The sequence below is a fragment of the Ammospiza nelsoni genome, chromosome 9 (genome assembly GCF_027579445.1).
Source record: "Ammospiza nelsoni isolate bAmmNel1 chromosome 9, bAmmNel1.pri, whole genome shotgun sequence".
Lineage (NCBI taxonomy): Eukaryota > Metazoa > Chordata > Aves > Passeriformes > Passerellidae > Ammospiza > Ammospiza nelsoni.
Window position 1 is genome coordinate 5,678,185 of NC_080641.1, and position 60,948 is coordinate 5,739,132.

The 60,948-nt window shown below is 53.5% G+C and overlaps 5 protein-coding genes across 14 annotated transcripts; 3 read left to right on the top strand and 2 right to left on the bottom strand.

Annotated features, from left to right (window-relative positions):
* The first annotated feature begins 16,817 nt into the window (after positions 1–16,817).
* RGS4 (regulator of G protein signaling 4) lies at positions 16,818–24,716 on the top strand. Of its 5 annotated transcripts, none has more exons than XM_059478294.1 (6): positions 16,818–17,026; positions 17,421–17,645; positions 20,313–20,417; positions 21,404–21,465; positions 22,192–22,358; positions 22,878–24,716. In XM_059478294.1, the coding sequence occupies exons 3-6, from the start codon at positions 20,323–20,325 to the stop codon at positions 23,127–23,129; spliced, it is 576 nt and encodes a 191-aa protein (XP_059334277.1). In that variant the 5' UTR covers positions 16,818–17,026; positions 17,421–17,645; positions 20,313–20,322; the 3' UTR covers positions 23,130–24,716. The 5 variants fall into 5 exon arrangements, with proteins under 5 accessions (XP_059334277.1, XP_059334276.1, XP_059334275.1 ...); XM_059478293.1 differs by lacking the exon at positions 16,818–17,026 and adding an exon at positions 17,190–17,319; XM_059478292.1 differs by lacking the exon at positions 16,818–17,026 and having other exon boundaries at positions 17,332–17,645.
* Positions 24,717–25,410: 694 nt separating this feature from the next.
* LOC132077168 (regulator of G-protein signaling 5) lies at positions 25,411–37,451 on the bottom strand. The gene is made up of 5 exons (XM_059478675.1): positions 37,324–37,451; positions 32,310–32,420; positions 30,074–30,135; positions 29,779–29,945; positions 25,411–29,265 (listed from the first exon to the last, which is right to left on the bottom strand). Exons 1-5 carry the CDS (start codon positions 37,365–37,367, stop codon positions 29,104–29,106), a joined length of 546 nt encoding a protein of 181 aa, XP_059334658.1. The 5' UTR covers positions 37,368–37,451; the 3' UTR covers positions 25,411–29,103.
* Positions 37,452–41,445: 3,994 nt separating this feature from the next.
* HTATIP2 (HIV-1 Tat interactive protein 2) lies at positions 41,446–43,952 on the bottom strand. 2 transcript variants are annotated; one of them, XM_059478672.1, is made up of 5 exons: positions 43,762–43,952; positions 43,577–43,684; positions 43,342–43,479; positions 42,520–42,581; positions 41,446–41,950 (listed from the first exon to the last, which is right to left on the bottom strand). In XM_059478672.1, exons 1-5 carry the CDS (start codon positions 43,918–43,920, stop codon positions 41,725–41,727), a joined length of 693 nt encoding a protein of 230 aa, XP_059334655.1. In that variant the 5' UTR covers positions 43,921–43,952; the 3' UTR covers positions 41,446–41,724. The 2 variants fall into 2 exon arrangements, with proteins under 2 accessions (XP_059334655.1, XP_059334656.1); XM_059478673.1 differs by lacking the exon at positions 42,520–42,581.
* Positions 43,953–44,021: 69 nt separating this feature from the next.
* LOC132077226 (1-phosphatidylinositol phosphodiesterase-like) lies at positions 44,022–46,264 on the top strand. The gene is made up of 2 exons (XM_059478751.1): positions 44,022–44,909; positions 45,149–46,264. Exons 1-2 carry the CDS (start codon positions 44,751–44,753, stop codon positions 46,262–46,264), a joined length of 1,275 nt encoding a protein of 424 aa, XP_059334734.1. The 5' UTR covers positions 44,022–44,750.
* On the top strand, positions 46,241–60,710 carry SELP (selectin P). 5 transcript variants are annotated; one of them, XM_059478746.1, is made up of 17 exons: positions 46,241–46,336; positions 50,057–50,202; positions 51,370–51,457; positions 53,683–54,072; positions 54,170–54,277; positions 54,385–54,567; positions 56,548–56,733; positions 56,868–57,053; positions 57,174–57,359; positions 57,486–57,671; positions 57,806–57,991; positions 58,451–58,636; positions 58,766–58,951; positions 59,109–59,294; positions 59,427–59,546; positions 59,936–59,966; positions 60,166–60,710. In XM_059478746.1, the coding sequence occupies exons 4-17, from the start codon at positions 53,685–53,687 to the stop codon at positions 60,218–60,220; spliced, it is 2,373 nt and encodes a 790-aa protein (XP_059334729.1). In that variant the 5' UTR covers positions 46,241–46,336; positions 50,057–50,202; positions 51,370–51,457; positions 53,683–53,684; the 3' UTR covers positions 60,221–60,710. The 5 variants fall into 5 exon arrangements, with proteins under 5 accessions (XP_059334729.1, XP_059334730.1, XP_059334731.1 ...); XM_059478747.1 differs by lacking the exon at positions 56,868–57,053 and adding an exon at positions 58,124–58,309; XM_059478749.1 differs by lacking the exon at positions 46,241–46,336 and adding an exon at positions 58,124–58,309 and having other exon boundaries at positions 49,993–50,202.
* Positions 60,711–60,948: the final 238 nt, after the last annotated feature.

Here is a 60,948-nt window from a genome sequence, read left to right on the forward strand (position 1 = left end):
AAAGTTTTGTCTTGTGTTAGATTTCCCCTTGGTCTTAGCACTGCCCTGGAAATTAGCACCACATTCTGCTGGCCAGGCAGAAGCTAGGAAGATTTCAATGTAAGAGGACGGTAAAGCAGCTTTGCTTTGTTTTCTGAAATGAGTGATTTCTTCCCTCCATGTCCCAGTCCCAGGCTCTTGTATTTTTCATGCTTCATTAAAAGTGTTTGTAATTATATGAGTGGCTTCAGAGGCCAATTAAGCCTTCATTTGGAGACTGCTCTGGGTGCTGGAAGCCCTCTATTAGGCTGGGCTTCTGCCAGGGAAAAACACAACATAGTCTTTAACAACTGTACCAGCTCCGATCTGCTTAATGTTGATTTTCCTATTAAGTTCAGCTAATACTTTTCTAATTGTGTGAGCTGGGCCTGAAGCCAGGCCCAGTGACTTTTGCCAGCTGCTTTCAAGGCTGAATCAGAGCTGAGCAGAGCCCTCGCAAACACTCCCTGCACACGTGCTCAGCCCCGTCTGAAGAGCGGCTGCTCTCCCCAAAAGTGACTCAGGCTTTGTGCCCCAGGTGCTGTTGCCCAGGGTAAGCCCCATCCAGCCATGAGAGACGTGGATGCCAGGAAGCACACTCAGCAGAGTACCAGGAGCCTGGCACTGCATGGAACTTGCCCCAGGAGGTGCCAGAAGGGATGCCATGGACTCAAAGACCAGCCCCTGCCTGTCCATTAGCCATAGGGCAGGAATTATTGTGTGGGCTTTCTGAGGCAGGTGATACACTACAACCTGCCCAAGAGGGGATATTTGCAAATAGAAGGACATGCACAGCTCTTCCACAGTGTGTAAGGGAGGATGCTGGCATGCTGGTGGGGTAGGAGACTTCAGTCAAGGAGCTCAGGGATGCCACTCACCTGCTGTGAATCTGCTGCTCACGAGGGGGTGGAATGACAAACCTTCCAACCCAAACCTTTGCTTGATTCTGTGAAATTCAGGCAGATGTACAAACTCATTACTGACCAGCAATGAACCTAAAAACATCTGAGTTTATTTAATAACTGAATTGCTTTCTTTAATTAAAAATGGCAAGGCAATTAAATAATTTAATTTCTAAAATCTTATTTAATTTCAATTAGCTCTGATTAATGGCTATTCCTTCAAATAAAAATATCAATATGATAGAAAACACTAGTTTTGAATTTTTCATTTCAGGAACATTACTGTCTCTTAACTTTAAAACCCTCGCAGCTCTAATACAATTATCATGTGCCAATCAAGTTTTAATGCCTTATTACATCCTAACACTGACAAATACAAGAGACTCTGAGCCTGTGTTTGGGGCTGATTTGTTTCTGCAAAGCCCCTTGTTTGAAGCCCCTGTGGGCTGCAGCCAGCCACTCACAGGGAGCCTGGGCTGTGTGACCTGGGGCTGGCCAGGGCCCTGGGGTGAATGACAGCAGCCACCAGAGTTCACTGACAGCCACAGCACTCCTACCTGCTTTGACTCTGCAGATCTTCTGGAGCATTTGCTTTTCAAGAGTTTATTCCTCTATTAAGGCAGGATTAAGAACTACATGTTTGAGTTAGGAAATAAGATTCTGGAAGCCAAAATTGTATTTCTTTTCTTGACTATAAAAATTAAAATTTAAAAAGCAGCCACATGACAGGTTCAAAACCCAATTCATCATGGAATTTCTGGCAGCAAAACATAGCTTCTGTGTAAGGTGTTTGGTACACAGGGAGGGAAATTTAGAGAGCTTGTAATTCACAGCAACACGGCACTAGACATCCAAGGAAGTCATTATTGTAGATGGTTTCCTGGTAGCATAAAGAAGCAGGAGGGAGCCAGGCTGTTTCAGAGCAAAGTTGAAAACACTAATTGACTTTTACTCACTGGGAAAGAAGATGTAGCATGAAAAATGGCTTTGTGGTTTGAATCATTAAAGACTGAGGAGAGAGCTGCTGGCTAATGGGTCTGTACTGGGCAGAAATGGCTGTGTTGGGGTTGCTGTGAGCAATCTGCAAGGTGTGCTCATAAAGCATAGGAGGAGTCAGCAGGACTCTGGCTAGCACAGGGGGAAGAGGGGCTGGAAAGGATCAGAAAGGAACTGGCCAGCACCTGATGCTTGCCATGGCCTCTGGACAGAGCACAGCTCCTCATGGGAGGGCAGAGATGGCTCTGCCCTTCTGGGAGCAGGCTCAGGGTGCAGGGCAGTGTATCAGAGCCCCTAAGGGCACTGAGGGGCCTTAGCTGCCCCAACCAGCCCCAGCCACACCCTATGCTCATGGACCAGGAGCTCCGTTTAAACTCAGGTCTCAAGCTCTGCTGTAGGCTGGTCTGTCTGCAGCCCCATCTCCTGCTAGACCTCTAAATGGCCCCTACTCTGATCCCTCCCAGGGCTGTGGATGGACACTGGTGGGTTCCTGTGTAACCTGCTTTGCTCAGGTGCTGTGGGATGGTGCCCTCAGTGAGCACACAGCCAATGCTGGGATCATCCTCAGCTCCTGCCTTGTCTCCGCTTGGGCAGCATCTCCCCTGCTGCTGCTTCCTTACAGAGCACATTTGCAGCACATCCTCCTAAGAAGGTCACTGGAAGTCTGCTGAGCTGCACAGGGGTCACCAGACAAGCCCTGGGAGGAAAGGACTGCCATGTTTTTGGCTGTCACCTGGAGGAGAGGTGCCTTCTCCCTACAGCAAACACATTTCTTTGCTGAAATAATAAGGTATAAGTCCAGTGCTCCCTATTTCACGTATCATATACACATCAGGGTTTATTCTGGCTCTTGGAAGAAGTGAGCTCAGAAATAATCCAAGGGTCAGTTTTCTAACATTAGGCTGGAATTGTCTTTATTTACTTCTACAGACTTGGCCAAAGCTCAAGGCACTGTAATGCTATGCATTCTTCAGTAAACACAATTAACTGGAAACTCAGAAACATTGATATCATCTTTTCCCTTGCGACTGGTCACTGTGAACTGCTGTCTCTAGCCAGAAATTCAACTTCCTTTTCTCCCAGGGTTGCAGAGTAGGCGGAAATCCATTTAGCTTAAAAAAAAAAAAAAATTTGATGATGCAGCTTAGCTTGGTTTATGGCAGTGGGAAGAATAGGAAGGTCAGGATTTTACAGAGCTAGTGGGTCCCTGCTATTCAACAGGAGCTGGATGTTTGTCCCTGAGGCAGCCAGGTGGGATCATTAGGGTCAGGACATGCCATGGCCCCAACATTCAGCCACAAATCTCCACCAACATGGAGACCAAAGCTGGACTTTAAACTCCTGTTTTACCATCTCCCCATAAACCCTCTCTGAAAGAATGCAGAAAGGCCCTCTAGAGCTTCACCAAGCCAGAGGCAGATAAATTATATTTTTAGTGGGAGTTCTTCGATGTGGTGTTAAAAGCCCTTCTCCAGATGATCCAGTCTAGTACTTCATGATCTTATGGCTGGAAAAGTCTTGTCTGCTGCCTAATCTAATCCTTATTTGGTGTAATTGAGGGCAAACATTTCTTGTCCTTACCCAGCATGGACACACTAACAGTTTATCATCTTTCTCTCCGTAACTGCAGCCTTTTATGGCTGTGATGTTTAGGTACTTCATGTATTGTTACCCTGTGTCGCTTTGGTCTGCCCACTTCTAGATTGAACAAACTCTCATTCTTCCATCTTACCTTTTAGGTCTGCACTCTGGACTCTTTCCAGTCAGTCTGCAACCTCCTTGAAGAGCAATATCCATCTTCCAGCCTCTTACTGAATGTCTGAAGGAGGCAGAGCTCTGTGATTATCCCACATGTAGGTGTGTAAGAGATTTGTAACAGAAATACTGAGGTTGAAGTGAAGCCTGAATCGTAGTGTGTGTAAAGAATGAGAGAAATGCAAGAGGGTGAGGATTAAAAGAATGACCTGTAGTGATAAGGTAGAGCACTGCTCCCAAAACTGGGTTTCTAGGATGCCACTCCTGGTTGTAAAACTGAAGAATGTGTTCATGTCATGACCAAAAGACCTTGCAGTCTGGTCAGATCACGGCACAGACAAGGAAGGCATCACAAGACCCCACGTCCCACCGAGAGAATGGCAATTCACACACCATTGCATTTCCTGATGGGCCACCAGGAAAGCAAACGTGTCCAGACTAGGAGAAGCAGATAAGCCTCAAATCTGAAGAGTTTAGCCTGTGCTGCTGGTGGCGGGAAGGGCAGTGTGTACAGTTTAAGGCTCTGTTTCTGCACACTGCCCTGTGCTCTTGGCAGCATGGTCCCAGCCTGGTAGCCTTTTACCTCCTGGGAAAATATTTGTAATTCACAGCAACTTAGCTGCTGTGAACTACAGCTGCTTAGCTGTGTAGTTGATTGAAAGCTTCTGTGTCTCATCCATTCATCCTGCAGGGACCTCCAGCAGCCTGTCTGTGTGCATGGCACACTCTGCTCTCCCTCCCCTTGTTCCCTGTGCAGGATCACTCATGTTCTAAATCTCCATGCTTTTCCTCATTTCCAGTCTGTAGTTAAACTGCTGCTAAGCTCTGTACATGCTAGGTTCACCACTGCTCTTCCATGGCTGCATATTTGGGGATTCTGGGCAGATTGGAAAGGGTGTCTCCAGACAAGCCCTGGAGGGTCAGATGTACTTGCTGCTAAACAAAGGATTTGCTTCACTGAATTGCAAACCCTGGATAGTTAGGCCAGTTAGTTCATGAGTGGAGGCTGGTTGAGATAGTCATGTTTCTACACCAGTACTGAAACAGATTAACTGAAAAAGTATTAGCAGCTGCAGAACACAGAATATCTGGATAAAAATCTGATGGAGTTTTGGCTTGGAATAATTTCCCTGTCCTTATATAATAATACGTGGTTTTGTGTTCCAGGTCTGTTACTGTTTTGTTGTGATACCGTGAAAAACAGAGTTCAAGATAAAGAATTTTTGTAAAGTTTATTAAGGAATGAAATAAGAGACAAAAGTCCAGTGCTGGGGTGCTCCTGGCGGGCAGCCAAAGAACATGCCCTGTCCTGACATATAAAGTGTTATCTTTATATGGTTACAACCATTACATGATTACATCCTGAGGTACATGCATATTCATGTGTTTCATACATTATTCAAACATTCTTGTAAACTTTCTGATGTTTTGGGAACTTCTTTGTTTGGGTTCTTCACACTCCAGCTTATCTGCATAACATCCTGTGTGTCAGGTCAATATATTTATTTCTTCTTGTGTCTCCATCCTGCTCTTTCACATCCTCTGATAAGATTTTTGTATGTCCTTCTTAAATTTAACATGATATTCTTTAATTGTCCTCTGCTGCTCTGGTTTGTGTCACAGTTATCTTATTACTTGAAGGATTCAGTCAGTGGAAAGGGGAACAACATTTTACACTATTTGTTTGGCTCCATAGAGGTATTTTAACACCTAGTGTTCACCTAAGGCCTATAATATGGGATATTCACCCTACTACTATTTCTATAAACTATGAAGGACATACTTATAGATTTTGTTATACTGACAAACAGCTAAATAAAGGTGTACATGACATAATATCTGAATACTTATGATCAATGCAAAAAATAATATCTATAAATGTGAAAGCCAATATCTTATTGCAGTCCTCTTTTTTATTAACAATACTAAGCAGACATTTGACTGAATTATATGCCACAAGATTGTTGGTCAAGGACTGAGGGCAGAATATTCTGCCCTCTTATGAACAACTCTAGGCAATATATGAGAGGGAAATTGCAGTGGGGGAAGAAAAACCCTGCTTTTAGAGCTGTCCCCATTCCCCTTCCCGTATGTACTGTATATTACCTTGTGTGACTCAGACAGAACAAAGACAAGCAGGATTTTAGAGATAATTTCTTCAAAATTTGAGCCTACTTTGGTCTCTGCTGCTGACACAGTCCAGCCTGCCTTCTGTACTGCCCTGATGGGGTTTGGACCAAGCATGCATATACTGAAGAATTTAAAAAGCACAGTGGGATTCGGCCTCTATTATCCATGAGCTATAAGTAAAGGCAATCCACAGCTGGATGTTGGAAAATGAAAAAATACAGCAGCAAACCCACTCTTGTCAGCACTAGATTTCATGGAGCAAAGTAATTCTAAGAAGCTCAGCAAGATCACAGTGATGCACCCTGGACATGAGAGTACACAACATGGGTGTCCTCTGTTGAGAGATCCTGTTCCCTCCTAGTATGAGCATCATGGTGGGAAGTGCTTTTTGAGGACTATCCCTGGGGAGGTGGCACCTGGCTGAAGATGCTACAGTGGGATATGCTGGCTCCAGGGCAGTGGATTCTTGAATGGGAGCAGTCTGAGCCTCCATGAGAAATGCCTTGAGCTCTCAGGGATTAGGGCACTTCTCGAGCAGGTCATGCCCTTGGCCACAGCCCTGTGACTTTAACGTTGTGTGATGGGGATGCAGCTGGCAAGACAATATGTGCCTCCTGCTGCCTTCCTGCACATATCATGGAGCAGAGTCTGCTTCGAGAGGTGCTCATTAACCCCTAAAGAGCAAAGTCCTGTTTGAGCACAGTTTTTGCTCGGTACAGGAAATATCCCAGTGCTCACTGGGAAGCTGCAGCAGAACAGCTCTGCAGACCAGTGAAACATGAAGGTGGTGCCTTCAGACTACTGTAGCACAAGGATCTGAGCACAAGCATTAGCAGGGAAACCAGGCAGCTTCGGGGCTTGTTTTGATTTCTGCTCCATCCTTCCAGTCTAACACACTTAGCACACATCAGGGAGCAGGGCAAGGAGACGCTCTGTTCTCACATCTTGTGAAGTCAATCAGTTGCATAATACGAAACACAAGCAGCAGGAACGTGATCAAGTGCAGAGAAGGGACGCATCAAGCACTTTATTGTGGCTGTGGGAGGGGTGAGCCAGGCCTCTCTCTACCCAATTTATCTTTTCCAAACTGCCTTTTGAGCCTGTTTTGCATCAGCTGCCTGTCACTCTAAATACAGCTCGGATTTCAAGGTAGCTTCCCTGGAGCCCTTGTCTACTAGAACAGGAGGGGTAAACACCCCCTAAAGCCCCCGGAGCGATTCAGAGAGTTTAGGTGAGCCACTTCCTCTGCATTATACTCGGCAGCGGGGCAGGGATTGCTCTGGGGCAGTGCAGGGCTTGCAGAGTGTGGGGGGAGCCAGCATATGTGTGAGACAGCTGAGAGACAGCACCGGGACAGGGGTCACCGTATTCAAAGGGCTCCTACGAGGGGAGAGAAATGACCCTTTTTCTTCAGATAAGGCTTAAACTCGGGGATTCTGCAGCTTTTGAGAGGTCTCTAGGCAGCTAATCCGGTGAGGTGCAAGTAGATTTTTTTCTGTGTATTTGTCCTCCTTCAGTCAGGAGTACCTTTTGCACCACCTGAAGGAGTGTGAGCATCAGGGATTGGGGTATCATGATACCCCAATCCCTGAGCTCTTGGTTGTTTCCACTCTTGAGCCTTCTGGTTGTGTCTCATCAAAAAGTTCTTGAAGATTTCACAGATCCGCAGTGCTTATTCAGAGATTGTGCTGCACATCATCAGAAGGGACAGACTCCCTGCACGTGGCAGAAACGGCACCACCTGAAGGGCGAGCCTGAAAAAAGACAGGGACAGTTGCCTTGTTGATGCTGACGCAGAAAATTGCAGATGCCATTCTGTTCTGTGCCAGTGAAAGGTTTGATGTGATGGCTTACCAGATGCTCTGCATGCTCAGCCCCATATATTTTGGTTGAAGGAAACAGGGAACAGGGTTAAAAGATGGAGAGCAACAATGTTCAAGGAAGAGGGGGCAAAAAGAAATCACTCCAATATGAAGCCTTCCAGGCATCTGCCACTGTCACAAGCAATTTGCCTCTTTGTCTAACAAACAGCAACAGCATTTGCTGTTCAAAGCATGTCTGAAAGCTGTGGGAGTATATAATGACTGTGAAGGGATTCTGGATTTTCTTGCTCCATCTTGAAATTCATCTCTCATCCTTGTTATATTAGCACTATTTTTAGCTGCTCCCACTCCGAATATAAGTAATTCTCCATGATGCATCTCAAGCACGAGATGACAGTAAAGATGGTTGGGTGTTGCTGAGCTGAAGAATCATTCTGGAGCCCATATGTGGCACAGTTCTCTTAAAGATCCTACTACACTGTCCTAAAGCACTGGGATGCTGCTTTCAGCTCACTGTGACCTCTTTTGCAGGTCAGCAAGGTCTCTCAGCACATGCAGATGCTCCCTCCAGGGACAGATGAATGTCCCTGGAGATCTTTGGCTGCTGGACAGTGTTCCCAAGGATTGTTTTGTCCAGATGCTGTGGGATGTGTTCTCCTCCTTCCCATGGCTCATCTCAGGGCCTCTCCTCACAGAGCTTCCTGCTCCTTCTGTACATCACTGGGTATTCTTTCCCTTTCCAGCTCTCATGACCCCAGCCTTTCCCATTCCCAGGCAGAGTGTCTCCATTCCCTTTTTCAGCCTGGCCCTCCCTTCACAGGCACCACAAGATGCTGGTGCTCATGAGACAGGGAGAAATACAGCTGGTGTCTGGTGGCAGCACAAGGGCAGGACATGGCCCATGGAGCAGAGGTGAATGCACAGGGCAGCATGGCAGTGGTGTGCAGCTGTCCCAGTGATACGGGCAGAGGACAAGCAATGTCCTGTCCAACAGGCAGCATTTCCTGGCTGATGGGATGTTGGGCATGTTCTGATGGTCATCTAGTGCTCTGTGTAACAACCCAAGGTCTGTGTCTGGCAATCCTTTCCAGGTGGGACAAGTCCAGTAGGGAAGTTAAACCGAGTGGCAATTTCATGTTAGATTTCGGTGGGTGAGGTTTAGCTAGACTAACTGGGACTGCAGCATAATTTCACAAAATGAGGAAACGCAATTTGCCACAAACTGCAATTTCTTATGATGAACAAATAAGATAAACACGCTGCACTTATGGACTATAAAACTCTTTGTGTGTGATTTATACCATGACAGCAATGAGCATTGCTGCTCCTTTCAGTGTGATGCACGTCTTTAGAGCTGACTTGCATTTCCAGTGATCAGAGACAGTGTCCTGGAGCTGAACATACTTGATCTGGGGAAGTCCAGGTCCATAATATACATTTGTGGCTCCATTTATAAGGTTATCCAACAGAGTATCTCCTTTGATTTTTTTACATTACGTCCTTAGAACCACAAGTCCCCTGTGGATGACCATTTAGGATTGCTGCAGTAAGTGTTGGTCAGATTCCTGGGTGATCCAAGTGATCCTGTGTTAGATGAGCCAGTTATGGATACACTGGAGGCTTGATTCAAAATATGTGTAGAAGCCAATATTTTTCCTCAAAACTTATTTCTAGCTGAAACACAAAGCATGAGTTTGCCTTGGGATAGCAGCTTACTGGTGGCTCATCTGCTGATTGCAGTCTTTAGCATTCAGCCTGCATCTGGAGTACCAGAACCACTGGTTTCAGAAGAGGCACTAAAATCTCAGGCACTTGCATCCGGCTGAGAAGTTCAGAAGGATAAAATGTAACAACATGAAACAGTTGTTTCCTCTTTTTTTTTTTTTTTTTTTTTGAAAAAGCAGAAATTTCTGAGCAATAAAACATTGAGTGTGGTCCCTCTGAGCTTCAGCTGCTGGACACAGCCATGTGCCCATGTGCCGTAGATTTTGCTCACAGCTCTTTCTCTATCTTGTTTTTAAATCTCTGTGGCACAGTGAAACTCAGATCTGCCCAGATTTTTAGTACTCGTGCAACATAAATTTTAAATATCAAGATGTCCTTGACAAAACAGGGCGCAGCAAGCAGCCTCTGCATGTCTGTTATACAGGGTATGCAGTCTCGTGCAACCAGTCTCTGCAGCAATTCACATTTGCCCGCTGTAGTATTCCACATTTTTGCTACACTGGATGTTTGCCACTTGCAATTTAATTTTTCTGAGTCACCTCCAAGACAGAGGTCAAGAAACTTCAGGCAAGAATCAACTGCTGTCAGCGTTTCCTCTTCTCCCTCTTTGTGAGGTTTAAACCAGTTGCACACCAGGGCTGAGGATCCATTGGATACCTGGCACCTTTTAGAATTGTCCCTCAGGCTGGGGCGGCATGAAGAGCTTTCGTTTCTTCTCAAGTCATTGTGTGTAGCACGCTGGCATCACACAGTGCGTCTGAAAAGGTGCTGCAGCTGCTTGTTCTTGCTTTTGTGTTTCTTTAGCCTGAAATTGTAATTCTTGCCACCTCATTCACAGGCTTGTAAGAAGTCACCTTTTAAATAACAGGCATAACCTTGAGACAGGCACTGACAGATGCTTGCTGCTTCCAAGCTACCTTTTGTGAGCTGGCTTAAAGAGCTCAACAACTAAGCTGTGATCGGAGCAGCAAGCAACGTGCTTGTAGCACAGGGCCGTGACCTCACTGACAAAACGTCCCCTGGGCTTTTCACGAGCCAATAAAGCTCTAGCTTTTGTTCCCTGGCATGGTCCTTGTAGTATGGCACCTCTAATCTTGGTAAGCTGCCACTGCAAAGATAAGAGGGAAGGGAGCAAGAAACGTCCATTTGAGGTTAAGAGAGTAGATCCTGCTACATCTGCAGTGATGAAAGATTTTGTTTTGTAGCTTGTAACTCCTCATCCTGCAGTGCTTGTCTAGGCAGAAGGTTGTTCACTCACATTGAAGGGTTGGGCTTTTTAAAGCTGGAGAACAGGAGCTGCTGCACAGCTGGGTTGCTAGGGTGCAGAAGGATCAAGAAGTGGTTTTGTTGCACACTGTACATAAAGACATCTTAATTTCTGATGCATCAACTCTCTTCCTGCCTCCCTTGATGCCTCCTCCTACTCTATACCTTAGGGTGAAGCAATCAGCCCACAAGTGAGAGGTGTGTGCCAAGCACTGACTGTGAGCAAACAGTGATTGATGGGCCCCACAGGGTCACTGGGCAGTCCCACCACCACTCATCACAGCTTCTGGCTCAAGGGTGTTATAGATGGATAATGAGATGATTGGCTCTTGCAATTAAAGGATAACTATTGTGTGAATATTAAGAAAAGCTTTAGTGAGGTACAGTTATGTTATTGTAGTTTAGGTGTCCTCTGTTCTCCCCACAGCTCCCTTTGCCCCCTGTATTGTTGCCATCAGACAGCTGGGGTTCTCTAGGACAGGTAGAAGAAGGCTGCACACGTGTCCCTTGCATGGGGCAGCTGGGAATGGAAAAGCTTGGTGGTGCTTAGGGGGTGGGCATGGCAACACCTGAGCTCCAATCCAGTTACAGGAAAGCAGTCTGCCCTGATAAATGGCAAAGAAGAGCTGCCTGACAGACTTTGGGAAGGGCCAGGGCTGGCTGATGCAACCCCCCGGGGTATAAAAGACTGAGCATCCATCTTGAAGATTAACCAGCCATGTGGTGTGCATGCAGGCAGTTCCCAGCACTGTGAATTTTTCCTTATGTAGTCCTTTTGTTGTATTTTTGTCAAGGTTTGATAAACCTTTTTAAATTTTCAAAGTGAACTGTTGTTTCTCACAAGGGGATTTCCCAGTAAGCCTCAAGTAGTGCAAAAATCTTGTGAAGAGCAGGAAGGAGCACAGAACTGTGTATTTAAACAAACAGCAGCTCAGTGTCTGTTGTAAAGACAGCAAGTGTCTCCCCGCCTGGGGCTACACAGCCCTGGGAATGATCCACACAGTCTCGCATCAGCTAAGTGCAACTGGCTTGCACTAGGGTTCTTGGAGGAATACACCAAAGAGTGGTTCTTTTCCATTCATTTAAAAATAAAACAATACTGGAATTGGAAAGCCATGCTTTCTGATTTTCCCCACAGCATTTTCCTGGAGAAGCTGGAAGCCCGGGGCTTGGACTGGTGCACTTTTCACTGGGTTAAGGACTGGATGGCAAGGCCCAGAGAGTAGTGGTGACTGGAGTTACATCCAGCTGGTGGTCAGTCAGCAGTGCAGTTCCCCAGGGCTCACTATGGGGCCCAGTCCTGTTTAATATCTTTATCTGTGATGTGGAAGAGGTGACCGAGTGCACCCTCAGCAAGTTCCCAGACACCAAGTTGAGTGGCAGTGTTGCTCTGCTGGAGGGCAGGAAGTCTCTGCAGAGAGATCTGGACAGGCTGGATCCATGAGCCAAGGCCAGCTGTATGAGGCTCAAGAAGGCCAGGTCCTTTGGGTCACAGCAATCCCATGAAATGCTCCAGGCTGGGGCAGAGTGTCTGAGAAGCTGCCGTGCAGAAAAAGAGGTGCTGGTCACGAGTGGGTGAACATGAGCCAGCTGTGCCCAGCTGGGCAAGAAGGCAAGGGCATGCGGCCTGGATCAAGAATAGTGTGTCAGCAGCACCAGGGAAGGGATTGCTCCCCCTGTACTGGGCACTGGTGAGGCCACACCTCACGTACTGTTTCCAGTTCTGGGCCCTTCACTACAAGAAAGACACTGAGGTGCTAGAGTAGGTCCAGAGAAGGACAATGAAGGTGCTGAAGGCTCTGGAGAGCACAAGTCCTGTGAGGAGCAGCTGAGGGAGCTGTGGGTATTTAGCCTGGAGAAGAGGAGGCTCAGGGGTGACCTTATCACTTGCTACAACTGCCTGAAAGGAGATTGGAGCCAGGTGGGGTTTGCACTCTTCTCCCAGGCAGCTTGTGACAGGATGAGAGGAAGTGGCCTCAAGCTCCAGCAGGGGAGGTTCAGTCTGGACACCAGGGAGAATTTCTTCACTGAAAGGGTGGTTAAGGATCCAAACGACCTGCCCAGGGAAGTGGAGAAATCACCACCCCCAGACGTGGCACTCAGTGCTATGGTTTAGCTGGAATGGAGGTGCTTGGTGAAAGGTTGAGCTTGCTGATCTTGGAGGTCTTTTCCAACCTTAATGATTCTTCACGATCAGTCCCCACAATTAAAGCGGTTCCCTAGGAAAGGGTGAGCTGTGCAGTCCCATAGCTCTTAACTGTTGATGAGTTCAGGAGCACTATTAGTATGGACAATGGGGAACACACTGGAAAAGGCAGTGATGTCATTGATACCAGCTGACATGATCTAATGGAAAAATAGACCTTTTCTAATGAGCTTAATAGTTTTTATATGAGGAAGTTATGGTGGTGAAATAGATTCATAAGTGAATATGACGTGCTATCAATATTTGGCTTAAAGTGTCATAAAATCCATACTAAATGCATTACAAGTGGCTAAATGAGACATTTCAAAGTGATTTTTGTATGAGAAAGCATCAATGAACAGCCATATGTTGACTGGTTTGTGGTGCAGTGATTGTCTTAGTGATTAGCAGGAAATGTTTAAAATGGATGAGGAGACAGAGATTCGGGAAATTGGAAGGCAAGTTACTCAAATAATAAATTTTCCTGTGGTCTGATGGCCATGAAAAAAAGAATAGCCAGACCTAAAAAAACAAAACAAAACAAAACCCCAACCAACCAATCAACCAAAAAAACAAACAAAAAACCCACCAAAAAACCATCATACAAAAAACCAAAACTTATTTCGTTAGCAAATCCAAACCAGGAGAGGGAAAAAAACCCATCCATCTGGGCTGAACAAAATTCTTCCTTTGACACAAGTTGAAATATTTTTTCTGGGTACTAAGAGGACAAGTAGGGAGCCCAAAACCTTGGGGTTGAAGTGAAGAAAAATATGACTCTCACCAATCCCTCAGAATGATTAGGAAATTCCAAGCCCTTAGAAATGACAAAAGGTCCCTGATGCTGTTGTAGGTGCACATTTAAGTAGGAAACAACTGAGAGCATGGGGAAATTGTCTGGATTCCATATTTGGTTGCATGAACTCTGCAAAGCTGGAATTAAGGGAGGCTACAAATGAATGTGCTAATGTCTACAGAGCATTGTTTCAGAGAATGGCAGGCTCATCAAGAAACTACCACAGCAAACTAAAGCGGCTTTCCCTTGAAGAGTTCCATTTTCGCCTCGTGCTTGCAGAGCAGAAAGGGGACTGGGTCAGCCTGGAGGTACATCCATGCACTCGAGAAATTTTCCGTGTGAGCAGCAAATGACCAATATTGCAGAAGGGTGACTCATCCCTTCTGCCAGGGCTGCGCTGGGGGACGTAGCCCCTCCTCAGGCCGCCTCCAGGGGCTGGCCACAGAGCCAGGGCCGTGCTCATGCGTGGAGTCACACTGTGCATTGCAGAGCCATGGGAAAGGACAGTTCCCTCCGACTCTGCTGTGGGACGCTATTTCTGGGAATCCCAGCGCTGGCTGGAGGACCCTATGGGGGTGAGTGTGGCCTCTCTGTGTGTCTCTTAGGGAGGTCAGGCCGCAGTCAGTGCCCTGGGACAGGAAATGTGGCTGCATGCAGTGTCAGGGTCAGACACAGGCTGAGTTCATCCATCCAAGCTCACACCCCAATGGTCCTTCCAGGGTTCTCTGCTCCCAGCTCATTAGCTGTAATTCGCTCAAGCCACATGCCTGCTGGGTAAGATTCAGTTCTCAGTGCTGGAAGGAAATCTTACCTGCTAACAGGTGTACAGGTCCCCTCCCCACAGCAGGGCTCAGCACTGTGGCCACTTGCCTGGCAGAAATGTCACCAGAGTGGCTACATGTGGGGGGCTTCTGCAGCCTGGGGGCTTGGGGACCAGTGCCAACCCCAGTGATGCTTTTCAGCTGTGTAGTTCCTCACCAATGCTGTCTGCCAGACACGTATTGGATATGGTTGGCCGTGGGAAAGATGTGCAGTGCTTCACCCACTGTCCACTGTGCACACCTGGGCATTTGCTCACCCCTTGCCAAGGTGCCTGGCTGGCTCTGTGAGCGCTGGCACAGGAGCAGGAGTGGCTCACAGCCCCTGCAAGGCAGGCTGGGGAAGGAAGGCAGCAGTGGCAGGAGAGGCCCAGCAGCCCATCCCCACAGCCCCACATCACGCCCTCCTGGCTCCCAGTGACGCAAAGCAGCAGCATCTTCCTGGTGCCCTCCCGTCCCACAGCAGCTGCTCTGGGATGAGAAGGGATGGGACTGGGGCAGGAGGGCAACGGCCTGGGGCAGCTCAGCTGCGGGCAATGACCAGGGGAGCAGCGGCGCTCCCCGTGCTCCCTGTGTCCTCCCACGGGCTGCCCCCGGCTGTGGGGGCCGAGGGATACTTCCCACACGCGCTCGTGTGCGGGGTGAGCACACGGGTGTGACGTTCTTCCCCGGCAGTGGTGGGAGGGAAAGCTCCCTTCAGAGCCTCATCTCCAGCTGCTCGAGATGCAGCAGGGATGAAGCGGGCGGGGGAGGTATGCCATGGTGGGTACCACAGACATTTGCAATTGTGCTGGCTCCTGAGAGCCCCTGGGTGCCTCCAAAGGCCTGCACGGCCTAGGGATGGCCCAGCCCACCCCCAGCCCTGCACCCAAGCTGATCCTCACCTCTGAGCTCTCCATGAGCAGGTGAGGCAAGCCAGGGATGACGTGCCAGGCGTAAAACATGGCGTGAGCTGCTGCTTCATGAGCTGGCAGGGAGGAGGAGGATGAGGAGGAGAGCTTGGTGTTGAGCACAGCGCAGTCTCTGCCTGCCCTGGAGGAAGAGGCCTGCCTGTGATGGTGGGAGATGGAAGGGGATACTTTAGATTGGAGACCAGCTGGTGTAGCTGAGAGGATATTAAACTGCAAAAGCTGGGAATCACATCTTAGAGGAGAAACAGTGCACAAGCCCAAACTCCTCTCACGGGGTCCAGGCTGAGCCAGTCAGTGTTAATGAACTGGAAAAAGGGAAATTTCAACTGCAGCATTTCTAGGAGTCTCCATGCCCAGTCCAGGGAGAATGGTCCTTATTTTAAAGCCATTTAGGCTGGCTGTTGTGATGGCAGTGCCAGAAATTCCTCATTACAGCCTGCTCACACAGAAGTTGGGGAATGCAAAAGGTGACCTGATGTCAACAACACCAGCATCTGAGTGTCATTAGAGCCATGCAGCAAACGTGCTTGCAATCCACAAAGAAGTGTGACATTCCTAAATCCAGTATACAACATTTTGCAGACAAAGTGCAGAATTTTTGTGTTCTGCACAGAAGTTCCTTTCCCTAGCAAGCAGCCTTTGTGACCTGCCTGAGCCAGAGCTCTAATCTTGCCAGAGAGAGGAGCAAGGTTAGAGTTTGCAAACACTTTGATTGTGTCAGGCAGATGAGTTCTTGAATTGTTTGAATGTCAGTAACATTGCACAAGTTTGATAGTCAAATGAAATTAAACATATATTTAGTAAATAATTAGTTAAGATTTTTCTGTTGGCCATATTCTGCCCTTCAACTTCTACCCAGACAGAAGACACCACAGAGCTTAGGCACTAACTCTGCCAGGGCCCAGTTGCTTCCTACAGATCCACCCAAGGGCTGTCAACTCACCAACACTAAAAGGACGAGGGCATTCACTCAGGTAAAGTTTTCCACTGCCCTGAGCTGGAGCTGATTTTTAGTCCAAACAGTACAGGACTCGCAGGCTCATTGCCTCAGGTTTGGCAGCAGGACAATCCTGTTCCTACAAAAGCATTTTACAGTTAATTAGAGCATTGCCTTTCAGCACAATTAATGATTTGAGAGGATGCAGTATGCCAAGGCAGGTAAACTCTTTGGGGATTTGGACTCGACGCTGCTGGCTGTAGACTCTAGAGACACAGAAGGGAAAGGCTCATCTTGCAACTTCTGCAGATCGTGAGCAAAGCACTGAAAGGTTTCTGGGAGAGGAGGTGCAGCAGTGGATAGCGTGGGCAGGCAGCCTGCTGCTAATCAGAAGCTCCTTTATTTCACAGTGGGAGCAGGACTTAAAATGCAGCAGCCCATATGCACCTCCGTCTGCCCAAAGCCCTCCCCGCTTTGCTAAGGATGGTACAGGCTGTGCTGAGCTGCAACTCGATAAATATCAGCCAATTCTCTCTCTCCCTAGAGGGGCAGGGAGAGAGATGCTTTCTGCACCATCCAAGGGCTGAGGACAAGTAGCTGAAGTCATCCTGTTCTTGGAACTATAGCAAACCCAGGGCAGTGCAGGCACCCCCACAGGTGTTTCATGGGTTCATTCTTTAGCATGAAGAACTCTCAGAACTTCTTCAAAGACATTCTGGTCAGGCACAGTTAAGCCTTTTATTTTAATTAACCATCTTTCCTTGGTGAGTCCCAGAGTCCCTGGGTCTGACTTTTGATTTTGCAAATGCAAATGGAGAAGGTGCTGCAGTGATACTCATATCTAAGGCAGATGCGCTGCCAACCTAAATTCCTTTTTTCCACGCATGTATGTGAGCTATCCTCAAATTTATGTGCTGAGACATGCACATTTTATATTCCAATGATGCCTTGCACCACCACCCCCCCCCCGGGCTTTTGTTGCAGCCTCACCAAAAATATACATCCACATGACTCTGGAATAAAACAGGAAAGTCTCATCTGCCTGGGTAGTTCCCTGGTGAATTTACATTCTTCTTTCCTTAAGAGCTCTATTTTCTGCGTTCGTTTGGATTATGGTAACCTTTTCTGTTTAAAATTCTTGTCCCTTTCTCGATCCAGGTTACTTTAAATAGAAGAGGAAAGGAAATTAACAGAGGAACCAGCAAAGCTCATCTCACGTCTCAGAATTGATTGTCTGACCTTTTTTACTATTTGTGTCCCCCCACGAAAATCTGCTTTTCATCTGCACCATCCCGACCTCCTGCAACAGAGGAAGACCCCGAAGCTTTTTGAGCCCTTTTCGAAGATTCCACCTCTGCAGCCAGACATCGAGCTTCGTTTCTGGTAAGGTTTTCAATCTCTCTCACCCCTTTGTCTGGGTTTTATACGTCACCCTCTTCCTCTGGGGTGGGCAAAAAGGGGACGGGTGCTGCTGCTGCTGCGCTGACTCCTGACTGGGTCAGCCAGCGCTGCCGGGCTCTCGGGCTGGGCTATAAAGCCGAGCCCAGGCAGCGCCGCTGCCGCGCACACCGCACCGAGCGCAGCACCGAGCGCAGCCTCCGCCGCCTCCTGCCTCCTTGTTTTTCCTGGAATACCGATCCGACCTCGGCAGCAAGATGTGCAAGGGACTCGCTGCACTGCCAGCCACTTGCTTAAAAAGGTACTGTTTATTTCTGAGCATCTGGGAATGGTCTCGTTAGCCCGGAGACGCGCTGATGCGTTGCGCTTTGTGTCCGAGGCAGGAGGACGGATTTGGCTCTGATTATTTTGCAAGATTAGATATAAATGACTGCTTAGAAGCTTTTGTGGTTTTTTTCAGCTAGAAGCAGAATTGCAGAAAGGTTTCATACGGAGCAGGGAGAACTCTAAAGCTTTCCTTCCCATCATCCCCATCATCAAAAACAGCAGCTTTTAGCATTGCGATATTTTGATATTCCTGTCAGCTGCTTCTGCTGCAGTCTTTGCACCCCTTTTCTCCCTTGGCTCTTCTCTGCTAAATTTTCTTGATTCTTTTGAGGGGGAAGCAAGGCAGACAGGATAACAATTAAGGATTATCCCCTGAAATGCATTTCAAATGCAGATAATGCAGCGTGGCAGCGCAAGAGACCCGTGTGCCAGCAGGCAGGGATGCGGGCACGGTGGATGTGGATGCGGCAGCAGCTGGTGTGGGATCAGCCCGAGTCCCCTGGGCGATGGTGAGGGGCCAGGTCAGGCTGTTCCCCAATGCGCAGCCCTGTGGGGCTGCTGTGGGGCTCACCACACCCCTGCCGTGCGGTGCCAGTCAGGATGGGCTGAGCTGCACAGCCCCAAATGTGCCCACAGGCCAGCACGAGGGGGCTCTAGGCTGCCATGAGCCCTCCTGGAGGGGTGTGATTCCCTTTCAGGTGCTCTGGAGATGCCCAGGAGGGAGGCACAACGCTCCCTTCTCATCCAGCCCATCCAAACTCGTGCGGGTCTGTGCTGGTGCAGCGCTGCCTTGCTGCCCACCCGTGCCTGCAGCAGCACTCCTGAGGCTGCTTCCCAGCAGATGTGCAATGGCTTGGGAAAATGCAAGCAGAGACTCAGCTGGCTCCCATCCGGGGATGGGAGCTAAAGATGATAGCTTTATCCTATCATCTGAGGATAAAGCTTCCTGCTCATGGTTGAATTTAAAAACGGGTGCTGAAAATACAAGGAAAAAGTGTTGACACTTCCAATTTGCAGGAACATTTGATGAGGCTAAAAAAATATTGAAAAATGCAAGGAAAAATAGTTCACATCTTTTAAACACCTCTGTCCAGGATTCCCAGCAAAATCCCTCTCTTCCAGAAAGCTGTGGGCCTGGCTGCAAGCAGCAGTGTCTTGTTTCCTCCTGCTGCCACCCTCCTGCAAAGCTGAGCAGCTTCCTTCTCCTGGGCAAGGAGCATGACAGCACCAGGCAGCCCAAGCCTGGCAGCCCAGAGTCCCCATGGGTGCCTGGGCAGAGCCTGGGTGTTGGTATTGGCCACAGGCACCCTGCTCTAAGGCAGCTGTGAGCTCCCTTTGTTCTCCCCGAGTGCCAGAGCTGTCGCAGGAACATTTCTGAGGCAAGCAGTGAGATCAGGTATGGCCAGGATCCCTGACAGGGAACTGGAGCAGAGAGCAGTGCTGGGGGGCTGAGCAGCTACTGGGGCTCAGCCCTGTGGCACAGCCTCTTGCTCTTTTCCAGGCTCCCATCTGAGAAGGAGAAGAATTTCCTGCTTTACACTGTGGCTGCACCTTGAGGCAGGCCAGGGCCACCCCTGAGCAAGCAGGCATGGTTTACCCACCGCCCATTCTTAAACTGGAAGGAAACCCAGAGAGGTGCCAAGGCCAGTATCAGCTGCGTACTTAGAAGCTGCTGTGAAGAAAGGATTGTCCTGAGCTGGAAGGTGGAACAGAATTAAGGATGAATCTTCAGAGGAGCTTGCTGTGGAGCGAGGGAGCAGCTTGCAGCCAGTGTGGGCTGCTTGTGGTGGAGCTCTTGGCTCATCCCCTGACTTCACCCCACAGTCTTGCTCCAAGCCATTGACTTCCTCCCTTCCCTCTGTGTCATGGGCTTGGTGGGGTGGTCTGGCACGGCCCTGCTGTTCCTGTGCCAGCTGATGAGGTGGGGAAATGGCAGGGGCTGCAGGAAGGGATTAGTAAGGGTGAAAGAACCATACATTGGCAGCTGGGCAAATCAGCTCACGGAGAGGTAACACACACAGCACGGTGATGCTTTTCTGTCACAATATTTTTACTGTAAACAGTAGGAAAACAGCAGCTTCTCTCCCTTTGCCACCTGCTTCCAGTCTGATGACCTTCTCAGCAAGATGCTGTTGAACATGAAAAATGACTTGTTTGCCATTGTGTTTGTCTAGAATGAAAAATGTGCATTATGCAATGAGGGGAAAATCAGCACTGGAGTCCCTGTCAGTGACCTGAATTTGTGTCACTGAGTAATGCTGGAGGAGGCTGCAGAGGGAGTGCAAAGCATTGTCTTCATCTCCTCCTTGATTTTTTTTCTTTCAGTGCCAAAGACATGAAGCACCGCCTGGGCTTCTTGCTGCAGAAGTCAGATTCCTGTGACTACAGCTCTTCCCAGGGCAAGAAGGAAAAGTTATCTTCAAGCCAAAGGTAAGAGCAGATGCTGTCACCTAGTTAATCGCAGACTGGCTGCAGCATGTTGTTTATTCCTTCACCAAGCTGGACTTCTGGTGCTGCTTCCCAGTTCTTCCTGAACACCTGTGCGTGGATCTAGTGTGGCAATAGCCCTGAGGTGTTGATAGTCCTGTCAGCTGACCATCAACACCTGAGGACTTCAATTTCCATGAAGAATGCTGAACTAGAGGTCCCTTCTGGCTCCACGTCCGTGATTCAATGGGAATGAGCATGGGGAGGGCGTGTACAGTGTCCTGCACAGGGGAATGACTCCATTCCAGACCCAGTGCAACTGGATACATTGCAGAATCAGCATCCCATGCCTCTTTGGGCTGGGTTTGTGCAGTACTCCCCACAGCTGCACAGAGGTGAAGGCACACAAACCAGCCAGCAGCCTGTGAGGGTGTCACTGCTCTCCCCAGTCTGCAAGGACACAGTGCTCTCTCCAAAGAGGGTTCCAAAAGCCAAGCTTTGCTGCTGGAACAGATGAGCCCTAGGGTGTTCTAGTATGGTAGAGGGGATGAATGTAGGATGTGTTCCCCGTGTGTTTCCAGTTCCCATAGTCCTCTTTTCCACATAGCTACTGTTCCCCTGACAGCTTAAAGGAACCAGTCCTTTGGAGTTCACTGATATGACTTCTAAGAGTGGTTCCAGACCTGTGTTCTAGCAAGAGATGCAGCCAGGCACAAAATAAATATGAAATCCACACCAATTTTTTTCCAGGAAAATTAATTTCTAGCCCGTGGCTGCTGATGAGGATTGCAAACCAAAATTTCTGTAGGTTAGATCTGGGGTCCCTGGGGGTATTTGTAAAACGAGCTGATATTTCATTCTCAGTCTCTTGTGTATGCTCTTACAACAATAAGGAAAAAAGATTTTTCTAGTGGTGTTGAGAAACAAACCAAATTTGTCCTTTCTGTACTCTAACTCAGCCCTGTGTTTCTCCCTTTGTCTCTTCTTAGGCTTAGCCAAGAGGAAGTAAGAAAATGGGCAGAGTCTTTGGAAAATTTGATCCATCATGACAGTAAGTGAAGAGTGCTCTTATGCTGCCTGCAGAGCATGTGTGCTCTGAACAGTCCTGGGAGGGGATGGGAGGGGACACAGGACATTATGATTGTCTCTTAGGGGTACACAGGAGCTCCTTTGGCCATGCAGACCTCTGGGAGGGGTGGGGAAGGGGTCTCTTGCTCAGATCCAAGGCAAGGGTCAATCCCAATGCATCATGAGTGTGGTTTTGGCCTGCTGCTGAGCTGTCTGTTTTGTGAAAGCAACTGGTTTAGCCCTTGTGCAAGAGGAGGGCAAGATTGGGACACACAGTTAGTGATGGGTTAAACAAGAAGCAAAAGGAGGAGATATTATTTGCAGCTGAACCTATGGGAAACTTTGCCTTCCCATCAGCTGTGGGCTACACTCACGTCCTTGAGGTTTCCTTCACATTGTTCCCATGGTCTGAGACTCTGTGGAGCATGCTGGCTGTCTCCTCAAGGCCTCCTGGGAACACACGAGTTGCTTGTGTTCCCCTGGCAGGGACACTGAAGGTCACAGTGGGGGAACAGGCAGCTGGGCCCCCACGTGTGACATCCCCATGGGGCCTGTCTGCATTCCAGCCTCCCCACTGCCAGCCCAGGGCAGCTCCTCATCCAGCTCTGGGAAGGAGAACCCACAATCACTGCTTGCTGGGATTCAGGGGTGCACGTGTTCAGGGACCAACACTCTTGCCTGACTCGGTTTTCCTCTGAACAATCCATAGGAGGACTGGCTGCTTTCCGCGCTTTTCTCAAATCTGAGTACAGTGAGGAAAACATCGAGTTCTGGGTCAGTTGTGAGGAGTACAAGAAAACCAAGTCACCAGCCAAGCTCAGCCCCAAGGCCAGGAAGATCTATGATGAGTTCATCTCAGTGCAGGCCACAAAAGAGGTACGTGCACTGAACATTCCTTGGGCAAAGGCACCACCCTAAATTCTGAACCAGAAGCACAGCCAAGCAGAAGTCAATAGTTTTACAAGAGATGAAGGCTTCTGCTTCTCTGCTAGTTAGAAGGTCATGGTGGGTCTTTTATTGATTTTATATTAAATTTGGCTAGAGAGAAAGTGTGTTTAGTTACAACCACATGGCCATTCCACGCACACACTGAAATGGGAGAAGCCCAAGAGGTCCATGATTCCCAATGTTTCAGCTGCTCCCATGCAGTTTGAGTTTCCTGGCCAGCTGCATCCCAGAGGGATGTATGTGTCAGTCTCCCCTGACAGCTCTTCTGGTAGCAGAGATGCACTGGTGTCCAGCTGCACAGATTCTGCTGAGGCTACAGGGTGTTAAACAGCCATTTCAGACAGCTGCTCAGCAAGCACACATGGTGGAGAGATACTTAGATTTTCCCTTTCCTATGCCCCATCTGGGACAGGTTCTACTTACACTGTCCCTTTGGCCCTTTGACAGGTGAACTTGGATTCATGCACACGGGAGAAGACAAGCCACAACATGCTGGAGCCTACACTGTCCTGCTTTGATGAGGCTCAGAGAAAAATATTCACCCTCATGGAGAAGGATTCTTACCGTCGCTTCCTCAAGTCCCCTTACTACCTGGACTTGGTCAGCCCACCTGGTGCTGGCTGTAGGCCCGAAAACTGCAAAAGAAACCACACTCACAGCTTAGACTGCAACTCCAACATCATCTCTCAGTGCGCCTGAACCTGCAGCAAGGCAGGGGCAGGCCGGGCTCTTGCAGAATAAGTGGCAGCAAAAGCACTCATTGGCATGAAGCAACAGAGCTGTCTCCAGTAGCTGTCTAATGTTCCAGTTGTATCCCATGTCATGCAGCAGCCAGCATTTGTAACTCAATCCAGGCTCAGTGTGTGTAGCAAACCCTCCTCTGACAGTCGGTGTAGGAGCGCTGGGGTCTGTCTGGCAGGAGCTGAGGCAGTGGCTGCGTGTGCCAAGCCCTGCGAGCCAGCAGGGTGCTGGGGAGCCCCAGTGAGCCCTGGCTCTGCCCACGGAGGGACCAGGCTGGCGGGGTCACAGCGTGACACACAGCCAGGTGCAGGGCAGAGGGGCAGCCAAAGGAAGTGCTGGGGACTGTCATCTCCCCTTTCTAATCTGCAGAGGTTTAGGTGAAAAGGGCTGGCTCTGGTTCTTAGCTGTTCATAACTCCCAAATGTCCAGGCTGTCAGGAGTGTATGCTCAGAGCTCAGGCTGTGCTGCATTGCAGTATCAGGCACAGGAAGAGCTCCTACTCTTTCTTGAAGGGAAACCAAAACTTTTTGGACAGCCTCCCTCAATCATCACAGCCACAGTCGCAGGGAAGCTCAGCCTCCCTCGGCCATCACGGGAAACTCTTCCCTCTGGCTGCTGCTCCCTCTGTAGCACCCTGTTTATGCTGGCCAAGGATCTTCTCTAGGGCTGTGCAGAGCTGTCACTTTGGGGGAGGCTCATTATTTCCTATATTATTAATTGCAACCTTCATGCTCCCAGGTTAAATAGTCCAGCAGAACAGAACAGAAACATGTTCCTTCTCTCCCAGACAGGTTTATATTCCTGACTCTGGGAGTGCCATTTCAGGTTTGCCTGTCCTGGCTTGTAAGAAGCAGTTTGTGAGGGAATAGGACCACCATATCTGAGGATGAAAGGCCCTGCTTGGGAGTACTTGAAAATGTTGGAGTTTTTTAAGGTGTTATTTATGTATTTCAGTAGTAGCATGGCTCACTTTTCCTGAAGATGGTAGGAGGAATGTGTCTATCTCATTACTGCTCCGGGGCTTTGCCGGAAGGCAGCTGACACTTTGGTTGCTGTGGTGAGACAGGGCCTTTGCTGTGGGCTTGGGCACTGACTGCAGTGGGAAGCACAGGAGGCGGCTGCAGCATTGCTGCCGTGAGCTGCAGCACGGCTGTCTCACTGTCCCCCAGCCTTGGTCTCCATTAGGTATCGCTGCTGCGGCCACTGCGTACCCTGCACTCTGCATCCCAGTCCAGACAGCAGCTCTCACACCGGGGTTTTGGCATGGCAGGAGGAGGCTGTGGCTCTCCAGGCCCATAGAGAAACTTCTTTTTTTAACATGTGCTTTATTTTGTATTTATTCAATGTACCAACACCTATCACCCTGCATGCTCAGCTAAGAGATGGAGAGGCTTGCTAAAGCACTGAACATAGCCAAGCATGTGGCTATGTTTTTTTTTCCCCCTGGTACTGGGAACTCTTGGTAACTATTGCAAAAACTGTATCAATATTTAAATAATGATGAATGCAGTCTAAATAAAATGTTTGTGTTAGTCCCTTCTAAAATGCTATTACGTGAACAAAAGAAAATGCATGGAGATCCAATTCATTGGACAAGGTCACTCTTAAAAGTTTTGTTACAAGTGGCTTCACTCAGAGATTGTTTTAAGTCACAGAAAGATGAAACAGCAGATGAAGCAACAACAATTATATCCTTCAGACACCTTCAGCACCATGAGCCTGGGGGATAAAGGGTTTTTATGGGTCCATGCCTTGCCTGGCCACCAGCTGAACATGGGAATTAGCCATCCTCACCAAGGCTCTGGGGTGAGTGTGAGCGCCCCCTGACAGCTTTGGAGTGGGGAAGATCAAGGAGCCCTTCCCTGATGCAGATGTGTTGCAACCCTGAATGGACAGAACACATTTTATCCCAAAGCTGAGCCTGTCCCTGGGCCATGCCCTGTGGGTGCAGAGAGCAGGCCTGGCTCTTGCTCAGCCCCAGCTCCAGCTGCTGGAGCCTGAGCTGACCCTGGGAGCCAAAGCCTGAGGCAGCGTAGGACCAGGGGTGCTGTGCTGCACTGGCCTTGGGGTGTTCTCCTGGATCAGCTCCCTGGGGTGATTCCCTTTCCAGTTCACTGAGAAACCACTGCATCATGCAATATAAGCTCCCAGAGACTTTTGGGTATAAGTTTTGGGAGTGCTCTATAGTGGGTAAGAAAGTGCTGCACCTTCAGAACAAAGAGACAAAATGAACAGTCCATTGAGACAGTAGCAGAAATACATGTTTATGTGTGGATTACTGAGTGGTACATGAATATGGGTTAACACAGCTCCTCAGTGCACACCAGCTCCCCACATCTTCCCCACATGACTGTCCCATGGAGAACTCCAGACTGAAAACCTGCAGCTCTTGGGTGGGAGGAGCTGATGTGCCCTCCTGCCTTTGCTCCAGCCCTTGGCCACAGCATGCAGCACCCTCCCAGGGAGTGACCAAGGCCTGAGGGGAGCCTGGATGAGCTCTGGGACGCTTTCAGCCACTGGGCTTTGGCAGTGCCCAAGTCAGGGACTGGGCAGCCCTGGTGGTGCCCAGCCTCAGCACGCAGGGCAAGAGCTGTGTGGTTCTCCCTGTGATTGATGAGGTGCGAGGCTCCATGTCGCTGAAGTCACCATAGAACACACATCAAACCATCCTCTGGTGTCCCTCTGGGGTGTGCAGCAGCAGGGAGCCATTTTCCACATGTGCCTGTGGCAGGGACTGGGTGCCAGGGTGGCGTGGAGGCAGTGCCTGGTGCCCCATGCCCCTGGCTGCAGCGTGGGGCTGCCTTGCCCCACGGCAGAGATAGGGGTCCCTCGAGGGGCATGAGACCTGCCTCCTGCACCAGCCCAGGTGCCAGGATGGCACACAGAGGCCACGGGCACAGGGTGATCCTGAAGGATGCACCATTGTGTTCTCTCAGCTGGATGGCCAAGGTTTCCCTCAGGAGGGTCTGGAACAATGCAAAACCCACACACACTCCTCTCTGTGATGGACCCTAGGCACTACATCTTTGTGGTGTGGAAACTCTGCTTTTTGGCTCTCTGACTCTCAGGGGGCCAAGATACCCATGTTACAAGTATATATGTGTGTGCACGTGTATATATGAATACGGGAATACAGATGTACATATTGTATTACATACTGCTATATATGCCACATTTCACAAGAGCTAGAGTGATAAAATACATGAAGTATCTCCTACCTGAAATATGATGGCTGGCATCAGCCCAATAGCAAATACCTGTGGGCTAATGGAAAGCTGGGCCTGGGGCTGGTACAGGTGTTGTCACCTTTCTGGGCAAGCCTGCTGGAGTAATTAGCCAAATGGCCCTTCTACACAAACACAACTTCCCTAGAGCTCCAAAACGCTTCAGTGGCCACATTTTCTGGCCACCCAGTAGATCACGGGCAGCCCCCAGAGTAGACTTCCAACATTTTAACAGAAATTGAGCCAGGGAGGGGTTGCCAACAGAGCTGTGGCATTTCTCCTGAATCCAGCCTGAATCCAGCCTGTGCCTTTCTTTCCAGCACACACATACCCAGACACCTTCTCCCTGCCCCATGTGTTGTTGCTGCAGCAGTGACGTCCCAGGATTTGATGGTGCATAGCAAGAGCCTCCAGCAGCATCCCCACTCTATGGCAGTGGTGGTGGTGGTGGCATTTAACTGTGAAACATGTGAGGGAACCTGGAAATAGCTGCCAAAGATTAAGCAGAAATGAAAGATCCAGGTCTTCCTGCAGGGAAGTCTGTTCCGTTTTGCTTTTCTGAGTCATGCTATAAATGAGGAGCTTGAACATGCTGAATCCACTTGAATTGACACCAGTTCATGGAGACTTTGGGAGGGTGCAGGGAGCGTGTGCAGGCAGAGGTGGGGGGAGCACGCGGCAGCAGAGGGGCTGGCCAAGCCCCCCATCCCACACCTAGCCCTACTTCTGCCTCCCCCTTGTTGCCCACTGAACGATGGACACTGCTGGGGGGTCCTGTGCCCTTTTGATGGGACCCTCCTACTGCTCATGGGCTCCCCTGGGCTCTTTAGGTCACCCAAGCCACCCTCTGCATTCACCCCAGGGGAATGCCTGCAAGCATCGACCCTGCTGCTCCAGCACCGACTTTCCCAGGCCTTTTGCTCCAGAGCTTAAAAAAAGAGTCACATTTGTGACTGCCTCCATCCTTCCCCTGCCTCCCCACTCCTGCCCATTTCCTGCTGCTTGGGATGTATTTTTCTTCATTGCCATAGTGACAATGTGTAAATATTTGAGACTGGTGGGGTTTTGATCAGATTTTGAAAGTCTTGAAGAGACTGGCAAATCCATTGTTTATGTTACTGCATTTTGCTTAGAGTCCCATGACTTGCAGTGAGGCAGAGCAGCCCCGAATGCCCGTGGGCAGCAGGGCCACGGATGTTTTGATGGCACCTGTCAGGCTGCTGGTTGAAGCAGCTCCTTGCGAGCCATGACCCTGTGGATGATGCACCAGGAAACCAACTCAGGGATGAACCATCTGGGCCCTGTGGAGCAGGGGTTTGTCACATTTCCCTCAAAGCTGAAATGAGATCCTGTGGGCTGCTTTTCATGTATGCCCTTGCCCCTTCCTCAGGTGTGATTTATTCTCTTAGCAGAGGGCTGGCTTTGAATCATTAGAAAGCAGCTAGTCCTTTTTAGAGACAGCCTATGGAAACACATGGCCTGGGTAGAGAGGAGGAGACAGCAGAGAGAGATGAAGGCTACACAAACTTAGCAGGGTCTACATGCTGTTCTAGAAGCCGGGGGTTATTTTTCACGTTTCCAATGGTGGGTGTGTGTTTGGTTTGGATTTTTCAAATTGGACCTGAACAGCTGGAATTTTAGCTTTCTTTTTCCCCAGCACGTCCTCCCTTCCTCCTGTGCGATGCTGGGTTTGTTCAGGAGCATTGCTTTGGCGTGCCTACTGCAGAGAGAATCAACTGCAACAAGAGAGCCCGTGGCAGCCCCCAGAGCTGCATCCCAGCACACCACGAGGGCTGTGCACTGGGATGTGGCACAGGATGTGCCCTGGCAGCTCAGGGCGCTGTGCAAAGGTTGGAGTGAGCAGGAGTTCGGCGTTGCTAAGCAGTCCCAGTGTTTTGGACCAACAGGTCTCATTTTATCCTGTTGTTTTTGTATTTAGAGGGAAGCACACAGGCTGACTTCGAGTGGAGCTGCTGGGGAAGAGGTGCCACAGGCTCGCTCTGCTCACCCCTGGTGCCAGCCAGGCATTCCCTGCAGCACCTGCTTCTGCCGTACAGCGGTCCCTGCCCTCCTTGTCACAGTGCCATCCTTGCTGTACATGTCAGTGTCACTGGTGTCCCTGCCGTGCCCCTGTCCCTGGCCGGCTGTCACTGCGCCTGCTGACTGGCTGCTTTCGGAGGGAAGGTGATGCAAATCGGACAGTGGATGTGTCTCACTTCACCTTGGCAAGGAAGGGGAGCACCTGCAGGTACCTGTGCACTCTCAGCAGCAGCTGGGGAAGGTGGGAGAAGGGAGCGAGCCTGGGCCAAGCCGGCAATATGGGCAACACTGAGGAAAATTGTCATGTTCTAAGGAGCCCTAAGAAGGCAAAATCAGCACCTCGGAGCCTCCAGCTAATGCCAAGCTCCGCAGCATCAGGGATGTGTCAGCTGGCCACAAGGCTCCTGGTCACTGCAGAGCTGGGGCTGCTCCCTCACCCTTCTGCGTCCCAACTCCAGGGAGTTTCTGCAAATTGGTCTTTTGTGGGAGAGGAAAGAGATAGTAAGAGAGGAAACACCAGGACACCGGACAGTCCAAAGCATGGGGGAGAAGCTTAGCAACACCTCTGAGTGCTCTAGGTGGTATCGAGAAAGCAAAGCAGCTGCAGGAGAAGGGGCAGGTGTTTAGAGAGAAGCAGCAGGGATGCCTTTCACAGCCCTGCTGCATTGCTACTTGATTAATTCATGATAAAACTCCGACCGCAAAAATCTGGGCAGGGAGTCTTTTTCCATCAGGGCAAAGATCCTCTTCTGGGCCATGTCAAAGCTGGTTGGTGATGGCTCCACCAGGTTCTTCATGGTCACAGCCTTGGTGAAGTGGTCGATGTTCACCTGTCATGAGAGTGTCAGAGGGATGGGAGCCTGCCTTTGGAGGGCTGAGTGATGGTCTTCCCTCGCCGCTCTGTCCCACCAGCAATCACGCAAAGGGTGAGGGGAGGGACTGAGGCAGATTCATTTCTCTGGTAGAATTATTGGTGGCAAAGCTGTCAGGATGAGCTCTGTCCTGCTGCAAAGCTAACTTGGGGAGGAAGATGACTGTACATTGTCATCCCTTATGACTGATGTCACGCCTCCATGGGGAGGGTGGGGACAGGCACGTGTTGGGGGTGCCCATGGATGGAGACAGCCCAGCAGAGGCTGAGCATGCAAACAGGGGCTCCAGGGTTGTGAAGGATGGGAGTGCAGCATGTGAGGATGAGGCTGCCCCTTGACAAGGACACAGCCCTCTGACCTCTCAGCCACCACATGAGGTGCTCTGTGGCCATCTCTGTGCTTTGGGATGGAGGCCGACAGGGCTGCGGCCTCATCCCTCCCAGTACCATCTCCTGCCCCATGGCCACTGACCTCTTTGGGTGCCTCATTCTGGATGAACTCCTCATAGATCTTTTTGGCCTTCTCTGCCATCTTCACAGGGGACTTGGTTTTCTTGTAGTCCTCGCAGGCCACCCAGAACTCGGCGTTCTCCTCGCTGAACTCGGAGCGCAGGAAGCTGCGGAAGCTGGCGAGCCCATCTGGGGGCAAGGGGGAGGTGAGCCCTCACTTCAGCACTGGCAGTGCCAGGGGGGCAAAGCCCTCCCTGAGCACCCCAGGGCACGTGGAAAGAGGGGAGGTGACCAACCGCAGGGAGATGTGAACTTACAGGGGTTTTGCAGGAGCTTCTCCAAGGAATCGCGCCACTGCAGAGCTTCCTCTGGAGAGGGCCTGACGAGAGTAAAGAAAGCCCAGGTGGTCCATGGTTACCCCACAGCCCTGTCTGGGCTCCAGGGTTTTTAATAATTCCTTTGAAAACAGGGAGGAATGGAATAACACGTTGCAGAGACTTTCAGAGCAGAGGCAGTGGTCTGGGGATGGAATGGGGCTGCATCACAGCCCAGGGGAGGGCGATAGCCGAGTGCAGGGAGGGTGAGGATGGCGTGGGGAAGGCGAACTCCCCCGGGCTTGGGCAGAGCTGCGGCGGAGCTGCAGAGCGAGTCCCGTCTGCAGCCACAGGGCTCCTCCTGGCCCACAGGCGGGAGGGGCGGCTGGGAAGCATCCCTGTGTTTTCCTGCTGGGCTGGGGAAGATGCTCCCGCTGGCCACGGGGGCCCGGTCACTGCGGGCCGAGCTGCGGGGCCGGGTCAGAGTCCCCGGCTCCCACAGCCCGCCCGCCCCGTTCCCACGCCCTGCGCCCCGGCCCCTGGCGCCCTTCCCACCGGGAACCTCCAGCGCTTTCCATCTGCACCGTTTTTCCTCTTTTTTTTTTTTTTTTCTTTAATATACTTTTCAATGCGATGTTTGCAGTCAGACGGAACGGGTTTGTGGGGTTTTTGTTGTTGGTTTGGGTTTTTTGTTGTTGTTGTTTGCGGCTTTTTGTTGTTTTATTTAAGCCCCGAGGAGTTTCACCAAACTGCCCTGGGCTCCCAGCTCCTTCCCTGCAGCCCTGCCAGGGAGGCCCTCCTGCTCGGCACTGAGTGCTGGGCTGGCCGAGGTCCTTCTCCACCCCTTGAAGGCAGTGGTGCACTCTCTTGTTTTGCTGCTGCAGAGGCCACACGTCAGGGCTGAAACCCCTTGGCTGAGCAGAGCATCCCTGGGAGCAGGGAGGGAGAGTGGGCAGGACAGCCTATCCTGCTCCTGGGGGCACAGGAGCTTCAGTGGTGGATCTGGGGGAAGTACAGTGCTGGCGCCCAGCCATGTCACACTGCCCATGTGGCTCCAGCAGGGAGAGGAGAGTGGCAGGAATGCCAGGCTTGCCCAGGGTGGGTACCAGCCCTTACCTGTCACCAAACCATCAGCAGCAGGCACCATGACAGTGGTTCTTATCCTTCACTTTCTGGACCTTGAACTGTGTTTGCACTTCTGCCAAGGATCAAAGCTATCCCTGCCCCCATGTCCCTGTCAGGTGACTTCTCACCCCAGTGAGGAGGAGAATCACTGCAGCAACCTAACACAACCCAGATTTCCTGGAAACCACCAAATTCACTTTCCCATTATCTGAATGTCCCTGGGATGATATTAACTGCAAGTGAGATGCTGACAGGTGAATGATGCCAGGGCTGCACAGTGATGCAGTGCAGGAGAAAACAGCTCCTCCAGAGAGCAGGGAGTGGGGAGTGGAGATGTTCTCTGGCTTTCTGCAGGGATGGCTAATGGAGATGGACATGTCTCTGTCACAGAGGCATCTGGGGCACGGCAGTGATGGAGTGAGAACCACAAAATCCACCAGGCTCTGCCAGCCCTCCTTGGCACGGGCAGCTCTCGCCGGGCAGCGCTATGTCAGGCGGGCACCGTGCTGGCAAACATCCCCCTGTGTGTTACCCGCTGCACCCTGGATTGGCAGGCAAAATAATTAATGTTTCATTTGCTTTAAATAACGTTGATAAGCCAGTACCATACACCAGCTTGGTGCTGGGGAGCAATGTTCAGGCCAAAGGCCATAGGGTGAGGAGGTCCCATCACCATGAAGCTGCCTTGAGCCAGCCGTGCCATGAGGCTGGGCACCCAGCTCAGGGACACACTGCCACTCCAAAGCCGGATGGCTGCAGAGGCTGGCACCTCTGGGTTGAGGCAGGTGACTCAGAGAAGTCCAAGTGCCATATGCCTCTGAGAAAACCTTTATCGAATAACATGAAATCTCACCAAAAGTAAATTGAGTTTCCATGGGAAATCTAGTTTCCATAGAGCTGTATTACCTGACATGTCTCATGCTGCCCTGACATAACTTCTTGAGCCTGCACCTAGCAGGCAGGTCACGAGGAGCGTGCCACAAGCTGCCTGCCATGTAGAGGCTGCTGTGCCAGCCCACAGCAGGGCTCAGCTCCTCTGCATCCCAAAAGGGCTCCTATCCACCCCAGTGGCTGGGCACACATACTGCTGCAGCCCACCCAGTGCAGTACTCACTTCTGGGCCTTGGGTGGCTTCTCTGGCTTCTCAGGGTAGGGGATGATGAAGTCAATGGTTGAGTCAGGCTTCTGGAGCAGTGTGCCCAGCTTCGTCTTGATCTCCTTGGCTCTGCAGCAGGGGAGGAGCAGAGACAGGTCAGGCAGAGGAGCAGGGCAGTGGGACTCTCACAGTCCCTGCTCTGCACCCACTCTGTAATTAATTCCAGATGAACAAATGGACCTTAATGCTGTAAAGGCTGTGCCTGTCTGCGGCATTTCTAAACAGGCACTGTGCATTAGCGGCAGCTCTTGATCTTGATCTCCTGCTCTGTCCCCATCTGTGGCCAGGATAATTGCATCAGCAGGGCTGTCAGGCTGTTCTGGGGCTGACTTAGAGGGGGTGTGTGCCCCGCTCAGTCTCTATAGAGATGAGCTTGAGAGGGGCTGGTGAGGAGCTGAAGGAGCTGGTTTTGGAGAAGAGGCCGTGCTGGGGGATGCCTGCCCCATGGTGCCACCCTACACTGTGCCACCAGCACACACTGCTGACAGCGCTCAGAGCCCTTATAGAGATACACAGCATGTTTGTCAGTAATACTTAAGCCTTATATCTGCAATGGGAAGGGTCCTGTAAACAGGCACCTCCTGGGTGCTGCCTTCTCTGGGCAGAGAGGGAAAAAATGTCTCAGGAGCTGAAGACTGCCAAAGGCTGACTGCCCCTTCCCATTGCACCAAGGCCATGCTCTAGACCTGCATTTGGAGGATGCAGAGAAAACAGGGGGTCCTGGGGCTTGGCAGTAGGCCCAGCTGTCTCCCAAAATGTTCCCTTTCATGCAAGACAAGAAGTAATTAGGTCCTGAGCATCTAAAATTGCTAAGGAGGCTGCCCCCTAGCCCACTGCAGCTCAGGGGTGGCAGCAAGAGCAGGCTGAGCTTTTGCAGGGAGCACTCAGGTGTACTGTGTGAGGCTGAAGGAGTGAAAACAGACACCCCTCGCCACCCCCAGTCCCCACCTTTGCAGGGCAGGGCTTTTCCCTGGCACAGCAACATTTGGTGGCTTCCAGGTTATCTTGCTGGTACAGGAGGTGAAGGAGAGGGGACAGACAGCTCCTCACAGGCTGGGCTGAGCTTTCGGCATGGCTGGCAAAGCTGGACGGCAGCTGCCTGCAGGGCTCCCTGCAATTTTCCTCTCTGCTGTTTATTTTCACAAGCCCTCTGTGGATGATCGCTCCATTGCTATGTCTGCTATTTCATTTCAATTCCTTTGATTTTTTCCCTCCTCGTAAAACTCTCTCTCTCTCTGTGTTTTGGTTTCCACCCACCAGTCCCCACGGGTGACATTTGGAGACCTGGCACAGGGGTGTCTGCTCTGCTCTGCTCTGCTCCCTGCCAGCTGCCCCCTGTTTCTGCTGCAGAAAGCTGCCTGTGAGCAGCCACCCTTGCTGCAGGTCGGCAGCAGGACCAGGCAGAGGGAGCAGCCCAGCCTGGGGCTGCAGGGGCCGCCTGCAGCGGGTGTGCAGCACGGAGACCCAGCTGCTGTCATGGACAGCGTCAGCAGCTACAGGGACACTTCCCATTGCCAGTGCTTCTGAGAAAACCTGAACCTTGGAGAGCTCAAGACTTCAGGAAAAGGGTGACAAGGTCACCATGCTCCCACACAGAGCATCTGGGATGCTGCCCTTCATCCTGCTGTAAGTAAACAAGTAAAATGCAGACAAGTGCTCCAAGCCAGAGCTGGCCCTTGATGTCCTGGGGCCAGCTCTCCGGCAAGCCTCAGCTGCCCCTTGGCACCCTGCTGGCCAGTGCTGCTACACTGGGACCACCTGGCATGGCCCTGACCCATGGGGATGGCACAGTTGTAGGGATGGGGAGCAGGTGAAGTGGGCAGCCCCTTAACACCAAAGCAGTGGCTGGGTGCAGAGGGAGCCACAGGAAAGCTGAGGGGACAGGCTGGCCTCTCCCTTGACTCTCCTTTCCCAGGCATCTGCACCTGTGGCCACAGGTGCCTGCAGGAAGGGGACACATGGGCTCAGGGAGCATCTCTCAGGAGGGTCTGAGCAGAAATACTGGGTGCCACCTTGTCCCTCTCGCAGTGCTCGAGAGGGATGAGTCAGGATGTTGCCAGGACCAAGCCCCTGCCAGTGCCAGGTGCTGTGCAGCAGGGACAGTCCCTTCCAAGCAGCTGCACTACGTGTCCCATCACGGGCGGCTCGTCTGGCAGGAGCAGGGGGGAACAGCAGCAGAGGGGCTGGGGGCTGCCCTTGGAAGCAAGGACAGTGGATACCAGGAGTTCCTGAGCAGGCAGAGGGATAACACGAGCTGTGCTGGGAGCAGGGGCACCCAGAGTCAAACTCAGCCCATGATGACCCAAGGAGCTGGGAAGACAAGACAGGAGCAGGACTCTGCTGCTGTTGGAGCAGCCCCTGGGGACCCCATGCCCTGGTGCAGATGAGGCCAACACCTACACGAGGTCTGGATGCAGCTGATGGCGGCTTCACACAGCAAGTGCTTAGACCTTGCTCAAAGCCCTGCTCTCTGATTCCCATCCCCTGACAGTGACTCTTGGCCGAGAGTGCCAGGCTCAAGAGGCACTGAGGCCCCAGCAGCCCCATCCTGCTCCATCCCGGGGTGCTGCCAAGGGACCCCAGCAGCTGCCCAATCTGCTGGAGCCCTGCAGGTGTGGGGACAGCAGCAGGAGCCTTCCCCCTGCGCCAGAGCCATTCCCTGGCAGGGGGACCTGCCTGACATCTGTAGAGACAGCAGAGACAAGGAAGGTGGTTAAAGGGAAGCAAGGAAGTGCAGGAGCGAGCTGAAAGCCTGCAGGCTGAGGGAAGGAAGGGCTATTTAAAGACACCATCCTGGCGTCCTCCAGCAGATGGATTACAAGCTATCAAGCAAGGCTTCAGGGAAGGCTAAACAGCAGGAGGAAAAAGGCAGCTATAAACAAAAAAGGCATCTTTTAAAGAAAAAAACCCCGGCCAAGTGAGAAAAAGCAAGAGGACTGTAAATGGTGGAAGGTCAACTGTGAGAACATATGGGAGCAAGCCAAGAAAAAGTCTGAGAAATAGCTTCCAAGAAGCATTAATAGAAAATATGGGCTCTGTCAAACATATCAAGGACAAGAAGGGCTGCTGGGGAGGGCCAGGAGAGACTCCAGCTTTAAAAGCGAAACAAAAATAGAACCTCAAAGGAGTTTAAAGCCATAGCTGAAAGCTAAAGGTGGTGCTGTGCCTGAGGGCAGGGAGGGGCCAGGAGAAATGTCCCTTCACCTGCAAAAGCCTCCCGAGGGTATTTGAGGAGCCACAGAACTGCAAGAGTGATGCTGTACAGGCATGTCAGTGGCAGCTGTGTCAGACCCGTGGTGGACACATGGACAAATATGGTCTATTGGAGAGGAGTCAAGGCTCTTCTGGCCGTAGGAAGAGATTCCTTTCAACCTATCATGCCTGTCTGAAGAGGCCAGAAAACACAGAAGGCAGCTGTGGGGGGACCTGGGGGAGCAGCTCCTTGGGTGGGCAGGTGCAGAGGGAGGTGAGTCCATGGATGGCATGTGGGGAAGGGAGCACACACCTGTGGGGATGTGCTGGGGAAGGCGGGCTTGCAGCTGCCTTCAGCCACTCTGGGAAGGGGTCAGTGGCGAGCAGCAGATACCAGAGCTTGGGAACGAGCTGGAAGTAGCTGCAGGAGGGTCTGTGACACAGCAGTGCAGCAGCTGGGAAGAGCAATCCAACGTGATGCACAGGGGACAAATGCAGTCCTGACTCTGAGTGTCAAAGTGTGAATGCAGCCTTCAAGAGTGAGGATTTGAGGGTACAGCAGATGAAAACATCAGCATAGCAGGACTGGGAGAAGATCTTTATTAAGAAAATTTACTGTTAAAAAGTGTCAGAAGAGTGGCAACAAGGATGATAGCAGAGCAGAAACGTGGATCACCCACATGAAACTGGAAGAGTGCTCTTGGCTGCCCATGGCACAGGAGACTGCAGGGGAGCAGGCAAGGTCAGCATGCATTCAGGAGCATCACAGAAAGACAAGTTTCCAACAACAAAACCATCACAGGCCTGTGCTCCTGTTTGTGCCTGTGGTGAGAATTTGCCTTTTGGGCAAGCAGCATCAGCCCTCAGTGGCACAATTTCAGCTGGAGCTTCTCTGGAGCTCCTCTCAGAGCAGTGAATTTCCCACTGTCAGTCTCATCCAAAAACCAGGACTAAGGCATTTGCAGGTGTGGGAACCCTCACTGAGGAATTCACTTGAGTCTATTCCTAAATTTCCCCCTTAGGTGAAGCATTGAGTGCCCTGCTGCTGCAGTGAGACCTCAGGTGCTTGCACCTCTGCTTCTCACTGGACCCCCTCCAAAGCCCATGGGAGCAGAGGAGAGGACAGGTTCCAATCAGCATGGAAATGGCGAGGGGTTGGAGCCCGCCTGAGCTCCCAAGGGGTTGTGAGGAGCCTTTGCCACCATCAGGGGCAGGTTGTGGGGCAAGAACCAGGGTGGACAGGGATGGAGATGAGGATGGGTGCCACAAGGGGGGCAGAGCTGGTGCCCTGTACAGGGCTGAGCCTTGTGAGAGGGGCCAGCTCTGGCTATTCCACGTGTCAGTGGCACGCAGGCAATTAAAAGAGGATCGTGAGGCACTTTGGAGAGACAGGGCTGTTTCCACCTCAGAAAGGCAAAACCTCTGTCCTGATGTTTTCCTCCTGTCCTCCCCGTGTTGTGTGGAAATTGATAAGATCCGAGGACGAAGCGCTCCTGCCCAGAACGGTGGAGGGCTGGGTTTGGAGCAGCCCAAACTCGCGCAGCAGAACGACTCCCAGGGCAGAGTGGGGAGCTCGGGACCAAGCCAGCGCTCATCCCTCCGAGGAACCTCAGCCACTGTGCCACCCCAGCCAGCTTCCCTTCCCTGCCCGCTCAGAGCTGGGTCCTGGCAGTCCCCACGAGCGATGCCCATCGCGGGTGTGCTGCAGGAGGGCCCCTGTGCCCCTCAGAGCCCCGCGGGTAGGCAGCCCCGGCATCCCGCGCATCCCGGCCGCTCTCACCTCTCCAGGCACGTGTGGGGCAGCGCTGCTAACCCTTTGCACATCTTGGCAGGCTGTAGCTCCCTGGGCCGCGAGAAGGGTGCGAGCGACGGCCGAAGCGGCAGCAGAGGCTCCGGCTGCAGCCCGGCCGCTTCCCTCGCTCCTATATAGCGCCGCGGCTGGAGCCTCGCCAGCCCCGCGTCCAGTGCCGGCCCCGCCGGCTGCTGGGCTGTGCGTTCTTCTCTCTCAGCTCACACAGGGGGGAGGAAAATGGGCATTTGCTGGGGTGAGATCAGGTAATGGAATTGGAAGGGCCAAGCTGAGGTTTAGGGGACTTCAGGAAGCCCACAGCGTTTCTTTTAATGATTCATCAGGCTGCAGGTCAGTATTTAGAAGAGCCAGGTAGAAATGCTTCATTCAAGTGAGATTTTTCGAGTGAAAAATGGAACTTTAAGAAAAATAAAAATGCTTGTGAGAAATCTTGCTGTTGATTTCTAGGCAGTGGCTAATGTCAAATATCCACTGCTTCAACAATGGTGGTGGCTATCGGCAACTTTAGTTTCAGACCTTGGCTCCTGGGTGACTATGAAAATGTGCCTCTCTGTGCTTTGTTTAACACTGGGAGCTGGGAATAGGGACTTTGCTCCCTACCTGGCTGTCTACACCCAGGGGCACTAACAGCCACCATTTTCCTGGGTGAAACCCAGGGTTACATTGCAGCTCAGCTCTTGGTCCCCTTTCCCTTGTGCTGTGTCAGAGATGTGCCTGCCTGGCTCTGGCTTCTGGCTGGATTTTGCACCTGTTGTGGGATTATGCAGCAACACACTGCCTGTGTTCAGGCATCTGAGTAAGTGAAAGCTGGAAGTCTGCCGGAAACTGTGCCTCCCTGGAGAGCTTGGCCTGGCTTTGTGCTGGTCTGTAGTGGAAACTGAAAGAAAAAAAGTACAGCTAACAATTTCAGAGGATGAGATGCTCAGATAATAATGGCTTGGGCTGATTACAGCCCCCAAGATGCACTCGGGCAAGGGATCAGAGCCAGGGTGTGGTGGGCTGCCCTTCCCTCTGCTGGCATGGAGGTGCCCACCAGCCTCTCTTGTGTCCCACAGAGTGGGGAAGGGAAGAGCAGCACCCACAAGGGATGGAGGTCCTTTACTCTTCCAGGTTGTTCTCATTCTGCCCTGTTCTCAAAGGACTCAGGAGGAGCTCGAAGGTGCCTCACCCCCATCAGTGGCCCCATCTCCCAGCAGCTGGGGTGCAGCCCCGGCTCTCTGGAGGAACATAGCCTTGCAAACTGCACCTTTGCTGGGCTGTGCCAGTGCCCTTGGGGCCACAGAGCTCATCAGGGATGTCACCGGGATGTCACAGAGTGCCAGCTCAGAGGCTGTTCTGAAGAGCCCCTTTGAAGCGTGGTGCTGTTTGCAGGAGGCTGTGCTGGCTGCTCAGGCAGGGAAGGTGGTGGCAGCGTGGGCCGGGCAAGAGGGGCTGGTGGCTCTCACAGCTCAGGACTGGCAGGGACTGCAGGGCCAGGGCACTCCTGGGCAACCCCCACTGCTGAGCCCTTGGCAGGGCAGTGTCCTTCCATCACCAATCTTCTGTAATAAAGCCAGCATGGGAACCCCGGGAGAACGTGGCTCTGTGGGACCAGGTGCTCTGTGCTACTGCTGCCCCTGAGCACCCTTCCCTGCTCTGCTCTCCCGCCAGCTGCAGCCAGGGCTGTGCACCCTTGGAAATCCCAGAGCCCCGCCAGGTGTGCCAAGCACTCGGCTCCGTCTCTGCAGGCTCCTGCTGCTCACAGAACGTGGAGCTCTCCCCAGTGAGAACCCCTGGAGGGACTGGGCCTCTTCCCTGCAGACTTTAGCCTCCTTCACCTCCTTCAGCCCTAGGTGAGCAAATCCTCTCTGCCGTAATTCAGTGACCAGTGGTCTAAAATCTCTTCTAAAGCTCTGGGGTGGGGGTTTAAGGAGTGCACAGAGCAAATTGGGCAACTGAGGTCCAAAGTGTGTGAGGAAACTCCATGTGGGAGGGTGATAAGGAAGCTATACTGTGTGCTGGGATTGCAGCTGAGCATTTTAACACAGATTTATCTGAAACACTGAAAAAGAAACCTTTACCACTGAGCAGAAACAAGGGTTACACAGAAATGGCTTGCATTTTCCACAGAGTTTTGTCCAGCAAGAAATGTTTGTTTTGTGTGCTTCAAAGCTTTGGAGTGCTAAGAAAATATTTCCAATAAGAAACTACACAGACCTTCCTCATCTTCCCATGACAGCCTAATTTCTTTAAGAGCCCTTCTGGGAGAGCTTTTTGGAGATCTGAGTGCACTCTGAGGAGCAGATTTTCTTGTGTACACAATGGCTGGTTTCCTCCAAGAGGGATCCAGGCTTGTGCCTTGCAACTGACCCCTCAAAAGCCACATGGAATCTCCATTACAACCAATTTATCCTTGGCCCTGTTATTTCCAGACTCTATGATCCTTTCTAGCAATGTGCCTTTTACAGAAGGCAGCCTAGCTGCTTTGCTGTTTCCTGGTTCCCACTGGAACTTTTTAAGAACTAGCATCATATTTAATAATATTGACCTTTTGGTAAAGGGATCACTGCAATTGCCACCCAGGAGAGTATTTGGACATTCATCTGAGCGCTCCTTTTGGCTGACTTAACCATGTGTTCTAAAAATGGTGTTAAAAAATATTTTTTTCCCCTGCATGCTTTGGGACAGTCATGCAAATGTGTGTCCCCTAAGGAATGATGGTAGTGTGAGCTCCCTAACAGCAAAGGGCAGTGCAAGTAACTCAGCGAGGCTTTCTTTGATGGCTCATTCCTTCCTATAGAGCCTGATCACATCCTGTCCTTGAGCCTCCCTGGAGAACTTTCTGCTTCTCACATAGCCATAATTCATGTTTATGCCTTTAGGATGCTTTCTCACATCTTCTGTGGCTCGCTTTCCACCTGGTTTTTCCAGAGCTTGAATTCTTTTTTTTTATTCTCTCATCTCAATTTTCCCTTCTTTAAGGTCCTGCCACTTCAGATGTTCATTTGCACTCCCTCATATAAGCATGTGCCCTTTTAATAAAAATCTCTTTGAGCGTTGAGTGCACCATGCCTGTGTAAGCCAGTGTTGCAGGCGACCAGCCTCTGTGCTCCTCATACTTGCGTGATGCTGACCAGCCTAGCTCTCATTTCCCTTTGTGCACTGCTCTCAAGGTGTTTTGCTCTCACTGGGACAGTCTTTATCAGTAGCTGTGGCTCTGTGGCCTCTTTGAACTGAGCCCCTCACATGGCTGAGGAGTTGCCTAGGTGCAGGCCTACACTGTCTCACTGCCTGCACCAACTTCCTGAGGCCCAAGCCAACGATGGAAATGCTTGTGTAGAAGGAGGAGATGAGATCTAGGCTCCCTCCATTTGCCACATCCAAGTCACTGACACAGGAGCCGTGGGTGAGGTCAGAGAATCCTGGAAAGCAGCGTTACCCGGAGCACTGGGACTCTGGCCAGCAGGGAACTTGGGAGTCACGTATGTTCTGCATCCCCTGTGGGGAGCCACCGAGTTCCTCGACCCCGAGCACGAGGCCTGAGAGCAGCCGGGGCCTGGGACACTGCCCTGCTCCTCGTGCCTGCTCCCCTTCTGGCACCTGGGCAGGAGCAAGCCCCCTACATGGTGTGCACAGGGCTGACCTCAACATTTGCACATGCAGAGCACTCCTGGGAAAACGGGGCTGGGTTCAGGCTCTTTCGTGCCTGCAAGGAAAGCCCAGAGGGACGGGCGTTTGCAAGTACTTGCATGGTGTTTCTGTGACTACAGGTCCCAAGTGGCAGGCCAGGTGTGAGCAGCAGCGTCCCTAGAGCCCTGCACCCAGAGCAGATGAGCCCAGCAGTGTCTGCACAGACCTGCTGCAGGCAGAGCCACCACTCCTGGCGCCTCAGCAGCTGCTGCTGAGCATCCAGGAGCTCTGCTATCCAAACAGCACTGGTGCCACCATGTGCTCTGTCAAGTGCAGCCTCCACACAGGCAGCTGCCTTCCTGTGCCTGTCACCTGCCTGTGAGCATTCTCTGAAGTGACACGATCTGAGCACATGAGGCTGAGGCTGGGTTATTGACATGTGGGTGACAGACATTATTTCAACACAAAGCTGGCACAACCAGATCAGTCACAGGGTTTTATTCAAGGCCTGGATTACATCATCTTTACCCGTATTTGTATTATGGATCCAGGCAGCAGAGCACATTGTTTATCCCCACCCAGCAGCCAGCACCTGCATTTTTGATCCCTTGAGAGAATCAGCCAAAGTGCAAAGAAGTGGATGTACCTCTGGCTCCACGCTAGCCATGCAAGCACCCCACACCTCTCCCATGTGTGCGTTCATCCTCACCCCAGAGAGCATCTGAAGAGTGAACCAAGCTCCTGTGCGTCATCGCTGCTGCCCTATGTGCCCTGCTGTGGCACTGCCTTTCCTAGCTCATGGATGGCCCTGTTCTCCAGCACCTTTACCTTGCCCTCTCCTGGCTGCAGTGCACAGGCCACCATAGCCCTGGCCACCATTTCCACAGGCACTGAGTAAGCGGTGGGGAACAGCCGAGCCACAGCGCCCAAGAACTGCTGGGCTATCCACTCCATGGGCCGGGACTCCTGGCGCCTGCACAGCAGCACCCTGCAGAGCAAGCAGGTGAGGTGGGTCAGCATGAAACAATCCACGGTGAGAGCCAGAGACTGAGTTCTCCAGCTGCACCAGGGCCCAGAGAGGCTCCCTGAACTGACATGGGCTTTGGGGTCTTGACAGGGTCATGGAATGTGACAGAGCTGAGCCCTCGGATACTAAACTCCTTTCCCCACTGTGCTGATGAGGGCAGAATTCCAGTTCTCCTAGGTATCAAGAGCACAGTACACCGGAAAGGACACAGGGGAGTGTTCCCTCTCCATCTGGAGCTAAGCTCTGACCTATGTGCCTCAACCTATGCTTTCAGCCCAAAGCTCCTGTCCTTGCATGGTGCATGGCACTAGCAGTGGAATGGGCCATAGGAAACTGCAGAGATTGCTCCCTGCAGCACTGGAAAGCAGTCTGCTCATCCATGAGCTGCATTTGCTGCTGCTGGCATTCTTCACTTCCCTCCCCAGCCCTACCCTCATGTATCCTTTCTCTTCCTCCATCTCCCATTGAAGCATTTCCCTGCTGCCCTGGCAACCCTGCACCCTGTGCCCTCCCTCCTCCACACTACTCACGCTGGCCGGAGAATGGTACAGTGATCAAAACCAACAGCCTGGACCAGGTTTTCCACTTCTCCCTGTCAGAGCAGCCAGGCAGGACGAAAGGAGACAAGGATGACTGCAAGCACCATCCCTGCCACCCCCCATGAACAGTCAGGAGAGGGCTGCTGAGCCGAGGGCAGGGTGGCACTAACACACATGTGAGGCTGGAGCAGGCCAGGCAGGGATCAGCTCTCCAGGCCAGGCAGCCGGGGCGAGGGCCCGTGGTGGACACGGACCACGGCTCAGCAGTGCGCCCTTGCAACCATCACTAAACTGTGCTAAACTGCAACAGGCTGCTCCGGAGAGCATCTGGACTCAGCATCCAGCCTGGAGATGGATCCAGGTGGCACAAGGCGCTGGCAGGCAGCTCTGAGTCCAGCAGCACGCAACACATGGACAAAAAAGCTTTTGCGACGGGTGTGGTCCTCCCTGGGGAGCCTGCAGGCCTTCCCTCAGGAGATAGTTCATGTCTCACCTGGCCACAGTCCTGAGCTTCCCACATAGCTGTGAAGCTATCCCAGCTTAAGACTGGGGAACTGTTGTTGGGCTGGAGACCCCAGCAGATGTTTCTGGAGTTTGAGGAGGGAGGCAGACGCTGCATGCAGGTGTTGTGCTGCTTTATAAGAAGCCAGTTGCACAGCTGTCCAGCCAGCCCCCTCCCTTGTCCCACAGCAGCAGGAGGCCCCTCAGAGTCATTTGCATCTCTAAACCTCAGCTCTTGCTTGCTTCCCGAACCTCCTGGCATCCCGTGATTCCTGCACGAGCATCAGGAGCCCACCCCAGCAGCCCCCTCACCTTCACGCGGAGGTAGAGGAAGCGGCTCTGTGCGTTTGCCCCCCGGGAGGACTGCAGGATAAAGTGCTTGCAGCCCCCTGCCCGCGCCAGCTCGGCTGCCTGCGCCACGTAGTCCCGATCCACACGGACAAAGCCATCCTGCGGGGAGAGGGGAGGGTCAGCGGGGCAGGGAGCGGGCAGGGGAGGGGACAGGCGGGACCCCTGCTCGCCCGGGGCTCAGGGGGTCCCCACTCACTGCGCCAGCCTTGGCCCTGGTAGTGCCCAGGCAGCAGAAGCCCACGTCGTGTCCCTGGAAGGCGGCGGTGTGCTCGCCCAGCCGCTCGAAGTCCACCACCGCCTGCTCCTGCGGGAAGGCCGAGGGTCAGCGCCGCCGGCCCGCTCCCCGCCGCCACGGCCAGCCCTGTCCCCCGGCCCGCGCACCACGGCCGCCTCCGCCTCGCCCAGGCTCAGCCGGCGCCGCCCGATCAGCGTGACCCGGGCGAAGGCCCGCCGGGCCAGCAGCTCCCGCAGCAGCACCCGGCCCGTCTCCCCGGAGGCGCCCAGCACGAAGCAGCTGCTGCCGCCGCCCGCCGCCGCCATACCGAGAGCAGCGGGCGGGGCCGGGCCGGGAGCGGCTGCGCGGCCGCGCTTCGGCTCCGCGGGCGGGCGCTCCGTGCCCGGGCAGCGGGCGGGCGCCACACCGGGCCGTTGCCGGGGCCCGGGCGGGGCTGTCGGGGCGGCCCAGGGACCCCCGCTCAGCCCGGGCGCTGCTGAGGGAAGGTGCCCCTTGGCCGGTCCCCGCGGGCTGTTCCTGTAGAGACAGAACAGAACGCTCCCCGAGGATCCCTGTGCCCACCCCGCTCAGGCGGAGGGGATGCGAGCTGGAGGGATGCTCGGAGGGGTCTGTAATCTGTGCGGCGGCTCCTCTCCAAACCCCGCTGTGCTCAGCACGTGGTGCCGGCCGGGGTGCTCTGGAGCTCTGTCCCCTGGGCAGGAGGTGGGTCACTCCCCGCCGGGCAGCCTTGCAGTGACTCCACTGTGAAGCAGTCCCTGGTGCCTGAAGAGCAAGGAGATGAAGCCCATTTCCTTAGAAACTCTCGCTGAGGAGGTCTTAGGATGTACTGGCAAGCGCAGACCCCCGCTCGGGACACTTTCTGTGCTTTGTCTCTCTGACAGGGACGACGCCAATCCTCACCGGGGCGGTCCGGGTCCCACCGGGACACAGCTCTGGAGCAGGCATGCAGGCACCCCGCAGCTCTGAGCAGCCATTCCCGTGGGCAGCATCAAGGGGCCCCGCGGCACCACGATCCCGTTTGTCCTGATTCCTGGGGAGGGAGGTGCAGAGGCCTGAATGGCTGCTGTCGGGATCAGCCAGGTGGTTTTCCAGCCTGGTGTGTCTGTCAAGTGCGCTCCTTGGCCGAGGGCTGAGGATGAATCCCAGGTGCACGTGCCATTTGCGAGGCAGGACGCGCGTCATGACAGTCACCGGGTTAATGGCTGGCATCCCGCTCCACCTGCCAGTGTGCCGCCGGCACCCACGGCCGTGCCCTGCTCATTGGGCTCTGCTCCACAGCCACAGGCAAACCCAGGTGCGTGAATGAGGGGGAGGCTGGGGCGTTGCAGGGCTCGGGGGTACTGGGACGGGTGCTTGAGAATGGCAAGAGAACAGTATAGTGTGACAGAAGTACAGGCAGCAAAGTATATGGGGTGCATGTGGTCATAGGGTATGGTGTGTTCTAGGGTTTTATAGTATGTGGAGATGCCACTGGGAGAGTGGGATCGGGATGCATGCTCCCACCGCTCATGGTCTGCTTCTCCTCCACGGCAGGGCTCTGGTGGGCCAGCCAGGTGCCGAGGTGCCCGCTCTCCTGGCGGCATGGAGACATGGTCCCGGCACAGCGCTGCCTTCGACTGTGTGCCCCAGCCGGCAGCCTGCTGCCCTGACTGGATGGCGGGGCTCCCCGACGCCCTGCCCCTCTCCCACCTCTCCATCCCTGGCACCCACGACTCCCTCAGCCTGTTCGGTGGCCGGCGCCTGCGGTGCCAGAGCTGGGGCCTGGAGGCCCAGCTGGCGGCCGGCATCCGCTTCCTGGATGTGCGCTGCAAGCTGTCGCGGGGGGAGCTCCGCATCTACCACCTCTGCACCTTCCAGCGGGCCAGCCTGCGCGGCGTCCTGCGCCGCACCCTGCGCTTCCTCCGCGCCCACCCCGGCGAGGCCGTGCTTATGCGCATCAAGGAGGAGCTGCCCATCTTCTCCCGGCCCGGCTTCGCTGCCCAGCTGCACCGCTGCCTGCTGGAAGAGGGACAGGGCTGCGTGTGGTGCCGGGAGGAGGTGCCCACGCTGGGCCAGGTGCGCGGGAAGATAGTGGTGCTGGAGGCGCTGGCGCGGGAGGTGCTGGGCATCCCCTACGAGCAGCTGAGCATCAGCGACGCCTGGAACGTGCTCTCGCTGGAGCACAAGTGGGCCCGAGTGCGGCGGCACCTGGAGAAGGCGGCCGACGGAGACCCCAGCACCATGTACCTCACCTTCTGCTCCGGCAACGGGCTCTTCACCTGCCCAGAGGAGGTGGCCCGCTTTGTGAACCCCCGCTGCTGCCAGCACCTGCGGCGCCGGGCCGGGCAGCCCGTGCGCTGGGGGGTGGTCATCATGGACTTCCCTGGCGCAGGCCTTCTCCGGCTCATCGTGGAGAGCAACGGCCCGCGGGCCAACGGACGCGGCACAGCGGCCCCCGGCACCCCCACGGTTCGGTCCCGGCACCGCCGCGGCACACGGGAGCGGGGCCGCGGCCCTCACAGCCCCGCACGCTGCCCGCGCCGCTGTCCCTCGGGGAGGACACTGCTCCCGGCCCCGCGCCTCGGCCCAAGGGCCTCCGGGCCTGGGAGGCAAAAGCGGGATTCCAGGCCTTGCAGAGCAGCGGGAAGCCTTCGTGTGACGATGGTGTGACAGCCGCGGAGGCAGCAGAGGAGGGCCGGAGCCGGGCAGGCCGGGGAGCTGCGCCCTGCCCTCAGAAGCCAGGTACGGTGCCGGTACGGGGCTGGGCCGCCTGAGTCGCAGGGCAGCAGGGGTGGGTGGGGATACAACGTCCTGCCTCGCCTCCTGTCGGGCCAGTGAGTTCTCCCAAGATGCCTCTCTGCAAAATAGTCCTTTTCCTTAAGGGTAAATAAAAATAAAAAGAAGCTAGGAAAGCACTGCCGATGTTGCCTTGCCATTTCCTGTCAGAAAAGTGGAGAAAAGACGTTTTGCTTTTGCTCTTAGATGTGAAGGATCTTGTACCCCTCTGCCCATGGATGAAGCACTGTTAAATTGTTGTCTGTGACCATCTTGCTCTTAAAGCAGTGCAGCAAGAGGTCACAGGAGTAAGAATTAATTTCAAAGGTGACAAGTGGCTAGGAACTGTCCTCTCCTCATTGTTTTAGCTTTTGTTTCTTTCCTGCAGGGGTTTGCCCCAGAAGTCAGGACTCTTAGGAAGAGCCAGCTCCAGCAAGGGCCACCCACCCTGTGCATGGAGCGCTGGATGGCCACAGAGGCAGCGACTCAGACAGGGCTACCCTGTCCCTGGGGTCACACACCAAGGGATGCTGCACTCGGCAGAGCCCAGCAGTTTGCAGCAGCTGGGGCAGTGCAGACAGGGCACTTTGCAGCTCTACATAAAAAAAGACTTTAAAACATGTTGTGCCAGTGCCTGCCCTATCTGCAGATAATAGATCACTAATCCAAATAGACAACACAATAACTCCTTTGAGCAGAAAGGTAACCAAGATCCCAGGGGAGAAATCATCACCTAGGAGAGTGTCTATTGCATCACTGGCAGCAGCCGAGCCAGACAGGCTGTGTGCTGAAGCGGGGAGTTGAGAAAGAAAGAGGAACTTTTAGAAGAAGAAAGCTCAGCCTTGGCCTGCCAGAAGGGGAAGGATGTCCTCAGGTTGCTTCTGTCTCAGGTGAAACACAGCTGGGCACAGCTGGAGAAGATGCCACAGGAGTTCCTGGCCCAAGGAGAGGATGTCTTTTGCTGTGCAGGGGCTAGCCCTAGCTAGCAATACAGCTCTTGCTTGGTGCTGAGTTCATCTGCTGCCCAGGGAGAGGAGCCGGCAGTAGCGCACAGCAGGTGATGCAATAGTACACAGCAGGTGACAGAGGTGACAGGCAGAGGAATCTGGCTCCGGGTTTGCTATGTGAGATGGGAGAAGGTTGAAATCTCTGCATTAAACCAGACATGCTACAAAAGCACTGGTGGTTTCCAAGGTGAGGGTGGCCTGGTTCATTGGCTGCCAGTGCCTCCTGTGCCTGGGCTGCCCCCACACCAGCCAGTGTGGCTGGTCCCACTGTCCTGCCAGGAGGATGGGTTCTATTGGGGCAGGGCCAGGTGAGCAGTGGCTTGTCTCAGCATTCCAGGGATGCACAGTGCCATGCAGAGCCAGGCAGGGCAGAAGCCGGGCAATCACAGTTCCTCGGAGCTGTAGGCTGAGTGGTCTGGCTGTCACACAGGGCTGCCCCTGGATGTGGCATATCCCTGCAGCTGCACCCCAGCAGTCTGTGCCCACCCTGTTCCCCAGCTCACTGGCAGGGCAGAGGTGCCGCCTGGGATTCCCTGGGTGGGCAGAGTCACTTGTTTACTCCCTGTCACTCAAGCAGTGAGATAATGTCGGTGTTATCTATGCCCCAGGCATCCTGTTTGGCAAACCCTTATCTGTGCCGTGCACATGTGGCTGGTGCCAGGTGCCAGGGAGCCGGCAGGCAGCACAGGCAGGGGTACCCGTGTGACAGTGATGCCCAGTGAAAAGGCTCTCCAGCACCAGCTTCACAATGAAAGAGAGGAGGCAGAGAACTGTCCTACAGCTGAGGTCAAACAAACATCTCTGAGAGGGTCTGGATAGGGTGGGCAGGAGCGATTTGCCCAAAACTACCCCTATATCCCACAGCCAGGGCTGTCCCAGCGCCTCAAGGTCCCTGTGGGTGAGGGCTACGGGGTACTTGCCCCTGGACTTCTGCTCCTGGCTAATCCTTGCGATCATCTCAGTACCTCCAAGCCAGGGTAGCACCCTTAATGCGTCTCCCGGTGTCCAAACGCTTTCAAATTGTGAGAAAGATTTTATCAGGTGCTGCTTGAGGCGGGGCAGCAGCTGATAAAAGGGGGCAGGAGGAGGCTCCGGCTGCTGGAGCTGTGCGCTGGCAGACTTGCCCAAAGGCACTCTGCAGCTCAGGGCCGGCCTTTGGGTTAAAGGTCCCCGGCGTTCTGGGGACCTGTGGTGGAAGGGATGTCCTGCCCGCCATCAGGAGATGCCTCTAAAGCCTCAGGGAGAGCCGCCCGTGTCCCCAGGGAAGAACGGAGGGATGGCAGCGGCGGGGCTGCACCCAGGCGTGTGTGTCCTGGCCGGCAGCACCCCAGAGCCCTGCCGGGCGGGATCGGGTGCCTGCAGGGGCTGGTGAGCCCTGGGGCTCCCAGGAAGGTGCCCGCTGTATCGCGGGCAGCAGCCGAGCCGCCGGGCCGTGTCGGGTGACTCGGTTCCTGTGCGGTTTGCGGGCACATTGCACAAGGAGGGGAACACGCTGTGCCAGCCTGGGGCGGGAGCCTCTGCCCCAAACAACGCGCGGCCGTGCCCTTCCCCAGGGGCAGAGCCCGCGGCACGGCTCCGGGGCGCTGAGAGCATCGCCCCGAGGGCTGCTCAGCACCGGGGCACAGCAAAGGAGGCGCTTCTCCATGCAAGTGCCTGGGTCTGGAGGGCAGGGCAGGGGTGACACAGGAAAGGGTCTTTGTACCTGCTCCCTTGAGCCCCTGCTGAGCAAAGCCCTAGCTGGCAGCTTGCCTCGTGTCCTCAGAGGGATGGCTGGGGGGACAGGATGCACCATCCTGACACCTGGGAAACCCCCACACTGTTCAGCCCCTTCCTTGGTGAGCAGAGCAGCAGGAATCCAGCAGGAGCATGTGCTCTGCAGCATCCTGAATCCCTTCCAGCGAAGCCAACCATGGAAATAACCTGAGATGTGAAAGGGCTCCTGGTGATTAACCAGCTCCCAGCAGAGCTGATTCGGGTCTTCTCTCCCCTCTACCATGTATACTTTTTTCCAGTACCTGCCAAGCAAGCCTCCATCCTGCCAAGTATCCATTCTGCCATGTAGGACTGCCTCTCTGAACCCAGGCATGGGGCACCTGCCTTCACACAGAGATTGAACTTGGTCATTTTCTGTCTTCGCAGCAGCAACAGCCTCTGCATCTCAGACACCTTGATTCCATTTTTAAAGCAATACCAACAACTATTTGTAGTTACAAAAATAAAGGTGGGAGTATTTTTTTCTACCGCTCTGCCCTGCCATGTTGGGTTCCAGCAGAAGTGAAACTGGCAGGGGCACAGCCTTGAGGCTGTGTACCCATGAACATCCCTCTGAGTCCCAGCAGTCTCTCACCAGTAGGAGGGGCAGCTCCCACCCTGCCAGGTGACCCTCAGCACTTGGTGCTGGTCTCCTCCCCAGGAGCTGCCCCTCAGCCTCTCTGCCTGCTTGGCCGCTCCTTCCCTTCCCATAACTGACCACTCTTGGCAGAGGAGCTGCTAGAAATCAAGTGTTCCTGAATTACTGGGTATACAGACTCAGCAATTCCATAGAAAGAAACAACTGCATTAAAACATTTTTCAAGGAAGAGATCCAGAGACAGGAAACAAGGTTCATTTATATTGGCCAATGATAAAATAATTGTAGTGGGTTATGGCTCTTGTGGAATGGGTTCCTCCTTTTGTCTAGAATGTCCTGGTGGAGCAGCATCAATTTCTTTGGAACTGGAAAATGCATGTGACCTGCATGGCTCTTGTTTGGCTTTAGCTGGAAGTGAGCAGAGTAATTTCTGCAGAAAACCCAGCCAAGGCAATTCTACTTACGAGCAGGACAGGGTAAGAAACTGTTTATAATTATTATAATGATCCAAGGGGCGGTGGACACAATTAGACATGTTCCTGAAACGCTGGTGGAAGTTCCTAAAGGATGTTAATAAGTCAGGGGGAAGTTCCTCTGGCATATTCCTGGACCTTTCTCATAAAGACTTAAAGGCAAAGACAGAAAATACATTGTGTAAGTGTTTATAAATGGTATATGAAGATTCACAGCCAGAGCAAAACACCTGCATGTGAGGAGAGTGTCTGGCATGGAGCTGAGAGGTGGTGAGCCACTGTCCTACTCAGCCCACGAGGGATCTCATCACACCTCAGCCTCCTCTCTCTTCCACCAGCGTGGGCACATGGACACGGTGGGTCAGAGAGGTCTCAGTGCTCTGGGCATCATGGCCTGGGGCTGAACACTTTTCAGGGGGCCCTTCTCCTCCTTCTGGGGTGCTTGAGCAATCCTGGCTTGTTGTGGGTCATTCCTGTGGCTGTCATGTCCCCATGGCAGCGGGGATGCAGCCAGCTCCCATGCCATGGGGCTGCTGCCAAGCTAGGTCCATGAGGACTGTGGCCAGTGCTGACCCCACTGTTTGCCTCCAGCCCCGGGCTCAGAGAAGGGTTTCTTGGGGCTAGAGAAGGAAGGGGAGGGCGGGGGTGTGGGGCAGGATGTGGGCTGGCAGCGGGGCTGGGATGGGAGGGGAAGAGGCCGGGGGCAGGGAGCTGCAGGCTCGGGGGAAGCGTGAGCAGCACTGCCCACCGAGGGACAGCCGCTGCGGGCTGGGCACGGTGCAGCCGCGGCACCAACATGGTAAGAACTGCTCCTTTCCTCAGGCATGGCTGAGGGTCTGCCTGGACAAGGGGATCAGGGGAGGGCAGGGCTGTGGGCAGGCACTGACAGGAACCACAGCTGGGGGCTGTGGGACACATGCACGCTGGCCCGGGGACACCGTGCCCAAGCCACCCCAGGCTCACGGGACACTGCCAGGCACACAGGGCACTGCAGAGGTAGGTGCCAGCCCTGGCTGGGCAGGAAGGGGCTCCAGGGCACAGGACACCGTGTGTGCGTGCGTGCCAGTGCCACGAGCGCCTGCCCTTGTGTGAGCCAGGACTGCCTGGCAGCGGTGTGGGTGCACGTGTGAACCCCTTGGGATGTGCATGCTCATGTCTCCTCTCTGTCAGGGCACTGCAGTGGGACTGCAATCTGCCAGGAGGACACGGACTCTGGGCTCTCCTGGCACCTCTCTGGGCATCGCTGCCATCACATGGGGTAAGCCACCCACCACCCACTCAGTAAGCCCAGTGTGACCCTGCTGCCAAGGAGTCTGCAGGTCTGAGAAACTGGAGAAATGCAGCATTGTTATTTTGGGGGCTCAGCGGCCCATCCTCAGGGCTGGATCCCTTTGGGCCGGGAGGGGGCTGCCCCTGCCTGTGCCAGCTCCCTCCAGGCAGACTGTGCTCCCCTAGGAAGGGCCAGGCCACGGCTGAGGTCCCTGCAGGATGTTTGGTTCCCCAAATGCAGCATGGCAGCTGGTACTGTGAACTGTACTGCGAACCGGGGAAGGGCAGGGCAGCTCTACCCACCGCCCACACCCATGCCCGTGCTGGGGAGTTGGGCATGGATGGAGTCACAGGACCATGGGTGTGAGGGTTCATAGCACAGCTGGGGCAGCACCACACAGAATTAGAGCTGCTAATTGACATCAGGAGTCTAACTTGGTTTTGAACAGAAACTAACTTGGTTTTGCTGCCTGTTGGGTATTTCCTTCACATACTGGCATTGCACAGAGAAAAGCCTATTGGTGCCTGCTCTGTTCCTGGAAAACCTCTGTGAGCTGAATTATTTTCCTAAGAACCTTAGTGACTGAGCTAAGGAACAGAAATGAGGTAAGTGCAGTGTCAGGAGGAGGCTGAGATTTGGCTCTGAGAGAAAACCAAAAGGCAAAGGCACCTCAACTGCTGAGCACCACCCTAGGAAGAGGTATCAGGGCTGCCACGGGAGCAAGGGGTCAAACCACAGGAAAACAGCACTCATTTGGGGGCTCAGCACCAGGTGGGGCAGAGACAAGTAGCATAACACCAGGGAGATGAGCTGTGCCATAGAAAGGGTGTAACTGGTGGAGCTGGAGGAAAGAGGTAGGAGAGCATATGGAGGACAGACATGGAGCAGATGTCAAACTTTGGTCCTTCTCAGTTTGGGGATGGGCTGTGTGAGGGTAGCTGCCTTGAGCCGTGCTGGGGAGCAGCAGGGGCCAGGAGGAGGTTGGTGGGAGCTGAGGATGGGGCAGGCTTCCAGAAGGTGCCTTGAGTTCCTGTCCTGCAGGCCCAAATTCCCAAAAGGTAAAGAGGGAACCGCATTTTCCCCAGCTTCAGTTCTGTTGAACAAAGAGGATAGTTTGCTCTTTCACAAGAAAAACCAGACAAATTATGGGAAATTACTTACAAAATTGTATAACAATGGACCAAAGTACAGCCCTAATTAGACTTTAGAAGACGAGTATTTGCATCTCATCTGCAATGCCTGGATCTTTGCACAACTGCAGCGTGATAAAATGCTCTCCTGAGATACAGTGTAAGCTAGGCTGGTTGTTTGGAGCAAACTTTGATCCTCATCTCCCTTTCTGCACAGATGGAGATATGATATCCCCACATCACTTTCTGCAGTTGTGGAGATAGCTGCTCCAGGGAGAATGGAGGAAGCTTCTTTCTGTGGCTAAAACCCTTTGATTGCATAAAGTTGTGGTGTGAAATGCTGTAAATAAGAGCAGGGTTTCAGCAAAGTGCCCTTCACTTCTGGGTGTGGGTTCCAGTTACTTTCTGGCTTTGCCCTGCCTGCTGGGTATGACCATAATATGAGCTTGTTTTTGAAAGACCTTGTTTTGCAACACTGAGTTTTACAAGACTCTAGACCATCTCTGTCTCAGATGAGCAGGTTGGGGTCCAAATGCTTTTGGGGGTGAGGGCATATTTCCTGCTCTGCCGTGCTCCAATCTGGCTCTCATGTAGCAGGGTAAAGCAAGAAAACTGAAGTATACACATCTGCACTCAAGGAAGGAACTGTGTTTATGGAACCATCTTGAAGCGGGACTTTCCTCTTTGGGAAGCTTTTGTGGGCAGGGGAAGAGGGCCACTGGGCTGAGCTTTCAATCCTTATGTTGGAGGAGGGTTGGCATCACTGCTTGGGGCTCTTCTGCCTCCTGTGCTCTGCCTGCCTCATCCCGTGCCCCATGTCAGCCTTCACCCTGTCACCTCCACCTTCCTCATCCCTGTGCCATCCCCCTCTGTCCTCATCTCCTTCTGCCACGTCTTTGTGTACGCATGGAGTCCCATTCTCATCCACAGTCACCCCTTCATCCAATCCTTTCACCCAGCCTGTCCCTGGCATCTCTTGGCCACGATGTCAGGCTTAGCCCACCCTCATGTCCCAAGGGATCCCACCCCTGACCCAGCTGCCATCCTTTCTGCACCAATCCCAGACCTCATCCTCTTTCCCAGGCATGGTGCTGTGGATGCAGGTGGGTGCCTGGACCTACCACTACAGTGACCAAGGAGACTACACGTGGGAGCAGGCCAGGAATTTCTGCCAGACCTTCTTTACCGACCTGGTGGCAATCCAGAACCAGCAGGAGATCGAGTACCTCAACAAGAGCCTGCCCTTCCACGGGCGCTACTACTGGATCGGCATACGCAAGCTGGGCGGCATCTGGACCTGGGTGGGCACCGGGAAGGTGCTGTCCAAGGAGGCAGAGAACTGGGCACGGGGGGAGCCCAACAACCGCCGCTCCAACCAGGACTGCGTGGAGATCTACATCCAGCGGCCACAGCAGGCCGGCAAGTGGAACGACGAGCCCTGCAACCGGAAGAAGAAGGCACTGTGCTACCGGGGTGAGCAGGGGCACTGCGTGCCGGAGCTGGCTTGGGTGGGCTGGGCACCTTGGCAGGGTGGTCAGCAGCTCCTGATGACTGTCCCCTGTGCATGCAGCCTCCTGCCAGCCCTTCCTGTGCAGCCAGCGTGGCGAGTGCGTGGAGACCATTGGGAGCTACCGCTGCGAGTGCTACCCCGGCTTCCGCGGGCCTGAGTGCACAGATGGTGAGACATCCATCCCCACCCCTCCTTCCCTGCTGGAGGGTCCAAGCCCTGGTGACAAAGCAGGGTTCCGGTGCTCCTGATGGGCTGTGGCACCGTGTCTCTCCCAGCTGTGCAGTGTGCCAAGCTGGAGCCCAAGGGAGTGCCCATGAACTGCAGCCATCCCTACGGAGACTTCAGCTACAACTCCACCTGTGAGTTTGGGTGCCACGAGGGATTTGAGCGGCGAGGGGCAGGCGTGCTGCGGTGCCTGCCTTCCCAGGAGTGGTCAGCAAACATCCCCACCTGCACAGGTAGGGCCTGGCAGGGGTTGGGGGTCTCAGGGGTGCAGCATTGATGCTTTGGGGGAACCAGCCCCATGTGCCCAATGCTGTTCAGACAACTGTTGCTGCACCCTTGCCTACTGTGGAAGCATCTCCTGGTGGTGCATCATGGGGTGGGATTCCCTGAGGAGGCTGCAATGGGCAGAGCAGCTGTGAGCTGTGAGGCCCTGTTCTGCCTGGCTGTCCCAGTGCCCATGTTTTCTGCCCTGAATCCCACTCAGATATCAGCACCCTGTGTGCACCAAGTGTGGGGTCAGGATGGTGTCCTGGCTCCTCTGTCAACTCTGTGGCAGTGTCCCTCTCCCCTAGCCCACCTGATCTGCCTTGGGAAGGCTTTTGGCATCTTGGGAAAGAGAAAAGAGGGGTTTCTGTCCCACAGCCAGGGGAAGGGTGTATCCTGGCAGGGGTGGGCCACCTTGAACAGGGATAAGGACTCATGAAATGAGGTTAGATTTAAGCTGGGTGGGACAGAGTGTGGCAGGAAACCACAAAGGAGAGAAAGCTGTGATATGTTATTCTGCAGGGGCAGAGAAAGTCTTCCTGTCAGTGACTTGAGGGTTTGCAGCCAGGCACCAGGCATCCCAGAGAACTGCCAGGCTTTTTTGGGGGTGCAAGAGTCTCGCTCCACCTTTCTTGTGCTGCTGTGTGGTACACCTACAGCCTTGCACAAGGATGGGGTGAGTCAAGCAGACGTGGGACACAACTGGGACTGGGAAGGAATGGGACTGGGAAGCATCTTTGTATATATATTCTTAAAAAAAACCAAAACTGCCTTGAAGTTAGTGCTGCTGCTGCTGCCTGTGCTGGTTGGGCCTGTGGTCCAACCCAGGACCTTAGGTAGCTGAGACCAGCAAAACTGTCTGCAGCTAAGGGGAACAGGCATGGAGATATGATGCGACTGTTCTGTAACCAGTATCCCCAGCAGGGCAAGGGCAGGAGATGGCTCCCAATTTTGCAAAAATCCCCACTGACAAGCTGGGCTGAGCCTTTGTGCTCCAGGCTTTTTAGGCTCCTAGAGGCTTGCTTTCCCAGCTTGTTTTTTTCCTGCTGGCTGTAATATGATTGATTTTTTGTTTTATTGCAAACAATCAGATGAGTTAGTTGGTCGCCTGTGCTGGTAACAAAATGATATTTGCAAGCATTGCCAGCTGAGCTTACTCCAGAAACAAGCAGAGCAAGGCTGGTGGTGCAGCAAGGACTGTGAGGGGCAAGGCTGCCTGTCCTGCCTCAAACTCTGCCCCATGCTTGCCTGTAGCCATTGTGGGCCCATTGCTGGCTGGCCCCCAAAGGGGCTGGGTCAGCTGCGCCCACCTGCACAGCATGTTCACCAACAGGCACCTCTGGGGACTGGGAAACCAGAATTGCCTGTAAAATATCTACAAAAGGAAAAGTCTACCCAGGAAAGTGCTTCGTGTCAGTTTGAAAGCAGAAGATGCAGTGAATGCAGTCTGTCTCAGCTGGCTAGGTGGTGGTAATACCCTGCTGGCACTGACCTTTGGTGCTCCCACGGGCAGCAGAGCCACTCACCCCAGGAAACTTTGGGTATCACCCTGGAATGCAGCAAAACACACCCTGGGAACAGGCAGGGGAGGCTGGTATACAACCTCTTTAGCCATGGCAGTGCTTTATAGTCCCAAAGCTGTCCTCCTGTCACTGTGACAAGGACAGAGGCTGGTCTCTGCTCCAGTAAAGGGAGGGAGATGAATAGGACTGCAGCAGCTGCGGTCCTTCCTCCCAGGGGCCTTGGCCCAGGGTAGTGAAAGGGATAAACAGGGCTCTGGCAGAGCAGCAACTGTGTCCCCCTGAGGAAATCACTTGTAGGGCAGAAAAATCATTGCACCAACTACAGTTTCAAAGAGGTGAGTGGGGGTAAGATTTGATTTGGATCCAGCCTGAATTATTAGATTTAACCTCATTTATCCCGTCTCTGAGCTCTGCTCTCCATTGCAGCCGTCACCTGTCCAGTGCTCAGAGCTCCAGACCAGGGAGAGCTGAACTGCTCCCACCTCCATGGGGACTTCACCTTTGGCTCCACGTGTGCCTTCTCCTGCCAGAAGGGGTTTGTGCTGAAGGGGCCGGAGAGCCGTGAGTGCACAGCCACGGGGACCTGGACAGGGGATGCAGCAAGATGTGAAGGTAGAGCTGTGGCTGGAGTGCCAGCTGTCACTGGGCTTAGAGTGACACTGTGGTGCTCCCCAGCCCCTTGGTCCCAGAATTTTAGTCTCCTAGTTCCCAAGCTGCTGCTTGATGTGCACCTCTTCACTCTGCAGCAATTGCCTGCCCAGTGCTCAATGCTCCAGACCAGGGGGAGATGCACTGCTCCCACCTCCATGGCAACTTCACCTATGGATCCGTGTGTGCCTTCTCCTGCCAGACAGGATTTGCCTTGGTGGGGCTGCAGAGCCGTGAGTGCACAGCCTTGGGGACCTGGACTGGGAACACATCACACTGTGAAGGTATTGCTGCTGCTCAAGGTGTCACAGGCCTCTGTGTCACCAGTGTCCTGGTCCTTTCATTCCAACAGTTTGCCTTGCAGTCCTCAGACTCCTGCTCAAAGTGCTTCTCCACCCCTGCAGCTGTCACCTGCCCAGTGCTCAGAGCTCCAGACCAGGGAGAGCTGAACTGCTCCCACCTCCATGGGGACTTCACCTTTGGCTCCACGTGTGCCTTCTCCTGCCAGAAGGGGTTTGTGCTGAAGGGGCCGGAGAGCCGTGAGTGCACAGCCACGGGGACCTGGACAGGGGATGCAGCAAGATGTGAAGGTAGAGCTGCTCCTGGAGCTCAGGGTGTCACTGGCCATGGGATGACACTAGAGTTTTCCCAGTCTCCCAGACCAAACAGTTTAGCCTTGTAGTTCCCAGACTCCTCCTTGAACTATGTCCTTGCAGCAATTGCCTGTCCACTGCTCAGTGCTCCAGAAAAAGAAGAGATGCGCTGCTCCCACCTCCATGGCAACTTCACCTTTGGCTCCACGTGTGCCTTCTCCTGCCAGAAGGGGTTTGTGCTGAAGGGGCCGGAGAGCCGTGAGTGCACAGCCCTGGGGACCTGGACAGGGGGCACCCCACGCTGTGAAGGTAGGGCTGCTGCTAGAACTGAGGGTGTCACTGGCCATGGGGTGGCACTAGGGTTCCCCTGAAGCTTCTCAGGATGAACAGTTTAGCCTTGTAGTCCTCAGACTCCTGCTCAAAGTGCTTCTCCACCCCTACAGCTGTCACCTGCCCAGTGCTCAGAGCTCCAGACCAGGGAGAGCTGAACTGCTCCCACCTCCATGGGGACTTCACCTTTGGCTCCACGTGTGCCTTCTCCTGCCAGAAGGGGTTTGTGCTGAAGGGGCCGGAGAGCCGTGAGTGCACAGCCTCGGGGATCTGGACAGCGGATGCAACAAGATGTGAAGGTAGAGTTGCTGCTCAAGCTGTCACTGGCCTTGGGCAGACCCTGGGATATTCTCTTTTTAGTTCTCTCATCACAAGAATTCAGCCTCATAGTCCCCAAGCTGCTGCTTGATGTGCACCTCTTCACTCTGCAGCAATTGCCTGCCCAGTGCTCAATGCTCCAGACCAGGGGGAGATGCACTGCTCCCACCTCCATGGCAACTTCACCTATGGATCCGTGTGTGCCTTCTCCTGCCAGACAGGATTTGCCTTGGTGGGGCTGCAGAGCCGTGAGTGCACAGCCTTGGGGACCTGGACTGGGAACACATCACACTGTGAAGGTATTGCTGCTGCTCAAGGTGTCACAGGCCTTGTGTTGAGCAAGGGATGTTCACTAGAGGACCCTCTTGGTCCTGTTCTTTCAACAGTCTAGCCTTGTAGTACCCACATTTCAGCTTGAAAATGTTTCTCTGTCCTTGCAGCTGTCACCTGCCCAGTGCTCAGAGCTCCAGACCAGGGAGAACTGAACTGCTCCCACATCCATGGGGACTTCACCTTTGGCTCCACGTGTGCCTTCTCCTGCCAGAAGGGGTTTGTGCTGATGGGGTCAGACAGTCACAAGTGCACAGCCACGGGGACCTGGACAGGGGATGCCCCACACTGTGAAGGTAGAGCTGCTGCCACAGCTCAGGGTGTCACTGGCTGTGGGGTGACACTATGATGTGTCCCCAGCCCCTTGGTCCCAGCAGTGTGGTCTCCCAGGCTCCTTTCTGAGCTGTGCCTCTTTACCCTTGCAGCCATCAAATGCTCAGCACTGACCAGCCCCAAGATGGGCCAGGCTGCCTGCTCCCACCTCCATGGGGACTTCACCTTTGGCTCCATGTGTGCCTTCTCCTGCCAGAAGGGGTTTGTGCTGAAGGGGCCAGAGAGCCGTGAGTGCACAGCCCTGGGGACCTGGACTGGGGACCCCACACATTGCAAAGGTAAATCCTGTGATCTCACACGTATCTGTTGTAGCAGAGTGCTCTCCCCAGCACCCTGGCCTATGGCAGTTTATCCCCTGGCTTGCCAGCCCACACAACCCCATCTCATTGCTATCAGTCCTGTCCTCCTGATGCTCCTGCTGTGCTTTGTCTGCAGCCATCAGCTGCCCAGTGCTGTCCCCCCCCAGCAGAGGCCAGCTGAGCTGCTCTCATGTGCATGGGAACTTCACCTACAACTCCACGTGCATCTTTTCCTGTGAGGAGGGGTTTGTTCGGATGGGAGCAGAGGTGCTCCAGTGTGAGGCCACAGGGAACTGGACCAGGGATCCTCCTGTCTGTGCAGGTACCCCAGCTCCTCTAGCATGTGGAAGTTCCAGCTTTCCTCCAAGGACATCTTGAATGTGGTGGAGGCGAACTCCAGGGGCTGCAAAGTGCTGACAACTTTCTAACACATGGCTCTGTGGCTTTGTTTCAGAGGATGGTGCCTTCCTAAAGCAAGTCCTGGCTTACAGCAGTGGCTCAGCCCTGGCAGTAGCTGGTCTTGTGCTCTCTGGGGGACTCATTGCCCTCCTTGCCAAGAGGCTCAGTGACAGAGGTACAGAAATGCTTCCTGCAGCCCACTCTAGCTTTGGCCAGGGGCTCTCAGGCAAGGTGGTGACAGTCCCAGGGGAGGCTGGGGTGATCAGAAGTGTTTAACAGTGTGACTGCCTCCATTCACATGTTTTATTTGCTGAGTTGTTTGGGTCCTTGGCAGTTGGTCCTGCTAAAAATGTCAGCAGCTAGGTTTGGAGGGCAGAGCTAGATAAACATCATCACTCTGAAGGAGGCAGCAAATCCTTGTTAAGGCAGCCCCACCTCATGCCTGCTCAACTCTGCTCAATTTCAGATGCTGCTGCTGCAGCTTCTTGTGACCTTCACTAAACAGATCTGGTTATTTCTTTTCTATGTGCTTTATGCCCATGGACATTTCAACACTGTTATCAGAGGAGAAGAGGAAGCTCCTGAAACCCACCAGGTGAGAGCTGTGCTCTGCAGGAGGGTGGCTCTGCACTGTGACTGTCACAGCCCTATGTTCACCCTGCTGACAACCAGATCTGCCTGTGTGAGGCTGGTTTTTTACGGGAGCATCTCTGGGGACGACAGGGCTGTGCTAACTCCTGGTCTTCACACACTCCTGCAGTCCCCAAGGTGACATCCTTGTGTTTGCCTTCCAGTGACCTGGGAGCGCTGGGCACCTTCACCAACTCAGCATATGATGCCAATCTGTGAGGTGGGGCCGGGTGAGACCCTCGCAGCACCCTGTTCAAAACTCACCTGGGTGGCCATCTTCCTGGCTGGGGTGTTCCTGGGAGGGGACACCCCTTGGACTGGAGTGGGTAACACCAGCTCCATCATTCCTGTGCTTCCAGCCTGCCTGAGACTGAAACCTACTGTGTCCCCCAGGGCTGCAGGCCCAGCAGGAGCTGCTGTGGGAGCACAGAGGGACTCCATGCCTGTGGCTGTATGTGGTTGTAGCCTGGACCAGAGCTGCCCCTGGACATTGCCACCATGCTGCGTGTGCAGCATTCCCCTGGCAAGGGGAGCTGCCTCCAGTGCAGGCTGCTGGAGACCCACCAGGGGCCAAGAGCCATGTGCTGAGGGCAGCCTGCCACCCAGCCCTTGGACATTCTCCCACCAGGAATTTGGACATTCCCCAATAGCTGCTCCACTCACGCTTCTACCAATGAGCTTGTGTCAGCGGGGTCTGAATAAATACCTTTCTCTAACTAATGCCTCCTGTGTGCCTGGCGTGGGGAGAAGTTTTCATTAAATAATGTAGCCAACGCAACTAGGGAAGTGATTCTTCCCCTGGACTTGGCACCGGTGAGGCCGCTTCTGGGGTGCTGTGTCTGGTTCAGGGCCCCTCAATTTAGGATGGATGTTGAGATGCTGGAGCATGTCCAGAGAAAGGCAACAAGGCTGATGAAGGGTTTGGACCACAAGTCTGATGAGGAGTG

Coding starts and splice junctions, on each gene's coding strand:
- SELP (XM_059478749.1), top strand. CDS start 50,035: ATGGGTTCCTCCTTTTGTCTAGAATGTCCTGGTGGAGCAGCATCAATT. Junction 58,637..58,765: donor GGATGCCCCACACTGTGAAG/GTAGAGCTGCTG, acceptor TTACCCTTGCAG/CCATCAAATGCTCAGCACTG. Junction 59,547..59,935: donor CAAGAGGCTCAGTGACAGAG/GTACAGAAATGC, acceptor CACTGTTATCAG/AGGAGAAGAGGAAGCTCCTG.
- HTATIP2 (XM_059478672.1), bottom strand. CDS start 43,920: ATGGCGGCGGCGGGCGGCGGCAGCAGCTGCTTCGTGCTGGGCGCCTCC. Junction 43,480..43,576: donor CCAGGGCCAAGGCTGGCGCA/GTGAGTGGGGAC, acceptor CTCTCCCCGCAG/GATGGCTTTGTCCGTGTGGA. Junction 41,951..42,519: donor TGTACCATTCTCCGGCCAGC/GTGAGTAGTGTG, acceptor CTTGCTCTGCAG/GGTGCTGCTGTGCAGGCGCC.
- LOC132077168 (XM_059478675.1), bottom strand. CDS start 37,367: ATGTGCAAAGGGTTAGCAGCGCTGCCCCACACGTGCCTGGAGAG. Junction 30,136..32,309: donor AAGCCACCCAAGGCCCAGAA/GTGAGTACTGCA, acceptor TACTCTCGTCAG/GCCCTCTCCAGAGGAAGCTC. Junction 29,946..30,073: donor GAAGCTCCTGCAAAACCCCT/GTAAGTTCACAT, acceptor CCTTGCCCCCAG/ATGGGCTCGCCAGCTTCCGC.
- LOC132077226 (XM_059478751.1), top strand. CDS start 44,751: ATGAATCCCAGGTGCACGTGCCATTTGCGAGGCAGGACGCGCGTCATG. Junction 44,910..45,148: donor ACAGCCACAGGCAAACCCAG/GTGCGTGAATGA, acceptor CCTCCACGGCAG/GGCTCTGGTGGGCCAGCCAG.
- RGS4 (XM_059478291.1), top strand. CDS start 17,918: ATGTGCAAGGGACTCGCTGCACTGCCAGCCACTTGCTTAAAAAG. Junction 20,418..21,403: donor AAGTTATCTTCAAGCCAAAG/GTAAGAGCAGAT, acceptor GTCTCTTCTTAG/GCTTAGCCAAGAGGAAGTAA. Junction 21,466..22,191: donor AAATTTGATCCATCATGACA/GTAAGTGAAGAG, acceptor AACAATCCATAG/GAGGACTGGCTGCTTTCCGC.